The following is a 71,383-nucleotide window of genomic DNA, read 5'->3' as shown; positions in this document are numbered from 1 at the left end:
CCATGTAGTTAATTAAGCAAGGTTTTATTTTATTTGGTGCTAACAACACTGCAGTTCAGTACCTAAACTTGCAATTAATGGTGACCCTTCCATCCAGGGAGTCACTAGAGACAGCGATGAAATCTGCAAAGAAAACTAGAAGAGGCTGGGACAGAGGCACCATAAGCTTGGCTACGGTAAGATGGTGTGTGCACTCCTATATTTCAGCTAGGGCAGGCAGGCCACAATTACTGATTACTTCCCTTATGGACATGAACCAACAGTGTTTCTTCTAATCTTGTTGAAAGCTGCACTCTACTTTATCTATTTAAATGCAAACCCCCCCCCCCCCCCAAAAAATATCCAGCCCTCACCATAAAATCACATTTTCCAAATGTATACATGATATATTCAGAATCACTGATGGCTTTTTCTTCATCTTTTTTTCCTTGAACGTGTAGGTGTTTTAGTTTCTTGTGTTTCTTCTTTTATGCCAGATAAGGGCTGTTTGAAAACTATTTCATTATCTTCATTATCATTCATTTCAGCCACTTCAGATTTTCGTTTCTCCAAAAATGTTGGTGTACAAACTGGTGTGGGGTCCTGGATTCAACAAATAAAAAATTATAATACATAAATATGGGAAGATATGAGGAGCAACTTTCCCTTCTCCCCCCACAAACATCTCCCCTCTATTTTTACAAGTTGTGCTGTGTTACTAGTTGTGGCCTATTTCCTTCTTTCAGTGATGTATTTGCACATAATAAAGAGCTTAGGTACTTATCAAATGCAGTATGAAAATTCATAATTAATTGTAATATAATATGCCCCATTATATAGGGTATGCAGTAGAAAACACTGATCTTACACTTATAAAAACAGTGGCCTCCTTTCTGATGAGCCACTTTGCTTAAAAGGTAAAAACTGCAATAAACTCACAATGATAACTTCGGCTAGTAAGATCACTGTATCTGCTATAGTCACAAGATTCAATTCGAAATTTAACAAAGTGACAGTAGCAGAAATTGCTTTTCCCAAAATATTGAGGACAATTTTACCTGGCTGCTCACAGTCTTCTGAAGAGTGTTAGGTGTGGCTGAAACCTTTTTTTCCTTCTTCCTAGGTAACACCTTCAATAAATTTTAAGAAACTTCATTAATTTACATATTTACCAGTTACAGGAGTAGAATATATTTTCCCATTCATCTTTCTCTAATACCTGGTATATAATACAAAGAAAAATTTTACCTGGCTATTTGTGGATTTACAAAGATCAGTGTTTGAAGCATTGCTTTTCTCCTTTTTATGTAAAATCTTAACTAAACATACAGAAGTTATAACCTGGCAATAACACATATTTACATTTTTAACATAGCATAAGATCCTTATACATATTATCAGCAGATCCTTCCTAAGAGACAGAGCATTTCAACTTAAAGAAGCAGTATCTGCAAATATAGTGAATGATCTTAAGTAAAAGGCAAAAACTAGCAAAGGGGCCCGAAGAATGGGCAGAAGCTATAGAATTTGAAGTGGGGCTAAAGCCTAGAGCTGGCCTGTAGAATTCCGCTTCAGTGTACCACCTCCTAAATGGTCCATGAAAGTACCAGGTCCACAGACTGCGACATCATGCTTTTTAAACACATTCTGGTAAAGACTATGTTTGGGATTTAGGCAAAGACTTAACAACCTAGAATTGAGCCAAAAGAGGATAACTCAGTCTTCTAGTTAGTTACCCTAGGAATAGATGCCACCTCTTACAACAAATTAGCTGAGAAAGGGTGTATGAAAGATCTAAAGTATCCTCAAGATTTAGTCAAGACAAGAAATATGATCTTCGCCTATACTAGCCACACCCTAATGACCTGCATTTTTGTTTTCTAGTAAAAGACACACAGCTCTCTTTAGTCTCAAAGAGGGAGGACAGAATAAACAAGCAAGGATATAAAAGCTGTACAAAAATCTGTTCAAACTTATTTTCATTAAGTAGGTTTCCTATAGTTCAACTCCTCTTTAAATTCAGAGATGATACTTACTGGTAAAATCTGATATACATTTTAAGAATATTTCCAATTAAAAAAAAAACATGAAACAAAATTTTAATTAGAATGGCATAAAAAGGATGGTCAATTTATAGTCTTGGGGTTACTGATAATGTATAATACTAAACACCATTTAATTCTGGTAATGACACTTTTAATAGCAACCAATAAGCATTGTAGTTTTGGTTAGTGGTTTAATTTCAATTTAAAAATATGAAAATTTGCAAATCAGCTAATCCCTTTCTGGAATTTCCTCTTCTACACAATGTAGGTAACTGGACATGCCCTGGCATACAATGCAATGTTTTAAAAATGTAGTCAAACCTAGTATGTGGTAAACACAGGGCTAGATCCTTTATACATGAAATCATAATCATGGTGCAACTAGTGAGGTACAAAGCCCACCCCCCAGAAAAAACCACAAAATATATTTCATGAAGGAATATTTACCAATGAAGGAAAGTTATAATCAATTCCTTTCTTAGCTAATCTCTTCCTGAGTAATTTTTCTTTTTTTTTGAATCGCTCCTCCATCCGCAGCTTTTGAAGAAGTGTCCTATTCTGATTATACCTTTTCACTGCTGGATATGATGGCTTCTTAAACGGAATATGCCACTCTCTGAAAAGTTCCTCATGTACTTTCTCAGGTGGCATAAAATGACCTGTCAGTAAAAAGGAAAAGTTTTCAACCAAGTGGGGGAGGTACAGTGCAGCACTGAACCTGCACATGTAGTCCCAACACCTTTTAGTTCATCTACTCAGCCCACTTTCTTCTGGCAAGAGCCATTTTTAATGTGTGCATGAACTCATGACTTCAATAAGGCTACTGGGATTCTGTCATAGCAATAGGAACTAAGATAAAGAGATGCTACTTAGGCAGCCTCACGAGCTACTTGATCAGATGTGCGTGACTTAAGTACCTGGGATGTCACACTCCACCACAAGCTCTGAAACTTAACTTAGAAACCTAACTCTGCATCTGAAGGGCACTGGGATCCACACAGGTGTGCTCTGGAATGTAAAGTCGGCTCTACTTTCTGTGGGATGATATTCTAATCTGGTGTTGTCATTCCTTACTCCGTAAGGCTTCTCTTGCAGAAGAGCTTCAGCCAAGTCATTTAGACTGGCTCTGAAATGTAATTCCTTACCTTTAATGTAGAATCCATATGGTTTTCCACTGTCCTCAGGATATACGTGCCAAACTTGCAGATTTATAAAGACTTCAAATGACCCAAACTCCTCTTATCTATTGTTTCTTTCTCCCCGTCTTGCTATTCTCCTCACACTCCCTCATAGGCAAATACTGTTGGTCACTTCTAGTCCTGCCATTTGCTGTCCCCTTGGACAGGATCTCAATCTTTACTCTCTTCCCCCATGTATCTTCAGATTTCGATCTAAAGGATACTTCCTCAGGGAAGCCCTCCTATTAAGGTGGGTTAGTTGCTCTTCCTATAGACTCCTAAAGTTACTTGTCCTAATTCCACCTCAAGATAAAAACAGCTCTTACTCTGGAAGATTTAAAATTCTAAGCAAAATCTGTCTGAAAAAAGCACTTAATCCCAGAAATCAAGTGGGATGTCCAAGTAGCTAAGAAATTGTCCTTCACACCACAGTCACCCATCAGAAGTAGGCAACCAGGCAACCCTAAGGTAAAATAATAACACTTACACTTTAAGAGTCTTTCACCAAAAAGGTAATTATTCATTGTTTCAGCAACTATCTTGGCAACATCTTCAGATTCAAACTCCACAAAGGCATAGCCTTTACTATTTCCAGTCTGTAATAAAAAAATCCAACACAAAACTACAATTAAACTCTAATGCATCATTAAACTCCTAAATTGTGGTTAAATAATGCACTCTCTAGCCTTATTAGTGAATAACATTAGAGCACCTTTAATTCCAACTCACATCTAGAGAATATTTGAAGATGGAAAATACATGCTAGACTATTATACTGAGGTTCTGAAGAATGACCTGATTTCTAGTAGATTTATGATGAAGTATTTAAAGTATTATGACTGCTACTCTCTTCAAAAGGTTCAGCAAAACAAAAAAGTGTGTATATTTTTTATAGCTATGGAGACATGAAGCCAATATGTCAGGATGTTATAACAGGTGAACTCAGAAGAAGGTAGGGATGTTCACTGTATTATTATTATTATTCCTTCTATTTCTCTGTAGAACTGAAAAATTTTAAAAACAAAGCTGGGGGAAACAATGATTATATTACAGTATATTACAAAAAACCTTTATGAATTATCTCACAAAAGGCAGAGAAGTTTTAGAAAAAGGCAATAAAAAGGGCAAGATACTTTAGACAATTCACAAAAAAGATAATTCCAAGAGCTAATAAACACACAATGACACTCAACAAAATCAATTTAGTAGGTCAAAAAGGTATTTTTATTTATTTTTTAAATTTTATTTATTTTTAGAGAAACAGGAAGGGAAGAAGAAAGGGAGGGAGAGAAACATCAATGTGTGGTTGCCTCTCAAGCACCCCTCACTGGGGACCTGGCCTGCAACCCAGGCATGAGCCCTGACTGGGAATCGAATGGGCAACCCTTTGGTTCACAGGCCCTCGGTCAATCCACTGAGCTACACCAGCCAAGGCCAAAAAGGTATTTTTAAACAACTGAAAAGTAGTGTCTCATATGACTTTCATTTCAGTTATGTTTACATACATGTATATGCGTGCTGATTTCTGCTATAAAACTTAGTCTGAAACATACTACTTGAGAGAAAGTTGCCCATACCTGAGCAAAGAAATGTTCCCAATAGTTTCACCTGTTAGAGTGAAATATTGTACAAACCTAATGTTCAACAGGAAGGTAGATTAACTTGAGTACGATCACAGCAATGCCAATGAATGTACTGGAGTTAAAGCTTGAAACAGATTGTTGAATAACAATCTGCAGAATGTTGCAGAATGACAGAATAATACTATACAACCTATGCTGATACATGTAGTCAAGATTGTAAAAACACATACAACAATGAAAAAAACAATGAGTTCATGTACAATAATTTCCTGGGCATGGGAGGAAGAGAAGTACAGAAGACTGGGAAAGGGTACAAAAGGGACCTCAAGTATATCTAAAATCTATTCTGGAAAGAATGAAGATCTGAGGTGAGATCAAGTTCAAAACTGATAAAAGGAAATGGTGGAAACCTAAAAGTCATTAAATCATTCTCTAAGTAGACATCAGGATGTTTAAAGAAACCATTACAAATAGGTAAGTGAAAAAAAAAAGGGGAGGAATACACAGAAAATGTGTTATTTTGGTTAGGATAAGATATCAGGTTATTTTATATGTAAAATCCTCTTTAGCCCTGACCTGTGTAGCTCAGTTGGTTGGGTGTCATCCTGTAAATTAAACTGTTTGATTCCCAGTCAGGGCACATGCCTGCATGTCAGTTTTGGTCCCAGGTTGGGGCATGTACGAGAGGTGATGAATTGATGTTTCTCTCCCTCCTTTTCTCCTCCCTTCCCATCTTCTCTAAATATAAATCTTTAAAAAAATCTCTTTTAATGTTGAAATGCTTCTTTGACAAAACTTAATATCTGCAATTTTAGGACAACTGGTGGATAATGGATGTATACCTAACCCCCTCATATACCAAATCAAATGTAAAATTTAACTCTGATCTCTTGTAACTCAAATAAAAAATTGTGGAAAAATTGCATCAAGAAAAACAGAGATTCCAATAAAGAGAGGTTTCTATGATTACAACCAATAAAATTGTATGTGTATGGTAAGAAAAAAAAGTGAGCCATTTCTCTATTACTGAAACCATATAAACTTTTTGTAATTATGAGGTAGGATGACATAACAATAACACACATACACAGTGTTTACTGTATCAGGCATTGTTCTAAGAACCTTATATTTATTACCTCATTTAATCTTTGGAAAGATACTCCTAGGAAGTTGATGCTGTTTTATTCATATTTTACAAATCAGAAAACTAAAGCATGGAGGGTATACAATTTGTCTAAGGTCATATACCTAGTAATCCAAAAAGGCCAGGCCTTGAACACAGGCAGCCTGGCTCCAGTGTCCCTATCCTTAACAATTCACTATACGTACTTTTGCTATTACAGGGATGCGTACACCAAAGGCTAATCAATACAAGATGTAAGAACCTGTTCCTGAAACTTAAGTTCATATACAGCTGACTTGGTAGCCACAGGACAAATATGATTCATTTACCAAAACTGTCAATTTAATTTGAGGATCTGGAGTAACAACTTTATTTAATAACAAAATAAAATTTACACTAACACTGATTTTGTTTTTGTGGTTGTTTTCAGGTTCTAAACCTCATCCATGTCCCCTTTTTCTGGTAAGAAGTGTGATAAGCAATAACATGTGAACATGTTCTCTACACTGTGAAGGATGATGTACTTTTGAGAGATGAAACAAATAACCTACTTCAATACAAAAACCTTACTTTTTTACTTCTGGACAATCTGAATCTTGTAACAGTGCCAAACTGCGAGAAATATGCTCGGATCTGGGTTTCATAAAGTGCTGGAGGGAGGTGGCCCACATAAATTACTCCAGGAGTAAGTTTTTCTTTTTCTTGCTTCTGTTGCTGAAGACATAAAAACCAGGAAAATACTTTTTTAATTAAAAAAAAAAATCACATTGCAACAAAACCTCCAAAATCCTAGCTTAGTCCAAAACAAGAGATGACGAACCTACCCCATATTTCCATTTACCAAGGCAGTAACTAAAGGATTAGTTGTTTAATGTCTCCCACCAAGACAATGGTCAACCAGATTGTCTTCTTAGCGCCAGCACAATCTCAGTGCCCAATTACTACATGTTGACGCAATGGCTAAGGAAATAAATCTCTAACATATTATTTTAAATTATCTGGCCAGATCTCCACATAAACATACCCTTCATTTTTGCATGGAGACCGTTTATCGCACCCACCCAATCCAACAATTTCCAGACAACTGTTAACCTTTACAATGCCGACAAGCCTTTCACCATCTAAGTCATCACACGCTTGCCTTAACAAGAACTTAAGTTTTTCAAACGTGTTATTTCATGTTAAAAACCAAGGCAAATATAACTTGGATGCCAGGGGCCCTATCCAGCAAATAAACTTGACAAATAACGTCTTCTAAGAACCCCCAAATCATTAATTGGGCAAACAAACCTCCAGAATTCGGGGGCAAGGCGGAAGCTTGACATCTGCAGTCTAGGGTTAATCTGCTGTAGGAGAAAGCCATTCCGAGCATTCAGTTGTCTTTTTCTCCCCTTCCCTCATGTCCTTTAGTTCCATAGGAGGACCCTAACCCATCACAGGACCCTTAACCCGGAAAAACCCATCATTTCCCGGTTAGCTTAAACCTCCTCGTCTGGGAACCTCGGCTCCAAGTTCGTGAGGTTGCTGGCCGCCCTGGGAGACCCTGGAGGTAGCAGAGGCGTGAGGAGACCGAGGCGCGCGCGGAGAAGGAATCGCACTGGACTCGACGCGGGGCCGGAGACTCCCCAGACCCCGCCAGCCACGTCCTTCAGCAGTCTGCCCACGGACGCCGCTCACCTTAGTTGCGCGCCGGCGAACCTGAGCCACTTCCTTGTGAAACTCGGCCTCCTCCTGCGGGTTCAGGGACAGAAGCGGCTTGGCTGGGCCTGCAAAAACCGCCATGCCGAAAGCATCCAAACTGGAGTTCCACGTGGTAATACCGGAAACTACGAGCCCGTAGATCCTCTAAAGCGGAAGCGGAGGCGGCAAAGGCGCTTGGCGCAGAGGCGGGGCAAAGGGCGTGGGGGCGTGGCGGAGCCCAGGAGGGGCAGGGCGCGGCTCGGCGGGGCTCGGACGACTCCTGCGGTTGAAGGGTTTCTTGGCCTTGCTCTCCTACCTGCCATTTGTCCAAAGTGGCCTTGGTAAACTTCTTCGTGCCTACTTTGTATTCAGCCAATTTGGAGACGGGTAGGAGGGCGTTTAAAAAAAATAAACTCCAAAATAACATCTGTGATCTTGAAGTCTTGCTAACCATTCTTTAATTCTCTTTCCTTTTTTCACTCACATGTTTTGTGAGCCCTTACTGTGTGTTCTGTGCTGCTTTCCTTTAGAAAATTTCCAGACTGGGAGAAGGGCTGCATAAAAGACGTTTGAAGGTGGGATTGGTGCTATGGAGAGATGTAACAGCCCCGTGGGAAAGAGGTACACTGGGTGACTCAAGAGTGCCTCACGGAGGAAGTGCAATTTGAGCTGAAACCTGAAGGCTGGAAGGAGCAGCACATGAAGACCTGGAAGCCCACATGCTTATAGGCAGCATGTGAGGGTCTTAAGGAAGGCTGGGGATGTTTATCCCTTTAGTAAGGAATAAACTAGTAAGGGATATCCCTCTAGTAAGGGTGGAAGAGTGGATTGCGGAGGAAGCAGGGAGAGGGAGGCTACAGGAATAGTCTAAGCAGAGCTGGTCTGAGGGATAATGGCAACAAGTGTTCTGGAACAAGCGAGGGCCAAGTTTGGCTGGTGCCTAGGTGTATGAGAGGGAAGAGTGGAGATGAGTCTGTAGGGTAGAGTGGCATGGGAGAGATTGTACAGATGAGGGCCAGCTTGCTTCCTCTGGGAGGCACTTGCCTCCCATGCTTGCTTTGGTCTCCGTCTCCAGTTTCTTTCAGCTCAATTCAACACTCACTCCTCAGGGCTAGCCTTCTATGACTCTGTAGCTGGGTCAGCTCTTTTTCTTAAGTGTTTTCTTACAACTGTGTTTTCATGAAAAGGTTGAATTGTCAGGAGAGTGCAAGCAGAGAGCATTTTTTTTCTTTCTCAGGACTCCTCCTTTTTTATAGGCTCTTATTAAATGGGGTACCATACTAGTATGTGTGGGACACAGTCCAGCTGAGTGAGGAACTGTCCCACCCAAGGTGTGGGTAGTCTCCCACCTCTACATGTCAACACACAAAGAAGGAAGGGAGGGAGGGAAGCAGAGAAGGAAGGAAAGAATGAAAGAAGGAAAAAGGAGGAAAAGGGAAAATAAGGACAAACACATGTGGCACTAGCCAGTCACCTGGGTGTGAGTAAGACCCCCAGGATAAAATCTTGGGGAGAGTTGTTCAGGTGTTAGCAAATAGAAGCATTTTCCAGGTGTTTAAAATCTGATATCAAATATCTCTTCTCCCTCAGCTCAGACCTGTCTCAGGTGAGAAACTCTTAGGACATCACAGTTGACACTGTCCCTCTGTGCTCCACCTTCTCCCCTGCATTCCACTACTGTTTGGGGCCTTTGCAGGGTTAGTAACTTATAATGGCAGCCCTAGGAAACCAATATGATCTCCATGATTGGTGCAGTCTGAAATGGTTTTCTGAGGAAAACGCTGCCATGTTCCTGTCTTGACATGCTAGGTCTAGGTGCTGGAAAAGCTCCTGGATATTCACAAAGAATGCCAGGCACTCTTTCCTTGGTCCTTCACCAGACAATAGAAGGCAGCTGTTAATGGGAACAGACAGAGTCTAACCCCAGATCCTCACTGCAGTCCAGACTGAATCTGCGTGTTTTTTTTTTTTTACTCTTATAAGCTATGGTAACTCTTAGTTGACAATGACTTCCAATAACTTCCAGTGATGCATGCTCTGGCCCTGCAGGGTAATTTCTCATTCCCCTGTGCCTCTGCTGCCCTGGGCCTGAAGATATCTCTGGGAACTTGGCAGGTGGTCACAGGGGTTGATATGGTATCCTGGTCAGAGTGTCCAGAAATCTGTAAAACCCCTGCTATGTGCCTACGGGAAATCCTCCTCCTCACTGGGCCTCAGGTTTCACATCTATAAAGAAGAATTTGGGTGACGTTGTGCTCTTTAGTGGCAGCAGCAACATGACTAATATTCAGAATAACATCTGGTCTTCCTCATGCCCAGCTAGTGCCATGTGTGTTTGTCCTTACTTTCCCTTTTCTTTCTTTTTCCTTCTTTCCTTTCCTTCCTTCTCTGTTTCCTTATTTTCCTTCCTTCTTTGTGTTTTGACATGTAGAGGTGGGAGACTACTCACACCTTGGGTGTGACAGTTCTTTACTCGGCTGGACTGTCCCACGCATACTAGTTTGGTACCCTGTCCCCCAGCTCTTAACCACCAGTCATTGAAATAACCAAAATACCTCCAGGCACTTCCACACTCCCCTGAGTAGACTGTTGAGTGTGCTCACTGCATATTTTTTCCTTCCCTTTTCTCCACTGACCTCCCATGCCACACCTTTGTTGGGACAGAACAATGGCATATCGTTCCATGCTACCACCATCATCACCTATAGGCTGGTGCACCTGCTGGGAGGGCCTAACATGGTAAGGACTGGTGGCTGGGATATGAAGTAGGGTGAGCAGTAGAACTGGGTGGGCAGCAGGTGAGAGAGGGTGTGCTGAATGTTCAGGAGCTGGGCCTTAGGAGGAGAGGACTCTGTGGGGTGAACCCGAGGGCTGGCAGGAAAAAGGACATAAGGTGGGCATTGGGAGGGGCCAAGGTGCCTACTTAGCCTTGCCCACCTTTCCCTTCTTCTGTTCTCCTCCCTTCCTACCACTCTGCCTGGTTCCTGTGGAGTCATCCAAACATGCCACCCCTGATAGGGGGTCAAGCTATTAGAGTCAGCCCGTTCAGATCTGCTCGGGCACAGGGCTTCTGAGGATGGACCTGAAAGGGATAATTCCAGGGAAAGGAGGGGAAAGAAACTCATCTCTGTTAATAGCCTCAACAGTGCATCCTCAATAAGTGCCCCCTGACAATCTAAACATTGATGACTACGTGATCATTGGAAATTTTCTATCTTTGTCTTATTGAAACCCCAATAAAGTCTCTCCTTGCCTTCCTCTCACTCCTGCTTCTGCTTTCTGACCAAACCTGGTGCTTTCCCATGCAGCATGCATGGCACAGTGTGCCCCATCCTCCTGAGAAATGTAAGTAATAAACTCTTCTTTTAATGACATTGGCCTTTTCATGTTGTCACTCTATCATCTCTGTAATTAAAATCCTGCAGGTACAAATGAGATGCAGCCTGAGGCTCATTGCTTTTTCTCTTTCTTTACTCTGACTTTCTAACCCCTGTTCTCAGACTGAAAGCCACACCTCCCAACTAGTCTTTTGTTTCCACCCCTTTTTGCCCTTCAAGAAACCTTGCAGAAGTACACCATCCATTATATAACTTTCTGTGTTATTAAAAGAGGTATAATTCCATCCTTGTATAAGCCCAGAATGTCTGCAGTGCTAATATTCACATTGGGAAGAGTGCAGCCAAGCTGGTGGACAAGTGTGTGGAAATTAGTTTAATCTCTCTGGAGAGTGATTTGGCAGAATATGTCAAGGACTTTAAAAAAAGAACCTAACATTCTCTTCCTGGGTGCTGCTTAGAGAGGTGGCAACCATCTTCTACTGGGTACGGTGGCTTCCCTCAGACCCCTCATGAAACCCAAGATCATCAAAGAGAAGACTAAGAAGTTCATCTGGTACCAGTCAGACCAATATTAAGCAGAACTGGCGGAAACCCAGAGGTGTTGACAATAGGGTGTTGAAGATTCTAGGGCCAGATCTTGATGCCCAACATCGATCATGGAAGCAACAAGAAAACAAAGTTCATGTTGCCCAGTGGCTTTTAGAACTTCCATGTCTGCAACATCAAGGAGCTTGAAGTGCTGCTGATGTGTAACAAATGTCACTGTGGTGAGACTTCTCACAATATCTCCTCCTTGAAGAGCTGGAAAGCCAGTGTGAACAGTGCAGCCCAGCTGGCCCTTAGGGTCACCAATCCCAATGCCAGGATGCGAGGTGGAGAAAATGAATAGACAGCTTGTGTACAGACTGTATTTGTGTTAATAAAACCATAAAATTCTGCTAAAAAAAACCCAGAGCTCATCAAAAGAAATAATCTTAAAGCCCAATAAAGGCTTACAAAGGCTTTCATCACAATGCTATTTAAGTAGAAATAATTGAAACCAACCAAAATAGCTTATTGACAAGGGACTGACTGGATAATAAACATGGTATGTCCATTTGACAAATAAAATCACATTAACAATGTCTGTGTTTCAAATCATTTTTAAAAACTATAAAAATGAGAAAATGTTACTTTTTAATGACAAAAGTCACTAGAAATGAATAAGAGAAAGATAAAAGGTCTGACTGGTGTGGCTCAGTTGGTTTGGCATCATCCCACAAAGCAAAGGGTTTGTCAGTTCAATTCCTGGTCAGGGCACATGCCTGGGCTGCAAGTTCAGTCCCTGGTCAGAATGAGAGGAAACCAATCAATGTTTCTCTCTCATATTGATATTTCTCTCCCTCTCTTTCTCTCTTCCCCTCTCTCTACAAGTAAACAAATAAAATCTTTTTTAAAAACAGAGAAAGGTAAAATATTTAATAAGAAGATGTGCAAAAATCATAGAGAATTCCCAAAAGAAATTTCAATATACATTAAAAAAATAATTCAAACATGCATTGAAAAATTGAGGTTCCTCTGTCAGGGCACATGACTAGGTTATGGTTTTGGTCCTTGGTCGGGGTGTGTACAGGAGGCAACCAATCAATGTTCCTCTCTCACTTTGATGCTTCTCTTTATCTCTTTTTCAAATCAATTAAAACATATCCACAGGTGAGGATTTTAAAAATTATTTAAAAAGACATTTACACCTTAAAACAGTGCATAAATTGTTACAACTATACTGGAGGGCAATCTGGCAAAGTTAATTCATTCACCACATATTTGCTGAGTGTCTGCCAGGCATTGAGAAGGGTTCTCAGTGGGGTGGGGTCGGGGTGATTTAGACCCCTTAGGAGCATTTGGAAATGTTGGGGGCAGTTGGGGTTTCTACACTGACTTGGTGGTACCACCAATATTTAGTACCCACCTTTTGTAGATACTGAACATCCTGTACTGGGTGGGACAGTCCAGCATTTTCATCCAATTATTTGCCCACTGTTTATTCTTTATTTTCCTCTTTGCTGTCCTTTCCTGTAGGTTCAGGCAAGCTCCTCACCCATTGACTTTAGGCCATGTGATTTTCTTTGACCAGATGAAAGTGGGAAGATATGAGACTGTGCTATTTCTAGATGGAGGTATTAAGAAGAATCCTCTGTCCTTCTCATTCTCTTGTGTCATCCATCAGAAGTAGAATGTACTCAGGCAGCCATTGCTCCTTCTGCCTGGGTCCTTGAATGAGTACCAAATGTGAGAGAAGGGAGCAGAGCTGGGTCTGACTAAACATAGCCAACCCAGACTCATGAGTGGATATCAGTGTTTGTAGTGAGCACTGAGATTTGGAGTTTGTTTGCTAAGCATTATCATCAAGGCATAATCTGAATAATACATTGAACAAGAAAGAATTGCCCCTCCAAATACCTTAAGCATCCCCAGTCTCTCCTCCAGAAACACCAGATAAATAAAAACGAGCTGTATGATGAATGTGCACAGTCAACAAATAATCACATCAAGAACTGTACAATTGTATGTTGAAGTAAGTGCCCTTAATGGCAAGTTGAAAGGTGGGATGAGAAAGAGGAACAGGAGCAATGACTTCAAATGGGAAGTGAGTGAGAGTTTCTCCAAGGAAATAACATTTAAGGCCTGGGGTCGAGTAAGAGTGAGATGCAGAGTAGGGGGAAGTGTTTTGGGCTGAAGGACCTGTGTGGGCAGAGCAGGAAGAGCGGGTTTGGCCTGGGGCCTGGAGCACAGGGAGCATGAGGCAGAGGGGCCTGGCTCAGGCAGGACCATAGGCACCAGGGAATGGGGCTCAGATTTCAAATAAGCACAGTGAGAGCAATCTGAAGGTTTAAAGAAAAATTATTGGGTAAACATGTTAGTCCTATCACTGGAGTCAATTCAGCCACTGGTCTCTAGAAATGAACTTTGAGTTCCAAATGTAACCACTGACAAGATTACTCATGTGAAACTCCTACTGCTGTTCATGTTATGGGGACTTGGTAAATAGCAAAAATTGGAATCCAACCCTTACACTGTCTGAAAACCGAAGGAAAGGAAACAATGACTCAGGGGATACATTTCCAAATAAACTGCATTTATAAAACACAATTTAAGAATTATAATTTCACTGAGCTTCTATTTGAGCAATTACATAACCACTTAAGTATAGTAGTGATGCTGGCGATTTGGTTATGCCGAGAGAAGCCAGAAAGTGCTTCATTTAAGTGAAAAGGTAAAAGTTTTTGACTTATAAAGAAAGAAAAAAATATCATGTGCTGAGGTTGCTAAGAAAAAAAATCTGTGAAATTGTGAAGAGGGAAAAAATTTGTGTTAGTTTTGCTGTTATACCTCAAGCAGCAAAAGTTATGGCATGGTAAGTGCTTAGTTATGATGGAAAAGGTATTAAATTTGTGGATGGAAGACATGAACAGAAAACATGGTCCAACTGATGGCAACATGTTGAACCAGAAAGCATTGAACCTAAGAAAGACTTCAGCAAGGGATCCTTGAAATGAGTGACACCAAGACATTTACTGCAAGTATGGGATGGTTACACAGATTCTGGAATAGGTTTGGCATTTTATAATATCACATCATCATCATAAGAAGAAGAAGGAGGAGGAGAAAAAGAGGCGGAGGAGGAAGCAGTGGAGGAGGCGAAGGAGGAGAAGGAGGAGGAGAAGAATAAGATGAAGGGAAAGAAGAAGGAGGAGGAGAGGAAGGAAGAGAAGGAGGAAATAAGGGAAGAAGAAGAGAAGAAGAAGAACAACAACAACAACAATAACAGCAACAAGGGGAAGAGCAGGGAAAAGGAAAAGGAGAAGGAGGAGAAAAGGAAGAAGGTACAATGCAATAAGGTATTTTTAGAGAGAGAGAGACTGCATTCATATAACTTTTATTAAATTACATTATAATTGTTCTATTTTATTAGTCATTGTTGTTACTCTCTTACTGTGCATAATTTATAAATTAAACTTTATCATAGTACATATGTACAGAAAAAACCCATAATATATATAAAGTTTGGTACTATCGGCTGTTTTAGGCATCCACTGGAAATCTTGGAAGATATGTCCACCACGGACAAGGAAGGACCACTGTAATTGCTCTCTAGTGGCTTGATTATGCCTATGTAATTGCCATGAAAAGCCACTGTTGGGCTTTCCTGCTGTTCCCAGAAGGAGGAAGAGAGAGAAGGGACATAGCTGGACACCAGCTGGACCAGCCTACAGTAGCCTAACACTAGCTGATCCTGAGTCACACAAGCAAACCCTGCCAAGTACAGCAAAGTTGTCCAGTTTATTTCAGCCCATTTCAGCTAACATCAACTACAGAATTACTGATCAGCCCAGTCAAGATCACCCAAACCACCCTCTATGGAGGGAGACACTGGACTCTCACTTTCATTCAGCAATAATGAGGAGCCCCTATCTTTGGGTATCAATGGAAGCTAAGTGAATAACCAGCTCTTCTACCCCATCTAGCAGCAACAAGGCAGTATCACCCTTTCTCTGCTGGGGCAGTGTCAGAAAAGAAAGCCAGTAAAATAGAAAGTTTAAATAAAACCCAGAGTCTCATGATATAATTTAAAATGTTCAGTTTTCAATAAAATATTACTCATCATACCAAGAACTGGGAAGATGTCAACTGAGTGAAGAAGATAACCAATAGATGCCAAAAGCAAGATAACAAAGAGAATTATCTGGCAAAGATTTAAAGCAGCCATGCTAAAAATTCTTCAATAAGCAATCATGAACATAATTAAAATGAATGAAAGAAATAGACTCAGCAAAGAAATAGAAATTTTTAGCAATAAAATAAAAACATATAAAAGAAATAAAATGGAAATTTTAGAATTAAAAATACAAAATCTGAAATGAAAACTGGGGTGGTTGGGCAGACTGAAGAAGAGGTAAGAATCAGTGAACCAGAAAACAGGAAAATTACCAATTCAGAAAACAGAGAGAAATAGACTATAAAAAATTAGCAGAGCCTCATGGAGCTGTGGGATAACAAAATATCTAACATTATTGTCACTGAAGTCCCAGGAGAGAAGCAAGAAGGCAGGCCTGACTTCTGGCCAAGATGGAGGCATAGGTAAACATATTGTGCCTCCCCGCACAACAAAGATATGGACAACAATAATTTAGAAACAGAATAACAACCAGAACTGACAGAAAATTGAACTGTATGGAAGTCAGACAACCAAAGAATTAAAATAGACATGTTCATCCAGACTGGTAGGAGGGGTGGAGTTGGGAAGCCGGGCAGAGAGGGGTCAAGCGGCACAAAGAACGTTGGGACCAGGCGAGTAGACTGCATCAGGCAGACCCTGGGCACACAAGCGGTGGCTGCCAAACTCTGGCCGAGGGGTGGCAACAGGCAGACCCAGCGAGGTGGTGATAGTGAAGCAAGGCACTATGCGCAACCCAGGATCCCAGCGCTGGGAAACAGAGCCTTGGGGCACTGATTGAAAACACCTATGGGGATTGAGGCACAGGGAGAGATTCCTAGCCTCACAGGAGAGTTTGTTGGAAAGACCCACAGGGTGCACAAGCCCACCCACATGGGAATCAGCACCAGAAAGGTCTACTTTGCTTGGGGGGAGCAGCAGAGGGGACTGAAGTCCACAGAAAGTAGAGCAATTGCCATTGTTCCCTCCTGGACCCTGCTCCCACATACAGTGCCACAACCCAGCAACTGGGATGCCCTGCCCTGGTGAACACCTAAGGCTCCACCCCTCATACCTAACAGGCAAGACCAGACCAAGGGGGGTAAAAACAAACAAACAAAAAAAAGATGGCTCAAACAGAAGTGAAAGCCTCACAATCCATACTTTTAAGCGACTGAGAGATAGCCAACCTATCAGATGCACAGTTCAAAGCACTGGTGATCAGGATGCTCACAGAACTGGTTGATTTTGGTCACAAATTAGATGAAAAAATGAAGGCTACCCTAAGTGAAATGAAGAAAAATGCACACGGAACCAATAGTGATGAAAAGAAAGCTGGGTCTCACATCAATGGAGTGGACCAGAAGGAAGGAAAAAGTATACAATCAGAAAAAAATGAAGAAACAAGAATTCAAAAAAAATGAGGAGAGGCTTAGGAATCTCCAGGACATCTTTAAACATTCTAACATCCAAATTATAGGGATACCAGAAGGAGAAGAGAAAGAGCAACAAGTGGAAAAGTTATTTGAACAAATAATAAAGGAGAACTTGCCCAATCTGGCAAAGAAAACAGACTTCCAGGAAGTCCAGGAAGCTCAGAGTCCCAAAGAAGTTGGACCCAAGGAGGAACACACCAAGGCACATCAGAATTACATTACCCAAGGTAAAAATTATGGAGAGAATCCTAAAAGCAGCAAGACAAAAGGAGAGAGTTACCTACAAAGGAGTTCCCATCAGGCTGTCAGCTGATTTCTCAAAAGAGACCTTGCAGGCAAGATTAGGGGCTGGAAAGAAGTATTCCAAGTCAGGAAAGGCAAGGACCCACATCCAAGATTGCTCTATCCAGCAAAGCTTTCATTTAGAATGGAAGGGCAGATAAAGCTCTTCTCAGATAAGATCAAGTTAAAGGAGTTTATTATCACTAAGCCCTTATTATATGAAATGTTAAAGGGACTTACGTAGGAAAAAGAAGATAAAGAATATGAACAGTAAAATTACAGCAAACTCACAATTATTGACAACCACACCTAAAACAAAAACAAAAACAAACTAAGCAATCAACTAGAACAGGAACAGAACCACAGAAATGGAGATCACATGGAAGGTTAGCTATAGGGGAGTGGGAGGAGGAGAGAGGGGGAAAAGGTATGGAGAATAAGAAGCATAGACAGTAGGTAGAAAATAGACAGGGGGAGGACAAGCATAGTATGGGAAATATAGAAGCTAAAGAACTTATGACACATGGACATGAACTAAAGGGGGGAATGTGGGTGGGAGAGGGTGTGCAGGATGGAGGGGACTGAAGGGGGGGAAATGGGACAACTGTAATAGCATAATCAATAAAATATAAAAAAAGAAGGCAGGCCTAAAAGAGTACTTAAATAATGTCTAAAAACTCCTAAAATTTGGCAAGAGACATAAACTTGCAGATTTAAAAGGTGAGCAAATCCCCAAAAGAAAGTAAAAGAAATCCATAAAAAAGCACATTATAATTAAACTTATAAAAATAAAACAAAGAAAAAAATCCTTTCCCCTGAAAGCAGCCAGGGGAAAAATAATACCTTACTTATAGAGGAAAAACCATTAGAATGATAGAAGGCTTTCTAATCAGAAACCATGAAGGCAGAAGGAAGGGGCACAATACATTTCAAAGCCTGAAAAAAGAAAGAACTATAAATTCAGAATTCTATACCCAGTGAAAATATACTTCAGGGATGAAGGGAGGATCAAGATATTTTAGATTAAAGAAAACTATGAGAATTTGTTTCTATCAGACCTACTGTAAAAGAAAGGTGATAAAATTCTCTAAGCAAAAAAAAAAAGAAAGAAATAAAGAAAAACTTGGACATGTCGAAGGAAGAATATGGTAAGCAAAAATATGGTAAATTCAACAGACTTTCCTTCCACTGAATTTTCTAAATTATGTTTGATTATTGAAGCAAAATGATACTACTGACTGATGTGGTTATAATTGTTGGTAGAGGAAACACTTAACAGTTATATTATAAATGGGGTGGGGTGAATAAAGAGAGATAGGAAAGTAAGATTTCCATACCTTACTTGAATTGGTAAAATGATACCAGTAGACACAGTAGACAGTGATAAGCTGTGTGTGTATGTATGTGTATAGTGCAATACCTAGAGTAACCACTAAAAAGCTATACAAAGAGATATATTAAAAACACTACAAATAAAGTGAAATTATTTAAAATTTCACAAGAAGGAAGGAAAAAGAAAACAGAAATGAAGAGCAGAGAACAAACAGAAAGCAAAATGGAAATGGAAGACTTAAGCACTAACATATCAACAATTACATTAAGTATAAATAACCTAAACAGATGCATAAAGGACAAAGATTGGTCAATGAATTTTAAAAAAGACATGACCCAACTATATCCTCTCTGCAAGAAACTTACTTTGAATATAATTATATAGGCAGGTTGTAAGTTAAAGGATGGTAAAAGAGTAACAAGCTCTTTGCTTCTTTTATTTTGCTTTTTTCTTTGGACTAGGGAACAGTGAAGTTCTTCTGCTTTGCAATTTCTCTGGTTCTTCATAGCTTCTCAGTACCTAAAACTTATTATGCAAAGCCTCCTGTTGGTGTAGTTAACAACAATTAAGGTATTAAATCATAAAGGAATGTATGGGACTTTGCCACATCGGCCACTCAGTGAGACCAGCAATAACACAGATATGATTAGTTTGTGGATTCAACATATGGCCAACATGAAATTAGCCAACGACCAAGGGGGGACTGATGGGGATAGGAAGGAACAGATGCTTAACTGATGACCTTGGTGGATATGACACAAATCCCATTTTTCACCAAATAAGGTTGCCTGAGCTATAGACTTTCTTGTAATTTACAAAAGAAAGTAAAATCTCTAATCCTTTCAAATTTTACTATGATGCATTGCTTGGTGCATTGTCATTGAGTGCTTAAAATTTTAGGCTGCTAGACAAAGAAATAATTTGAAGTATTGGTGTAAGTGTTGGGAAAGTGGATAATCTAATGGCTGATAAAACAACATTTTGTAAGTTGTTTTTTGTATTTTGGTATCTAATTCTTTGCTCGCAGAAGCAAAAGCATTGGTGGAAAACCTATGTTAAATGCCCACTAATAATTATTAAAAACAAATTTGGATGAGAAATCACTGTAAGTTTGGACAATATCTAGCAAGGAATTTAAGATATTGAGTGAAATTCCTTTAAGAGAACTCCTTCCATTCCTTCCATTTACCTTCATGAATGTCTTAGACTGAATTCTCAAGAAGCCAAAGTCTAAAACAAAGATTAGGTGCTTACATTTTATTTGGGCAGATGGGTGAATTTGTGGTCATTGAGAGAGAATAAGGGACAAATGGAAGCCAGGCAGCAAGGGACAGAAAGCAAATACAACATTGTGCACTATTACACTGGTTACAGTCTTACAAGAAACCTGTTGGTTGCTCAGTTATGTGGGACATTTCTGCATTTCTGGAAAGACTGCATAGAACTATTTTTCTTGGAATAGTCAGGAAGAGAAAGGGCAAGGAATTTATCTGTGGGTTTGTATCCATATCCTGTCTTTCACTGTTCAAAGTTTGTCCCTGGAGTGTTAACTTTACACACTTTCAGGTTATGTACACACCACCCTGGGAAGCTGTTGGTGAATTCAGAGCCTCTATGAGCTGGATAGGGGGTTTGGGACTGGGCTGCAGCTGCTATAAGAAGGATAACTGGCCCCAACTAGTGTGGCTTAGTGGATTGAGTGCCGGCCTGCAAACCAAAGGGTCGCTGGTTTGATTCCCAGTCAGGGCACATGCCTGTGTTGTTGCCCAGGTCCCCAATAGAGGGTGCACAAGAGGCAACCACACATTGATGTTTCTCATCCTCTCTTTCTCCCTCCCTTCCTCTCTCTAAAAATAAATAAATATACTCTTAAAAAAACCCCATAACTGAAGGCAGTGCTGAAGCCTAACCCATGCCCCAGGGCAGGTCAAGGGACCAGTGGGATAATGAAGGCAGTGAGGATGTCAGGTGGAACTCTACACTGAGAGTTTGCTAGGCTTCCACATTACTTCTTGTAAAGAATTATGGGGGAAGTCTCCAGGGGATAATTATTGTGAATTTAGTTTCTTAGCAATTCTATCTATCTACCTACCTACCTATTTATAGACTATTCATTCACAACTACATGAATTGGAAAAAAATGCATAGCCTTATTTATTTCATTTAAAGATCAATTCCATTGAAAGTTTACTTTTCTTGTTTACTATTTATAAAATGCATAATACATTTATGTTGTTTTGATCAACCATGTACTACTGTTGAATGATAATCTAGAAGGAATTTTAACATCTAGTTCTTTAGGATAATAGAAAGTTTGCATTTTAATTTATATTTTTTTAGGGGATTATGGTAGATAATAAAAATATTTTAAATAATAAATATTTTTATTTTGGGTTAAAATTCTTGTGGGAGAAATTGAATAAAAATAGTTATTAAAAAATAGTTGTTAAAGCCCTGGCTATGCAGCTCAGTTGGTTGGAGCATTGTTCTATGCACCAAAAGTTTGCCCAGTTTGATTTCCAGTTAGGGCACATGCCTAGGTTGCAGGTTCAATCTCTGGTTGGGGCGTGTATAGGAGGCAACCAATTGATGTTCTTTCTTTTTTTTTCTTTCTTTCTTTTTTTTTAATATATTTTATTGATTATGCTATTACAGTTGTCCCATTTCCCCCTTCTCTCCCCTCCACCCTGTACCCCCTCTCACCCACATTTCCTCCTTTAGTTCATGTCCATGTGTCATATTTATGAGTTCTTTAGTTTCTATATTTCCCGTACTATTCTTGCCCTCCCCCTATCTATTTTCAACCTACATTCTATGCTACTTATTCTCTATACCTTTTCCCCCTCTCTCCTCCTCCCACCCCCCTGCTGCTAACCCTCCATGTGCCCTCCATTTCTGTGGTTCTGTTCCTGTTCTAATTGTTTACTTAGTTTCTTTTGGTTTTGCTTTAGGTGTGGTTGTTGATATTTGTGAGTTTGCTGTCCTTTTACTATACATGTCTTTTCTTTATCTTCTTTTCTTAGATAAGTCCCTTTAGCATTTCATAAAATAAGGGCTTGGTGATGATGAACTCCTTTAACTTGACCTTATCTGAGAAGCACTTTATCTGCCCTTCCATTCTAAATGAGAGCTTTGCTGGATAGAGCAATCTGGGATGTAGGTCCTTGTCTTTCATGACTTGGAATATTTCTTTCCAGCCCCTTCTTGCCTGTAAGGTCTCTTTGGAGAAATCAGCTGACAGTCTGATGGGAACTCCTTTGTAGGTGACTGTCCCCTTACCTCTTGCTGCTTCTAGGCTTCTCTCCTTCGTTTTTACCTTGGCTAATGTAATGATGATGTGCCTTGGTGTGTTTCTTCTTGGGTCCAACTTCTTTGGGGCTCTCTGAGCTTCTTGGATTTCTTGGAAGACTGTTCCCTTTGCCAGCTTGGGGAAGTTCTCCTTTATTATTTGTTCAAATACGTGCTCAATCTGTTGCTTTTCCCCTTCCGATTCTGGTACCCCTATAATTCGGATATTGGAACGTTTAAAGGTGTCTTGGATGCTCTTAATCTTTTCCTCAATTTTTTGAATTCTTATTGCATCATGCTTTCCTGCTTGGTTGATTCTATCTTCCTTCTGGTCCACTGTATTGTTTTGAGACTCATATTCCTTCCTTTCACTATTGGCTCTCCTCCACGTGTCTTCCTGCATCTGTTTTATGGTAATCTGCATTCTTTCATCTAAATTTCGTCCAAAATCCACCAGTTCCGTGAGCTTTCTGATCACCAGTGTTTTGAACTGTGCATCTGATAGATTGGCTAATTCTTGGTCACTCAAAAGGATGAGTCCTGGGGGACTGATCTGCTCTGTTGAAAACATGGGTTTTTTTTTTTTTTTTCCCGTCTCTCCTTTTTTTTTTTTCCCCCGTCTGGTCGCTCTTGTTATGGTGGGGGGTGGAGCCTTAGGTGTTCACCAGGGCTGGGCACCCCGGTCGCTAGATTGTGACGGTTTATGTGGGGGCGGGGCGGGAGCGGGGCGGGAGAAAACAATGGCGGTAGTTCCATTCCCCTGGACTCAGACCCTTGTCTGGGCTTCCGGGCCGCAAGTTCTGCCCTGGTCCACAATCGCTGCCCCTCTGGGTCTGCCAGCCACAGCTTGCGTACTCAGGGATCACCGCTGCCTTCTTGCGCCCCCGGATGGCTTTTGCGCCGATTTCACGCCAAACCTTCCCCCGACCTCCGCGCGCCACCGACCTGAGCCAGCCCCGCACCCGCCGGCTCGTCTTCTCCTACCAGTCCGGATGAACGCGTCTACTTCAGCTTCTTGGCTGCCCGACTTCCATTCAGATAAATCCTCTGCCGGATCTGGGTGTTATTCTGATAGTAAATTATTGTTGTAAATTATTGGTTTTCTAATCTTGGTTGTATGAGGAGGTACGGTGCGACCACCTATTCCTCTATCTTGCCGGAAGTCCCAATTGATGTTCTTTCTCACATTGATGTCTGTCTTTCATTCCTCTGAAATCAATGGAAACATGTCCTTGTGTGAGGATTTTAAAAAAGCTGTGAAAAGGGCTTATACTAAGGGCTTATGAGGAACACTATGAAGGTTACTCAAAAAATTAAATGAGTATCAGCATAGGATTCAACAATTCCACTTCAGTTTATATATCTCAAAAATTAAAATTGGGGGCTCAAGCAGATATTTGTACATCCATGTTCATAGCAGCATTAGTCACAATGGCTAAAAGGTGGAAACAACCCAAATGTCCATCAATAGGTGAATAGATAAACAAAATGTAGTATATACATAAAATGGGATATTCGGCCTTAAAATGGAATGAAATTCTGATACAAAGGATAAGATACATGAACCTTGAGGTCATTTTGCTATGTAAGTGAAGTAAGCCAGTCACAAAAAGTCAAATACATTATGAATTCCAGTTCTATGAGGCACATGAGTAGTAAAATACAGAGATAGAAAAGTCTTTTACACACATTATTGCGAATCCTCATAACTTTTAGAGATAGGTATTACTAATTCCAATGGGACAAATGAGAAGAAGACTCTCTCAAGGGATGCTTAAAAATCACTAGATTTTTCAGAAATAAAGTAATTTGGTAGACTTCTGTTTCTGCTAGAATTTAAAAGTGACAGTCTTTAAGTTGGCATGGAGAAATACATTGCAGGATTTGAAAAATTAATTTGATTTTAAATAAAGTCAGGTAGTACACAAAAAGTGGTGCCAAGAACAGTTTGGCAGGTATTAAATCAATAAAAATTAGCTCTTATTGCCATTTTCATCCTTTTTGTGTATGTTTTGAAATTCTACCTAAATTTTTGGACCACAAAAGGTCACATGATGTCAGAAGCCCATAGGCATATATATGTATATATGTATATTTTATACATAAAATATATATACCCATATATACATGTATGTACATATTTATATAAAGATATATATTTATATCTATCTATCTATCTTGTGTTTGAGCAAGTTGATAAAACTGAACTTTTCTAATATGTTACCTCATAGGGTTGTAGAAGTCAAGTTAGATAAGGTATTTAAAGCCTTTTATAAATATTGTTAAATGGTAGGTAGATGATGATAGTGTAGTTATTAAGATAAACTATTAGGTTTTCTAAATATATATTTTATTGATTGTGCTATTACAGTTATCCCATTTTCCCCCTTCACTCCCCTCCACTCTGTACACCCCCTCCCACCCACATTCCCTCACTTTAGTTCATATCCATGGGTCATACATATAAGTTCTTTGGCTTCTACATTTTCTATATTATTCTTACCCTCCCCCTTTCTATTTTCTACCTATTCTCTATGCTACTTATTCTCTGTGCCTTTCCCTCCTCTCTCCTCCTCCCACTCCCCTGTTGCTAACCCTCCATGTGATCTTCATTTCTGTGGTTCTGTTCCTGTTCTAGTTGTTTGCTTAGTTTACTTTTGTTTTTGTTTTAGGTGTGATTGTTAATGATTGTGAGTTTGCTGTAATTTTACTGTACATGTTTTTTAGCTTCTTTTTCTTAGATAATTCCCTTTAATATTTCATGTAATAAGGGCTTGGTGATGATGAACTCCTTTAACTTGACCTTATCTGAGAAGCACTTTATCTGCCCTTCCATTCTAAATGAAAGCTTTGCTGGATAGAGGGCCTACATCTTGGATGTAGGTCCTTGCCTTTCCTGACTTGGAATACTTCTTTCCAGCCCCTTCTTGCCTGCAAGGTCTCTTTTGAGAAATCAGCTGATAGCCTGATGGGAACTCCTTTGTAGGTAACTCTCTCCTTTTGTCTTGCTGCTTTTAGGATTCTCTCCATCATTTTAATCTTGGTAATGTAATTCTGGTGTGCCTTGGTGTGTTCCTCCTTGGGTCCAACTTCTTTGGGACTCTGAGCTTCCTGGACTTCCTGGAAGTCTGTTTTCTTTGCCAGATTGGGCAAGTTCTCCTTTATTATTTGTTCAAATAACTTTTCCACTTGTTGCTCTTTCTCTTCTCTTTCTGGTATCCCTATAATTCGGATGTTGGAACGTTTAAAGATGTCCTGGAGGTTCCTAAGCCTCTCCTCATTTTTTTGAATTCTTGTTTCTTCATTCTTTTCTGATTGTATACTTTTTCCTTCCTTCTGGTCCACTCCATTGATTTGAGTCCCAGTTTCCTTCCCATCACTATTGGTTCCCTGTACATTTTCCTTTATTTCACTTAGGGTAGCCTTAATTTTTTTCATCTAATTTGCTACCAAATTCAACCAATCCTGTGAACATCCTGATTACTAGTGTTTTGAAGTGTGCATCTGATAGGTTGGCCATCTCCTCATCACTTAGTTGTATTTTTTCTGGAGCTTTGATCTGTTCTTTCGTTTGGGCCATATTTTTTGTTGTTGTCTTGACTCACCAGTTTTGTAGTAAGGGGCGGAGCCTTAGGTATTCACCAGGGTGGGGTAACTCATGCCATGCGTAGTGATGCTGCATGTGGAGAGGGCGTCTGAGAGCGATTGCACTTGCTATACTCTCTGCCAGATTTCAGTCACTTCCCCTGCTTCCCACAAGCAAATTGGGCCTTTCTGGTGCTGATTCCCATGTGGGTGGGTTTGTGTACATTCTAGGACCCTGTGGGTCTCTCCAATGAACTCTCCTGTGAGGCTGTGAGTTTCTCCTGCTGCCGCCTCAACCCTCACCTCACCAGTGTTTTCAATCAGTGGTTTTAGGCTTTATTTCCCTGTGCTGGGACTCTGGGTTGTGTGGTCTGTCTCGCTCTGCAGTTTCTTCTGGTTTATCTGGGCAGGAATGTGGGGCCACCTGGTCCACCAGCTGCCTAGTGCGCTGCACCCGTTCCACAATCGGGTGCCTGGCTGGGTCCGCCAGCCGCTGCCTTGCTAGGAGTCCACTCTGCTGGGCTGCCTGTCTCCGCCCCTCCTACTGACTGGTCTGGATGAATGTCTTCTTTAACTCTTTGGTTGTCTGACTTCCATACAGTTCGATTTTCTGTCTGATCTGGTTGTTATTGTTTTTTTTTTTAATTGTTGTCCTTCTTTTGGTTGTGGGAGGAGGCACAGTGGGTCTACCTACACCTCCATCTTGGCCAGAAGTAGAAAACCATTAGGTTTTATGTTTTAATATTTACTAGCTGCCTATAACCTTTGGAAAGCCAATTAATCTGTTACCATGATCACTTCAACAACAGTATCAACTTCACAGAAGTTTTATAAGATAACATATGATCCTTCATGAAAAGTTTTAGAATAATGTCTGGCACAAAGCAAACAATAAATTATCATTCAGTTGATATGCAAGGACAAATGAAATCTTTACAGTGCTTTTGTTAAGGAAGTGGAATTGGGGGAAGATGTTAGTTGAGTATAAGAGAAATTTCCTACTCTACACTACAGACCCTAAGAAAGAAAATATCTACTAAAAAGGGCTATGGGTGGCCAACTGGTCTCAAATTAGAAAACAAATAAACAAACAAACCGGAGCCTAGCAGCCACGTTTACACAGGAACTTCTCATGCAAATTGCACTTCATGGAGAAAGGTGTGCGGAACTGCTTGCCTGCACTGTTTCTGCAATCTGAGCCAACACTTCAGTGGAATCCTGGAATCCTATTTCAACCCATAGGACTGAGTCTTTCCCCGTTCAGTTGGAGCTGTGCAACTATATTCGCTTCATCACTGCCCGGAGTGGCTCATTTGGACCAATCAGGACAGGGTCTTGTGAATTTATGAGACTGTGAAGATTTGGAGTCCTCATTTGCATGAGGACAACCCATTAAGGAACCAGGTGCTTTAGAGCCTTCTGTCTATATAAGCCAGATGCCACGCCCCGTCCCTGTCTCTGGAAGGGCATTTTCTCCAGTCTGTGTTTCCTTTTGCTGGGAACTAACCAGCTCAGAGCAGACCAGCGTAAAACAGTGTAGAAATTATCTAGTAGAGAGAAACATTGACCCAAGGCCTCCTCACAGTTGTGCTGCATCATAATTGCTACTTTCTACTGAATAAAGCTTCCTTTTTCACCACATCCCAAATTGGGGAGTCCTGTTGGCGTTGAATTGGCACCAGCGACCATTGGTTAACAAGATGTGTGAAGTTATATAATTTAAAAACAGATAATATCAATACATACAGAGAAGGCATTAAAAGCACAAGGATAAAATTTTTGCTCCCATCCCATCCCATCCCACATACTCTTATTTTCCCCTGTATTTTTGCAAATATAACGCATTGCTTCTTTCTCATTCTTGGGCTGTAATCCCCACATTTTCCAAAGTAACTGAAGCGTTCGCACCACCTCCAAGCCACACCCCCACCTCCTTCAGTCCCACCTTCCCTGAGGGCCCTCTTTCCGGGCTGTTTCCGGAGGTGCCTGGTGGAAAATCGCCCCCTCCCCCCCTTCGGGAAGCCCCGCCCACTCACCCATGCCGTTACCAGCCCTTTGAGCGCTCTCCTCAGCTGTGGAGGCCGTGGGCGGCACCCCAGGCTTCGCGGCGGACTGCCCGGTTTCCTGCGCGCGAAGGGCCTCGGAGGACCCCAGCGACGGCAGTAGCTCAGGCCCCAGCGGACGAAGTGGTAGTTGTGGCCGCTTCATTTACACCCACTGTAAACTGATTGCCTGGTGAACGCACTTAGCTGGCTCCTCTGACTACGCTCACTGATAGTTGTACAGCCGCCGCCATGTCTGTTAGCGAAATCTTCGTGGAACTACAGGGTTTTTTGGCTGCCGAGCAGGATATCCGGGAGGTGAGCCTCTTCTCTTCCCATCCCCTTTCCCTTTCCTTGCTTAGATGGGACATAGCACTGGGCCCTTCTCTGTCGCTCAGTTTCGAGCTGTGGGGATGCCGCTCTTTTGTCAGCCTAGAGCGGGTTCCTTCTCACGTTTCTGATTTCGATCTTGTCTCGGCGTCAGTTACCTCATTTCAGTGTCAGTTTTCCTCCCTTTTAGCACTTGTTTACGTCAATGGCTTGGTTAACGCCTCAGATAACGTGCGTTTTATGTGGTGTTGTTTTCAAAGCACCGTCTGGATTCTTTTAAAACTATGACTTCTCATTCTACGTAGGATAAAAAAGTCCAACACTGTGTGGCCCACAGGCATGTGGGCGTGTGTTTTCTGTCTCCAATCTTATTTTATGCTGTCTTCTGTTGTATATTATGTTCACTTTGCCTCCCTTTCATTTCTCCAGTTCTCCAAATAGTTGCCTGCCTCACAGTTTTTGCGTGTACTCTGCTGTTCCCGAAATTTGCTTCGGTCCACTCTTCCTGGTTATCTTATATTCCTCCCTTGATTTCACAGTTCAAATGACCTTTTTTGCTTGTCATGCTTTCTAGTGACTCATTAACATTTTAAGAAATTTGTGTGATTCTTATTTTTTTAAGTGTCCGTCTCCCTCAACATCCTCTAAACTGCCAGAAAGAAGGGGACTATACATGGTTCTACAGTATTTACACAATGCGTAGCAAATAAATGTACTCAGTGAATATTTGTAAAATGAATGAATGAAAAAATACCCTTCCCTTGTCTTGCATTTCATTCTTTTCTTTTCAAATTACGTTTAGATACCTTATCTCCTTCAATTTTTTTTTTTTTAGTGTTCCTGTGGCATAGTTAGGGTGGGTGGGTATTTCTTGTCCCCTGAAGGTTATATGAGAAACCTAAGGCTTTTGAATGACTCCGTGAAGGTCTCATAGAGGAAGTAAGTAGGAAAGTCAGGAGTCAGACTTGGGTGTTTTCTGTACCAGTTCAGGATTTGTAAAGATTGTAGTGTTTTGAATTGGTTTGAGGCTATGATAATAATTGTGTTTAATTTATCTGATACTTTGATTTTTATTTTTTTCTAGGAAATCCGAAAAGTAGTACAGAGTTTAGAACAAACAGCTCGGGAGATTTTAACTCTATTGCAAGGGGTCCATCAGGGTGCTGGGTTTCAAGACAGTAAGTGCTTTTTTTTGATTTTGAAGGTTTTAATCTGATTGATTAATCTCATTTAAAGAGTTACTTTCCATTCAAAAGGCATTTCCACTTTGTATCATTTTATTATGAAAAATGTCCCTCATGCTTTATGTTGAATAAATTTGGAGAAGTAGATGAGTTGATCGTTTTCACAGGTTTACAGAATGCTGTGTTTTAGCTGATTTTCCACTCGTGTTAATATGGAATGTTTTTATTGTGATAGATGGACTGATGATAATGGTGGTAGTATCATAGCTCACTTGTGTATCTAGCAATTTTTATTTGGCACTTAAAAAAAGCCCCAACCTTTCAGTCATTGCATATGGCTTAAAGATTTTGCTTATTTCTTAGAGAGAGGGGAATGGGGGGAGAAAAAGGGAGAGAAACATGGTTCAGCTGCCTCTCGCACCGTCCCAGCTGGGGACCTGGTCTGCAACCCAAGCATGTGCTCTGACTGGGAATCAAACCATTGACCCTGCAGTTTGTAGGTGCACTCAGTCCAATGAGAGACACAAGCCAGGGTTGGATGTGGTTTAATATGCATTCGTAGATATGAAATGACCAGTGTAAAGTGTTCTGAATGTGTTTACAGTTAGTCCGTTGAATGGAGATCAATTATACTAAATTAGGACATGGAATCTCCATTGTAAGATGTAGCCAGCACAATTGAAGAGTTGAAATACACTTTCAGATAGAGAATTATGTAATAATGTAATTTACAGGTGTTGGAGGCAAGTCATTTTTCTTAATGATTTGTTGGTCAGCCTACTTGAGAATAATTGATAAAACTTCTTTTTGACCAAATAATGAGAGCTAGAAGCAGTTCAACTTTAAGCCTTCTTTGAAGACTATCTAGGAAAGTATCTGGTACACATCCCTGTAAGGATGAGATTATTTATGATAGCTTACCAGTGTGTTTCCTAACATTCCCTTTCAGGAAGCTTTTATTTATTTTTCAGTATTGGTTACTCAGTAGAGAAACTAGAGGTGAAATTTTGAAAGCCAGGTTAAAAAGAAGTGATGCATACCCCATATTTAGTCATGAGCTTTTGTAAAAAAAAAGTTGATTTATTTCCAGGTAGACTGCATTGATTATTAAGGAAGAACTGTGTTTGAAATTTTCTAAGTCTTGAGTTTTTATGTCTTATCTTTTTTTTGATCAGTTCCAAAGAGGTGTTTGAAAGCTCGAGAATATTTTGGTACTGTAAAAACACATCTAATGTCTTTGAAGACCAAGTTCCCTGCTGAACAGTATTACAGGTTTGTAAAAAATAGGAGCACTATTTTATAACATTAAGTAAAAAAGAAAGGCAGAAAAATAATATGTACTGAACAATTGCCTAGAACTAGGTAAAAATCTCTCTACATAGAAGAACAACAAAAAGAAAAAGAATCAAACTGTTAATGGTGGTATTTTAAGGGAGACAAAATTAGTGATTTTTTTATTTTCAAAATTTTCTTAAAAATATAATTTTTGCAGTGAAAAAGCAGTTGAAAATTTTTATTGTATGATGTCAAAGCAGAGAATATCTTTTTAGTATATATTTAAGTTACCTGTGAAATTGGATGACCCATTATCTATGCTATTAAGCTTATGGAATTAGGTGACAGAATGTACATAGATTTGAGTTTAACCTCAAAGCTTGAATTTCACTGCCAAGTAACATATTTATCTAATATTGTATGCCATATATTGTTGAATTTACACCACCATTTATTTTAAAGTGTTCATTATTTTATGTATCTCCATGGAAGAAATATTGCCAGTCACACTTGTGAAACATGTACATTGTAAAATGAATCCTGATTTCACAGATGTTAAACAGAGAAACTGCATCTGAATATTGATGAAATATGGTAAATATAAGAACCTAAAATTTCTACTTATGTTTGTTTTCTTACTGAAAAAAGATTCCTGTAAGACACATATATGGGCAATGTATAGAATGAATAGCACAATTTTGCATAGTGGTGTTTAAAGTGGGGATAGGCAGACTACTTGTGACCTGCTGCCTCTGGAAGCTGAGAATTGCTTTTATATTTTCAATGTTGTTAAAAAAGAAAAATAGCCAAATAAGACTATGTAACATAGACTGAAAGTGACCTGCAAAGCTTAAATAGCTACTCTCTGGGCCTTCAAGGAGAAAGTTTGTCAACCCCTGCTAAGCTAGTAACTGAAGCATAGAAAAAAAACAGGACAGCAGAATTGTCATGGTCTTTAGAGATCACATACAGGCTGCCCTATGGCTGATCTTGTCCTTGGAAGATTTTGTTTGGCCCTCATTGTGTTGAAATCTTTTTCTGAATTTGTTGCTACATTTGAAAATCAGGAAGCATATCATAAATATCCAGGGGTTGTAATTTCCTATTTCTTTTTCAGGCTTCCAGCTTAGTTTAACTGTAGTATCCTGAGGTTTTAAGTCTATTTAGTGATTGCAATGATAGTTATTTCTTGTATGTATGAATCAGGATTACCTTGATATCCTACACACAAAATGTAGGAATGAGTTAGGTGTTGAAGCTGATGTACAGTTGTTTTCATCAGTCTTCAGTTGCCAATATTTATTTTTCTCAGAGTAGTATCATTGTTCTTATTCATTAAACTTGTCATCCATAGTCTTCAGTTGTAAATTTTTGCATTCATGAATTGGATCGTGCTTATATATTAAACTTTTAATAAGTAATTGTCATGAATTTGAATTTGCAGTATTTATACTGAATCCATCCAATACATTTAAATGTCATATTGCTTTTACATATTTTATATATTGAGGTTTCATGTAAAATTTTGTTTGAAAAGGGATTCCAATTCTAAAACATTTGAATTGGACTATACTAAAGATATCTTTTTTAAAGGTCCTTATTCCATCAACCTAAATGTGCTTGTATTCATGTAGATTCCATGAACACTGGAGGTTTGTGTTGCAGCGCTTGGTCTTCCTGGCAGCATTTGTTGTATACTTGGAATCGGAAACACTAGTGACTCGAGAAGCAGTTACAGAAATTCTTGGCAGTAAGTGTTTTATTAGTGTTGATCTGCAGATTTGGGCACAGTAGGCTAATTTTTGGTGGGAGGGGCTGTTGGCTTATACTTTGTATTATAACAAATGAGAACTATATGGAAAACCAGTTACTTGGAAACAAAAACTAAAAATATGTAGTGGCTTGTTCTTTGTACCTGGGTATTTTGTTTGTAAATTTTAGTTTTTAAAAACTTCAAGGCTACAGAAAAGTTAGAAGAATAGTACAGTGAACACCTGTTTATACCCCTTTAACTCACTATTTGTTAACATTTTGTCTGTTTAGTCTCCTCACTTGTGTGTCTCTATACCTATATGTGTGCATGTATGTGCTCCTGACAACCATATGAAGTCAGTTGCAGGCTTCTCCCTTCATCTTCTGAAAATAGCTGTTCTCTGACATAAATAGATACCATTCTTTGTGGTATTACTTTTTGAGAGAATAATGGGAGGGAAAATTGAATTTTGCTTAAGAGCTAGAAAAATTCTCAGCGAGGTCTAGTTGGCAGGGTTAATATTTTATGTCAACTGTAATTAAAAAGAAAAATTATTAGAAAAAAGGGTTTGTGATGCATTCCTTTTCCATTTACTTGGAGGAAATTGTGTGCGTGTGCGCGCGCGCACATTTAAAAAAATGCTAAGGCTTAATTTGTATTCACATCATGACCTTATCTTTACTTTGATATTTTTTTAGTTGAGCCAGATCGGGAGAAAGGATTTCATCTGGATGTGGAAGATTATCTCTCAGGAATTTTAATTCTTGCTAGTGAACTGGTAATATGCTTAGTAATTTTCCATTTTATTTTTTTTTGTATTTTTTTTATTGAAGTAACATTGGTTAATAACATAGAAATTTCAGGTGTACAGTGTTATATCTTGGTATCTATATACTCTATTGCATGCTTGCTTCCACCACCCTGACCACATCTCAAGTAAACACCACCAGTCTGTATCTAAGAATTTGTTTTTGTTTTGTTTTACTTACAGTTACTTGCTTTTTTAAATACCACATATAAGTGCAAACATATGGCATTTATGTTTTCCATCTTATTTCACTTGCCATAATACCCTCAAGGGACATCCATGTTGTCACAAATGACAAGATTTCATTCTTAGGGCTGAGTAGTTTTCCATTGTAAATGTACCACTTCCTTGTTCATTCATCCATTGATGGACATTTAAGTTTTTTTCATGTTTTGTCTCTTATAAATAATGCTTCAGTGAAGATAGGGTGTGTATGTCTTTTCAAAAAATGTTTTTATATTTTTTGGATAAATACCCAGAAGTAGAATAGGTAGACCATATGGTAGTTCTATTCTTAGTGTTTTGAGGAATCTCCATACTGTTTTTCATAGTGACTGCACCAGTTTACATTCCCATCAGCAGTGTGTGAGGATTCCCTTTCCTCTGCATCCTCATGAGTATTTATTGTCTGAACAACTTAAGTAATTTTAAAACTCTCCTTAAAAGGTACCCTTTTACTAGTTCATATGGCAATTATGAATCACTCTTTTCAATTACATTACAATACCTTTCAAAGGATTTTTATGAGGCCATCCTGCTCTTTTAGATGTATTCAATTTAGTCTTTATCCTTGAAATAAACACATTTGTATTTAATGGAGAATTTAAATGTTCATTTAAATTTATTTACATTGTCACCTAAACTTGTTCCTAATTAATTTTACTTAATAAGGTTTTATTATAGCTTATTTTTCTCAGTGCATCTCGCTATGTAGTTTGTTTGTTTCCATTTTGGTTTTGAAATTGTTTCTTTTATTCACAACCTCTTAAACCCAGTGAGCCCTCTTCTGTTTTTTGAAGTCCCAAAAATGCCTATAAAACTTTGTATAGTAAGCCATTACATAAAGTAAAACATTATCTTTTTGATAGTAGCCATCCTAACAGGTGTGAGGTGATAATCTCACTGTGGATTTAATTTGCATTTCTCTGCTGATTAGTGATTTGAGCATCTCTTCATGTACCTGTTTGGCCATCTGTATGTCTTTCTTAGAAAAATGACTTTTCAGATCCTCTGCCCATTTTTTTTCTTTTTAAAAATTTTTTAAAATTGATTATGCTATTATAGTTGTCCCATTTTCCCCCTTCACTCCCCTCTACCCTGCCCACCCCCTCCCACCCACATTCCCCTCCTTTATTTTATGTTCCATGTGTCATAAGTTCTTTAGCTTCTACATTTCCCATACTATTCTTGCCCTCCCCCTGTCTATTTTCTACCTACTGTCTATGCTACTTATTCTCCATACCTTCTCCCCCTCTGTCCTCCTCCCACTCCCCTGTTGCTATCCCTCCATGTGATCTCCATTTCTGTGGTTCTGTTCCTGTTCTAGTTGATTGCTTAGTTTGTTTTTGTTTTAGGTGTGGCTGTCAGTAATTGTGAGTTTGCTGTAATTTTACTGTTCATATTCTTTATCTTCTTTTTCCTACATAAGTCCCTTTAACATTTCATAAAATAAGGGCTTGGTGATGATGAACTCCTTTAACTTGGCCTTATCTGAGAAGTGCTTTATCTGCCCTGCCATTTTAAATGAAAGCTTTGCTGGATAGAACAATCTGGGATGTAGGTCCTTGCCTTTCCTGACTTGGAATACTTCTTTCCAGCCCCTAATCTTGCCTGCAAGGTCTCTTTGGAGAAATCAGCTGACAGCCTGATGGGAACTCCTTTATAGGTGACTGTTTCCTTATCTGTTGCTGCTTCTAGAATTCTCTCCACTTTAATCTTGGGTAATGTAGTTATGATGTGCCTTGGTGTGTTCCTCCTTGGGTCCAACTTCTTTGGGACTCTCTGAGCTTCCTGGACTTCCTGGAAGTCTATTTCCTTTGCCAGATTGGGCAAGTTCTCCTTTATTATTCAAATAACTTTTCCACTTGTTGCTCTTTCTCTTTTCCTTCTGGTACCCTTATAATTCGGATGTTGGAACATTTAAAGATGTCCTGGAGGTTCCTAAGCCTCTCCTCATGTTTTTGAATTCTTGTTTCTTCATTCTTTTCTGATTGTATGTTTTTTTCTGCCTTGTGGTCCACTCTGTTGATTTGAGACCCAGCTTTCTTTTCATCACTATTGGTTCCCTGTGCATTTTTCTTCATTTCACTTAGTGTGGCCTTCATTTTTTCATGTAATTTGTGACCAAAATCAATCAATTCTGTGAGCATCCTGATGGCCAGTGCTTTGAATTGTGCATCTGATAGGTTGGCTATATCTTGGTCACTTAAAAGTATTGGCTGTGGGGCTTTGGTTTGTTCTATTTGAGCCTTTTGTTGGGGGGGGGTCTTGTTGCACCTGTTACATATTGAGGGGTGGAGCCTTAGGTGTTCACCAGGGCTGGGCAACCCAGTTGCTGGATTGTGACGCTGTACGTGGGGGCGAGGTCAGAGAGGGAACAATGGCACTTGCTCCACTCTCTCTCTGCTCTCCCTCGGACTTCAGTCCCCTCTGCTGCTTTCCACAAGCAAATTGGGCCCTTCTGGTGCTGGCTTCCAGGTGGATGAGCTTGTGTATGTTCTAGGATCGTGTGGATCTCCCCAAGACTCTCCTGTGAGGTTGGGAGATTTTCCTGGCACCTCAACTCCCACAGGTGTTTTCAATCGATGCTTTTAGGCTTTATTTCCCGACGCTGGGTCCCTGGGTTGTGCGATCTGTGTCACTGCCTGTTTTATCTGCGGGCGAACGTGTGACTATAGACAGCCAACTGCTTTGTGCACCTCACTGGGTCAACTCGTTGCCTCCTGCGCCCGGGGCCTGCCACCGGTCCGTCAGCCACCTCTGCGTTCCTGGGGTCTGCCAACTGCCGCCTGTGCCCTGCACGCCCCCATCTGCTAGCCACTGCTTTTTCCTACTGGGACCCCTGGACCTCTCGACCTCTCTCGGTCGGCCTCTGACTCCGCCCCTCTTACTGGTTTGGATGAATAGTTGTCAGATTTCTGTACAGTTCATTTCTCTGTCTGTTCTGGCTATTTTTTTGTTTCTAAATTTTTTTTGTCCTTAGTTTTGGTTGTGCTAGGAGGCACAATGTGTCCACCTATGCCCCCCTGCCCATTTTTAATTAGCTTTCTTTTGTTGAGTTGTATGAGTTCTTTGTATATTTTGGATATTAATCCCATTTGCAAATATCTTTTCCCATTTAGCGGGTTGTCTTTTTTTGCTTCGTGGATGGTTTTCTATACTGTGAAAAAGCTTTTAAGTTTGATGTAGTCGCATTTGTTTTTGTTTTTTGTTTCTCTTGTCTTTGGAGATATTCACAAAAACACCACTAAGACTGTCTATGTAATTTATTGTATGAAGTCTTACATTTAACTCTTTAACCACTTTTGAGTTAATTTTTATGTATGGAATACAATAGTGGTCTAGTTTCTTTCTTTTGCATAAGGCCATCCAGTTTTCCCAACACCATTTATTGAAGAGACTTTCTGTATTGTATATTCTTGGCTCCTTTGTTGTAAACTAGTTGTTCATACATGTATGGGTTTATTTCTGGGCTCTTATTTCTGTTGTAATTGTAGGTGGGATTTAAAAAAAAAATTCTTGTTTTAATAGTTCATTGTTAATATAGAGAAATGCAACAGATTTCTGTATATTGATTATCCTGCAATTTTACTGTTTTTGTTTATTATTTCTGATAGTTCTTCCTGGTGAAGTCTTTAGGGTTTTGTATATACAAAATCATGTCATCTGCAAATAGTGACAGTTTTACTTCTTCGGTTCCAATTTAGATTCCTTTTATTTCTTTTTCTTGCCTAATTTCTCTGGCTAGGACTTCTAATACTATGTTGAATAAAAGTGGTAGGAGTTGGCATTTTTGTTTTATTCCTTATCTTAGAGGAAACGCTTTTAGTTTTTCACTGTTGGGTATGAAGTTAGCTAGCTGTGGGTTTGTCATATATGGCTGTTATTATGTTCAGGTACTTCTATACTGATTTTATTGAGACTTTTTTTTACTCATAAATGGATGTTGTATCTTGTCAAATGCTTTTTCTGCATCTATTTAGATGTTCATGTGATTTTTAGCCTTTGTTTTGTTAATATGTGCCCCATTGATTTGCAATGTTGAACCATCCTTGTGTCTCTGCAGTAAATTCCATTCGATTGTGGTGTGTGATCCTTTTAAAGTATTGTTGTATTTGATTTGCTATATATTTATCAGAGATAGTGACCTGTAACCTTTTGTTGTTGTTGTCCCTGCCTGGTTTTGGTTTCAGAGTAATGTTGGCCATGTAAAGTGAGTTAGAAAGCATTCATTCCTCCCTCTTCAATTTTTTTGAAAAGTTGGAGATGGGTAGGTATTATATTTTCTTTCTTTTTATTTTTATAGATTTTATTTATTTATTTTTAGAGAGAGGGAAAGGGGGGAAGAGGAACATCAATTGGTTGCCTCTTGTACATGCCCTGACCTGGGACTGGACCTGCAACCCAGCCATGTGTCCTGACCAGGAATCGAACTGGCAACCTTTTTCTCTGTGGGACAATGCTCAACCAACTGAGCCACACCAGTTAGGTCTTAAATTTTCTTTGAATGTTGATAGATTTAACTAGTGAAGCTATCTGGTCCTGGAGCCATTTGCTTTTTTGATCTTCCCACTTCACTGGCGTTTTTTAAAGTGGGTACAAAAATTCAGGGTGTCTATTCATTTAGAAACCATCTGTTGGTTACCAGATCGTCACTGACTGTGCACTCTATGTGTTATGTTTTGCTGGTCATCAGAGAAATGCCAATTCCAAGGATGAGGTAGTTGTGCATATTTACTAATGTGTGAATTGTAAAAGGTGATAATGCCACTTTGTTTCAAAATAGTGTCAAAACATGTTCCTGGTAATTGTTAAATCATATAATTGTTTTCAAGAACAACTTACCTGCCTAACTTTATGAGTTATTCTTGCTTTTATCCCTTAATCTTTTTCCTGAGAAATTATGTTATAGAAATAATTCTTAAGATGAAAACATGAGCTGTTATAGGGTATTTACTATGGGTTTACTAATAATAATTAAGAAAAATAAATTGTAGACCATAAAAACTCCCAACAAAAAAGGGAATGGTTTCTTAAGTTATTAAGTTAGTAATATTAAGCATTTGTCAAAAATGTAATTATCAAAGACAGAATGGAAAAGTTTTGTTGCCCGAGGGTCTTGTAATTGTGATTTGGAGGACATGTTAAGAAGGAGCCATGTTGTAATGCATCCCAGTTTCTCTTTCCTTATATAGTCAAGGCTGTCTGTCAACAGTGTGACTGCTGGAGACTACTCCCGGCCCCTTCACATCTCCACTTTCATCAATGAACTGGATTCTGGTTTCCGCCTTCTCAACCTGAAAAACGACTCCCTGAGGAAGCGCTATGATGGCTTGAAGTACGATGTGAAGAAAGTAGAGGAGGTGGTCTATGATCTCTCCATCCGGGGCTTCAATAAGGAGACAGCAGCAGCTTGTGTAGAGAAATAGGAGACTCTACCCATGCCTGACTCTGCTGATCTCAATGGTTGCCAGTGAGGGTGAGCACAGCACTGCTCACCGTAGTTACCATGCCCTGTTGCTAAGTACCACACTTCATTTTCTTGTCCAGCTGTATGGTGTGTATCAGAATTGAGACATTTCTTTGGGGGTAAAAGAATAACCTGTACAGGGACAGGTATTTTTTTGTTGTTTCAGTGAATTTGCTCTCCAGTTCAGTTCTGTCAAAAAGTGCAAATCTCAGTCTCTTGCTAAAGTTTCTTTCTTGTTTACCCTGATACCAGTTGAGAAGTTTATTTTCTTGTGAGTCTTCAGAAGCGGTCCTTGATATTTTCTATACCCAAATTAGCCATCCATACACAGGAAGAGCCTGGATATAGTATGAAAACAGATAATTAAAAAGGATGGTTGTTAAGCAAAGGAAACTCATTATGTATTTTCTTCCTGTATTTTAAGCCTGGTGAATAAATCAGATGTTGAATTTTTTTGCAAGGGAGTTATAGCTCTCTCTTACTGCCATCAAAGTATAGAATTAAACTGCAAAGTCAAGTTCAAGATATTGGGAAGTTTTTATATTAAAGGATTGAGTAACATCGTATCACTTGGCTCTATTTACTGGGAGGGAAGATGGGTAGGGCTTAACGTTTTAAACACCTTGGTTTCCTGATGTTGCCTTAACATTTTGCTCTTGCAAACATTTAAAAATCATTTTCACACACATCTTTAGCGCTTCACGTGATAAATTTCTAAGATTTGAAACCTTTTCCCTGGCAGCCAGCTAGACTGTTTGGTGTGTGAGTATAAAGCCACCCAGTCAAGTTAATTTGCCTGATTGGTGTGTTCTGCAAAAAATGCCGTGCTTTGTCCAGGAGAAAGAGAAAAACCTTGGATTAAAAAAAACAACAAACAATATAAAACAGTTGATTGGTACTGTGTTTTAGAGTAAGCAGTTTTAGGTAAAGGCTCTCCAACAGTCAGGTTTAGATTTATAGTTTTGGGCAAGTCACATAAATCTTGTTGGCACATTCCTTTCCCTCCCCATTTTTAGGTAGTGCTAAGAATATTTGCCATGTCATTTTTACTGTTGGATTGAAGTTATTAAAATGGTGACAATCCATGGTTTTTTGGAGCTCACTGAAAGGAAGGTGGTAGTATTTCTAGAATAATCTGAAGATTTAGATGTATCACCTTTTCATACCTGATTCCAGTTTGAGCTTCCTGTTTATATAGTGGGATATTTGGCATGGAAATCAAAGCTTTTTATCAGGTTGAATTAAGTACTGACCAAATTTTCCATCATGAAGAAAGAAGTAGAAATGAGGCATATATTGCTCTACATTGTTGGCTTTTGGAAAACTTCCTGACAGCTCTTTCTGCAGAAGAGTTTGTGGAGAGACAAAGTGTTAGGATCTGTGAAGCACCTATGATGGTCATCTGCATTGTGCAATAATAGCACTGTCTGGATTGAGTATAATAGATTTTCGATTACATGATCACACATAGGCAGTAAATTTGATAATAGGTTTATTTGCCTCTTATGTAAATTGATTCTGCTTGAGAATATTAAAGTTCTCAGCAGAAGCTGTGGGTTTTAGTTTCAACAAAAGCAGTTTAAGTGTAAGAGCACATTTTGGTCCTATAACTCCCTTTGAGAATTTAGAAGTCATGTTTATAATTATTCATCTGTGTTCGTTGCTGGCTTATTGTAAAGCAATAAAAACTTTTTTGTGGGGGGGAGGGTCTTTCATAATTTAGTGTGCCGCTGTGAGAACTCGTCTATGTGGAGAATAAATTCTAAAGTTAAAACAAAAGTTTTCAATTATAGTTGGGAATAAATTCTGAATGTTTGAGGCATAAAGACCATAAACTGCTGATAAGCACAAACTGCTATGTATTAGTGATAAGCACAAACTGCTATGTATTAGTGAAAATAATTAAAAGGACAGCCGGCACATTACTGTTCCATAATGTGCAGGTACCATTTGTGTGATCTACCTTGATTGAAATTATAAGCATTTCAACTGAAGTTGTTGAGAAGCATTGGCTCTGGTTTTACCGTACCAGAATTGCTTTATTCAGTTTTAGAAAATCAAGCAGGTTAGAGAAAATAGAGGTGAATTAGTGGATACTTTCTTCGTAGACTTAGAAGAAGAAAAGAACTTAAAACATCATAAGATTTTCCCTGTCTTAAACTCAAACAGTAATATGGGTAGTACTTAAGACGCTTTAATAAAGAACGAAAGCTTCTTTGCCAGTGTTCTGAGACGTATCCTTAAATGAGTAGCTAAAGAGATGATTTGAAGATGCAGGTTGTTACTGGCATAATTTCATAATTGTGCACTCAGATCCTAGCTCTTGTTTTCTTGGTCTGGACTTAACTATTTGCCTCCTCTGGTAAAGCATCGCTGTCATTGCTGACACCAAAATAAGATGTATTCTGAACCTGAAATAACTTTCTTTAGTATTCACTATAATAAGCATAAACAAAAATAAACAATCCCCCTTCCCCTCAAACTAACCAACATTTAAGGGAGGTGATGTTGATTGGACTGGTTGGTTGAATGAGGGTGGGTTGAGAGGGAGGAGTCTAGTGTAACTCTGGTTTCTTCTGATCTGGGTGACTGGATTTAGGTACTGTTATTTGAGGTAGGGGTTGTAGGAGGAAATGCATATCTGAAGGAGGGTTGGCAGATGATGCATTTGTTTTTGGATTTATGATGCTTAAGGATTGGCTAGATCCAGCAGGTCATTGGGTGTGAGGGAAACTCAGCTATCCTGGAGATAGCTTTGGATGGGTTTAGCACATATGGTAGATAAACCAAGAGAGTGGATAAGGTCTCCCTGTAGAACATGTATAATAAAAACAGCAATGAGCAGAGGACAAAACCCTGGTTAACAGTAGGATTTAGTGAGTTAGAGGAAGGAGAGCCCATGAAGAAATGGAGATCTGATTAGGTTGCCAGAACACAGGGCAAGTGTGGCTTGTCACAGAAGCCAGAGAATAAAGTCTTCAGGTTTTTTGTGGGTGGTGAGAGATTTAGGATAGTTCGCAGCCTGAGAGCCTTGTGATGTCAGGTAAGTCTAGATTATGCTGTGGAAACAACCCCCAAAACTCACAGACATAGAACAAACTATTTCTCACACTTCCTGTCCATTGCAGGTTGCTGGGGATCTGCTTCACGTTCTCATCTAGCTCACAGAACAGCCGCTGACTGGACTGTTAACAATTGCTGTGGGAGAGGGAAAGAACTATGGAGGGTCTTGCACAACTGCTGTGGTTTGAAAGTGGTATGTTACTTCCTCTCCTTGTTGATTAGAACTGGACACATGGCCCTGCTAAACACCAAGGGGCCTAGGAAGTGAGTTCTCACCTTGGAGAGAATGTAGGAGAGGCAGATACTGTATGTTGAAGTTGTGCGTGGTGTTTAGTTTCTTTTGTTAAATGATTAGTGGTATTTCTGATGATAAATAACCTTAAATGGGTTGGGAGGGAGAAAAGTTCCGGGGCCACTCTTTAAAAAAAGTTTTATAATTTTAAAAAGATTTACTTGTTAATTTCAGTTGACACAGGTGCAATGCCTGGTGGATGACAGGAAGAAGGATCAATCTGTAGTTGCCTTCTCTGTTGAAGGTAGTTTCCTGTTTGTAAAATGTTTCTCTGGTGTTTTAACACTTGTGGTAGGGTTTGTGTATGTATATTTTAAGCCAACATTCAGTGAGGTCTTCATGTTTCAAGCACTGGGCTAAACATTTTATCCAGACCTGCTCATTTCATCCTCATGGCAACTCCCTAAGGTAGTTACTACTTATTTTCCCCCATTTGAGACCTGGGGAATAGGCTTAGGCTGTAAACTTGCCCAGAGTTCATAGCTATGAAGTGGAGCAACTGTGATTCACATTTCCAAATACACACACCATTTCTTCCTTGATGCTTTTGATGGCATCATTCCATAGCCTTACAAAGCACAAATCAAATCCACAAATATTTATGAACACAGTGTATGTACAAGTTTGGATCAGGTGCTTTTCACATTAAAATTAGCATAAAAATAAGTAGGAGGCTTGGTCTGTGCCCTTAAGATGTTTAGTGTATAATTGCAGCAGAGAGGGTGGTGAGAAAAGATAAAAACAGGTAAAAGATAAAATAGCCAACTAATACGAGAGTACCTCGTAATTAGTTAAATTACTATAATTAAAAAATTTTAAGAACTTTATTAAAGTGCATTTTACATATAAAATTGACTCAACACATGTATAATTCAGTGATTTAATTTACCAAGTAGTGCAACAATCCCAATAAATCAGTTTTAGAACATCTTTATCTCCCCCAAAGATCACTGTTCCCACTCCCCAGGCTTTATTTCCATAAATAAGCCTTTTCTGGATATTTCATATAAATGGAATTGTGTAGTATATGGTCTATGTGTCTTCACATAACATAATTTAAGGTTCATACATACTATTATTTTTGATTCCTGATTAGTATTCTCTTGTGTGGATACTCCACATTTTACCCATTTACCAGCTGATGAGGATTTACTTTTCAACATTTTGGTTATTATGAGTCATGCTTCTGTGAACATTTTTACGCAAGTCCTTTTTTTAAAAAAAATTATTGTTCAATTAGAGTTGTCTGTGTTTTTCCCCCACCACTTCCCTCCACCTCAGCCAAACCCACCTCCCTCCCTTGCTTCCACCCACCCCCTTGGTTTTGTCCATGTGTCCTTTATAGTAGTTCATGTAAACCTCCCCCACATTGTCCTCTCCCCACTCCCCTCTGATTATATTGTTAGATTGTTCTTAATTTCAATGCCTCTAATTATATTTTGCTCGCTTTTTTCTTTTGTTGATTATGTTCCAGGTAGAGGTGAGATCATATGGTATTTGTCTTTCACCGCCTGGCTTATTTCACTTAGCATAATGTTCTCCAGTTCCATCCATGCTGTTGCAAAGGGTAGGAGCTCCTTCTTTCTGCTGCATAGCATTCCATTATGTAAAAGTACCATAGTTTTTTCATCCATTCATTTACTGATGGGCATCTAAGTTGCTTGCAGCACTTAGCTATTATAAATTGTGCTGCTATGAACATTGGGGTGCAAAGGTTCTTTTGGATTGGTGTTTCAGGGTTCTTAGGATATAGTCCCAGCAGTGGAATTGCTGGGTCAAAAGGCAGATCCATTTTCAGTTTTCTGAGGAAATTCCATACTGTTTTCCATAGTGGTTGTACCAGTCTGCAGTTTCACCAGCAGTGTACTAGGGTTCCCTTTTCTCCACATCGTCTCCAACACTTGTTTGTTGATTTGTTTGTGATGGCCATTCTGATGATGTTGAACATCTTTCCATATGTCTCTCGGCCCTCTGTATGTCCTCGGAGAAGTGTCTGTTGAAGTCTGTTGCCTATTTTTTAATTGGGTTATTTGTCTTCCTGGAGTAGAGTCATGTGGGTTCTTTCTGTATTTTGGAGATCAAGCCCTTGTCCCAGGTATCATTGGCAAATATATTTTCCCATACAGTTGGTTCTCTTTTCATTTTAATGCTGTTTTCTTTAGCCATGCAGACGCTTTTTAATATGATGAGGTCTCTTTTTTTTTTCTTTTCTTTATGTTTTTTGATATATGGGACATATGAGTGAAGATGTTGCTGTGTGGAATGTCTGAAATTTTCCTGCCACTGTTTTCCTCTAGGACTTTTATGGTGTCACGACTTATATTTAAGTCTTTTGTCCACCTTGAATTTATTTTTGTGTGTGGTATAAATTGTTGATCGAATTTTATTTTTTTGCCATATCTCCCAACACAACTTGTTGAAGAGGCTATTTTTACTCCCATTTTATACTTGTTCCTCCTTTGTCACATACTAATTGACAATAGAGACCTGGATTTATTTCTGTACTCTCTGTTCTGTTCCATTGGTCTGTGTGTCTGTTCTTATGCCAGTACCAGGCTGTTTTGCTTACAGTGGCCTTGTAATACAGTTTGATGTCAGGTATTGTGATCCCTCCTGCTTTGTTCTTTGTTCTCAAAATTGCTGAAGCTATTTGGTGTCGTTTATGGCTCCATATAAATTTTTGCAATGTTTGTTCTAAATCTGTGAAATACGTCATTGGTACTTTAATAGGGATTGCTTTGGGTAGTATGGACATTTTGAGTAATGATATTGCTTAGGGTAGTATGGACATTTTGATGATGTTAATTCTTCCAGTCCATGAACGTGGTACATGTTTCCATTTGTTTGTATCTTCCTTAATTTCTTTCTTCAGTGTTGTATACTTTTCTGAGTATAGGCCTTTTACCTCCTTGGTTAGGTTTATTCTTGGTACTTTTATTTTTTTTGTTGCTATATCAAATGGGAACTTTTTCCTGATTTCTGTTTCTGATTTTTCATTGTTGGTGTACAAAAATGCCTTTGATTTCTGAATATTGACTTTGTATCCTGCTGTTTTGCCAAATTCACTTATTAGGTTGGCTACTTTTTTGGTGTAGTATACAGGATATTCTATGTACACTATCATGTCATCTGCAAACAATGATAGTTTTGCTTACTCCTTTCCAATTTGGATGCCTTTTATTTCTTGTCTGATTGCTGTGGCTAGGACTTCCAATAGTATGTTGAATAGGAGTGGTGAAAGTGGACAACCTTGTCTTGTTCCTGATCTTGGTGGAAAAGCTTTTAGTTTTTGCTCATTGAGTATGATGTTGGCTGTAGGTCTCTCATATATGGCCTTTATGATGTTGAGGAATGCTCCTTCACTTCCCACTTTGCTGAGTGTTTTTATCATAAATGGGTGCTATACCTTATGAAATGCCTTTTCTGCATCTATTGATATGATCATGTGATTTTTGTCTTCGTTTTTGTTTATGTGATGTATTATATTTATTGATTTGTGAATATTATACCATCCTTGCATCCCTGAGAGGAATCTCACTTGATCATGTTGTATGATCTTTTTAATGTATTGCTGGATGCGGTTTGTCAATATTTTGTTGAGGATTTTAGTGTCTATGTTCATCAGTGATATTGGCCTGTAGTTTTCTTTCTTTGTTATGTCTTTATCTGGTTTTGGGATTAGGATGGTGCTGGTTTCATAAAAGGAGTTTGGGAGCCTTCCATCTTCTTGAATATTTTGGGATAATCTGTGAAGGATAGGGGTTACCTCTGCCTTAAATGCTTTGTAAAATTCTCCTGTGAAACCGTCTGGTCCAGGGCTTTTGTGTGTCAGAAGCTTTTTGATTTCTGCTTCAATTTCATCAGTTGTTATTGGTCTGTTCAGGCTTGCTGCTGCTTCATTCAGTTTTGGAAGACTATATTATTCTCAAAATTTGTCCATTTCACCTAGGTTTTCAAATTTCTTGGCATACAGTTCTTCACAGTCATTTCTTACAATCCTTTGTTATTCTGTGGTATCAATTGTAATTTCTCCTCTTTCATTTCTGATTGTTTTTTTGGGTCCTTGCTCTTTTTTTCTTGATGAGTCTGCTTAAAGGCTTGTTGATTTTGTTTACCTTTCTAGAGAACCAGCTTTTGGATTTGTTGATCCTTAGAATGGTGCTTTTAGTCTCTATGTCATTTAGTCTCACTCTGATCTTGGTTATTTCCTTCCTTATACTTGCTCTGGGCTATCTTTGTTGTTGTTCCTTTAGTTCTTGTAGGCGTAGTGTTAGGTTGTTTATTTGAAATATTTCTGTTTTTTTTTTAGGTAGAGCTGTATCACTATAAACTTCCCTCTCACAACTGTCTTGCTGTATCCTATAAGTTTCCGATCATTGTGAGTTCATTTTCATTTGTTTCCAGAAACTTTTTGATTTCTTCCTTGATCTCATTCTTGACCCAATCATTGTTTAATAGCATGCTCTTCAATCTCCATGAGTTTTAGTGTTTTGGGTTTTTTTTCTTTGAGATTCGTTTATAATTTCAGTCCCTTGTGATTGGAGAAAATGCTTGATACGATTTCAGTTTTCTTAAATTGGTTGAGGCTTGCTTTGTGTCCTGTCATGTGGTCTATCTTTGAAAATGTTCCATGTGCATTTGAAAAGAATGTGTATTGTTCTTCTTTGGGATGAAAGGCTCTCTATATATCAGTTAAGTCCATTTGATCTAGGGCCATTATTCAGTACCACAATATCTTTGAAGTCCTCCAAGATTTTCTTTATGTATTTGGGTGCTTCTGTGTTGGGTGCACATATATTTACAATGTTTATGTCTTCTTGATGGATTCTTTCCTTGAGTATTATGAAGTGACCTTCTGGGTCTCTTTTTATGGCTCTTCTTTTTGAAGTCTGTTTTGTCTGATATGAGTATTGCTACCTGGGCTTTTCTTTTCCTGTGCATTTGCATGGAAAATTTGTTTCCAGCTCTTCACTTTCAGTCTGTGTAGGTCTTTTGTTCTGAGGTGGGTCTCTTGTAGGTTTAAGGTTATTATTGATACATTGCCCTTTTTGTCCCTGTGTTTTCCATAAAGCAGACCTTTTAGCATCTCTTGCAGAGTGGTATGGAGGAGGTATATTCTTTTAGGCTACTTTTGTCTGGGAAGCTCCTTATTTGGCCTTCCATTTTAATTGAGAGCCTTGCTGGATAAAGTAGTCTTGGTTTCAGGCCTCTGGTTTTCATTACTTGGAATATTTCTTGCCATTCACTTCTGGCTTGGAGCGTTTCCATTGAGAAGTCAGCTGCTAGTCTTATTGGGGCTCCCTTGTATGTGACTTCCTGTGTCTCCCTTGCTACCTTTAATATTCTCTCTTTGTCTTGGAATTTTGCCATTTTAATTATGATGTGTTTTGAACTGGGCCTCTTTGGGTTCCTCTTGATTGGGACTCTGTGTTTCCTGGATTTGTGTGACTTTTTCTCTCATCAAATTAGGGAAGTTTTCCATCATTACTTTTTCAAACAAGTTTTCTATCCCTTGCTCTTCTTCTTTTCCTTCTGGTATCCCTATTATATGGATATTATTACATTTCATGTTGTCCTGCAATTTCCTTTACTCTTCTTTGTTCTTTCTGAGTCTCTTTTCCTTTTATTGCTCTTTCAGGGTGTTCTTTTTCTACCTTGTCCTCCAGCTGACTGACCTCATCCTCTGCTTCATCTAGCCTGCTTTTGATTCCTCCTACTGTGTTCCTCAGTTCAGAAATTGTATTCTTCATTTCCTCTTGGCTGTCGTTGGTCATTTCTTTCCTTTTTCATGTTCATATAGTTTGTAGTGAGTTCATTGTAGTTTCCCTGTAGTTTTGGTAATTCTCTGTGAGCTCACTGAGCTTCCTGAAAACTATTGCTTTGAACTCAATATATGATAGTTGACTTGCCTCTATTTCATTTAGCATTCTTCCCAAGGCTTCCTCCTTTTCTTTCATTGGGGATTTTTTTTTTTTATCTTCCCATTGTTTGTGAGACTCTTTTTGTTAGCCTCTGCTTCTTAAATTGACCTGTTCTGAGTCCTTGGGTTTATAGTGCGAACTATGGTAGAAGACCTGTGAGATTCAGTGGTGCAGTCTCTTTGATCTCCTGAGCTCACTGGTCTTGGGCTGTCATTATGTTGTCTCTGTTTTTCTTTGTGTTTTGATTGTTGTTGTGTCTTTCTTTGGTGGGTCCTTCCCTCCAGCTGGTTAACTGTGGGTCACTCTGTCCACCATGTCTTGTATTCTGTTGTGCAGGTGTGGACAGGTTGTGTTGAAGCTGGTTCTTTTGTCTTTATGAGGTTTTGAGGCTTCTGTCTTGCTATTTTTCAATTTTTATTCTAGGTAATTTCTCCACCATTTGATTGTATTTCCAGATTGGTCCTGGGTTGAGGTTAGTGTGGTTTCCACTCCCTCCTTCACATTCTTCCGTTATTATCTGGTGGGTTTCCTCTTCTGGCAGGTATACTGGTGTTCACAGCTCCCCCTCCTCTTTTTGTGATCCTTTGGAGGGGGAAAGTGAAATGATTTAAGACAGTGGGAATGTATTCTATAGGATTTACAGTACCAACCCGTAGAGAAGAGATAGGAGATCCTTTGGATATGTATAATGTTAACCATGATATTTCACCCAACTAGCCACTTGTTAGAAAGGGTGGAGAAAAGATAAGACTCTTTTTGAGGGGTAAGGATTGTGAGTTGGATTTAGAAAGCAGTGAGGTTGTAGGTGGTCAGATTATGAGGTAAAAGAGTAAAGGATAGAGAATAGGTGTAGTGTGCAAGAGAATAGAGTTAACCACAAAATAATAAAATTCATGAAAGAGTGAAGTGAGCTAAGATCCGGAAGGGGTGCTGTGTAGTATTTACTATTGTATGGAACAGCAGTTACTTACAATAGCAATGGAGCAACAATCATATCACAGAATCTATGTGATCAGAATAACAAGAGTAGGAAGTACGGGACCTAGAGTAGTGTGCTATTGGAACCCAAGTGAAGTGAAAGAAACAAAATTGAAAATACACTATTAGAGAACACGGGAAACCATTCAATCAATATAATTTAACAAACCAAACGAAGAAGACTAAACAGAATGAAGAGAAATAAAAAAAATACTAATAAAACATGTAAGAATAATGAAAAATAATAATAATACAAATATACAATAACTGCAAGTCTCTGGAGTAGCAAAGTGAAATTTGTCTTACTGCCTCAGTTGTTGGCATGAACCCTCTCTGGGTCTAACTCTGGTCCTTTCACAGCTCCAGGTTTTATTGTCTCACTGGTGGGAATTTAAAAAAAAATGAAGAAAGGAAGAAGGAATTAAAATAAAAGCCTCCTGCTGGTTTTAAACTGGCCAAGCCAGTTCTGTTGGTGTTCCTGGCTGCAGCAGGCTGAGTAGGGATTGGTTTAGGTTTTTTCCCTTTCTGTGGTTTGCAGGGATGTGGCCAGGTTCAGCCGCACTCTTCACTGTTGTCCAACCTCCAGCCCAGTTCCTCAGTTTGCTGCCAGGCCCCCAGTGCCCTTCTGTGCCAGGCCTACGCCTTTAGTCCTCCAATTGTGTGGTTGTTGAGGTGCACCAATTAGGGGCAACTCACAAACCACCTTCTCACTCTTTGCTGTCCTAGATGCTAGAGACTCTCAGAGTCTCTTCAGGGTACTTCAGCCCCGCTCACTGAGTCTTTTTGGGGATCGGTGACTCTCTGAGCCCCGCAGCTTTCCTCTTCAGGGACGAATCCGTCTTCCTCTTAGAGAGCCAGTTGGCCCTGCAGGGCAGTGGTGCCACAGTGGCTGCTGCCGAGGATGTGGTGGGTGCCTCCTTTGCTGCTGCCTCAGAGGTGCTGGGGTTGGGTGCGAGGTTCCTCTGGGCAATGGGTTCAGGTGTGCTCCATCACCGGGGCTGCAAGTGTGAGCGCTCAGCCTCTGCTGCTGGGGTGGGATGGGCAGCCACTGGACTATGGGGTCAGGTGTGTGCCATCCCTGGTACTTTGGGTGTGAGTGTGTGGCTTCCACTGCTGCTACTGCTGCAGCCTTGTGGTGGCAGCCACATCAGTGGGGTCAGGTACCATCTGTCCCCAGGGCTGCAGGCATGAGTGCTCAGCCTCTGCTGCTGCAGCAGGAGCACTGCTGCTGCAGGGGGTAGGGGTGCAGGAGGTGGGGTCAGCTGTTGCCAGAGTATTCCCTGAACAGCTGCTGAGTGCTTTTTTATTTTTCCTTTTTGAATAATTCCTCCTATTCAAGCCTGCTGCTCCAGTCAAGTGCCTATCCTCTCGCACAGCCCAACTCTCCAACCAGACTATGGACTATCTTGGTCAGGGCCCATCACAGCCCAGCTCTTCCCACCCAGTGTCCATAGTCCTGTGTACACTACCTGTGTGTGTTTGCCACTTTGTTCTTATACCCCTTCTGTGACTTCAAGCATCTAGGTCTCCCAAGAATTCTGCAGCAGACCCAGCAGGAGCTGGGCCTGGGCTACAGCCGTCCTGTTTCCCATGCTGGTCCCAGGGACCTTATTGTCCTGAAGCGCTCTCCTTACTGTCTGATTTTTCAATATCCTCTATAGTTTTTGGCCTACAATCTTCATACATGCTGGAATACCGTTGGCCGTTCACTCTGTTCCTCAGAAGATTGGCTAAGTGTTCCACTTGTGTGCAAGGGGAAGTGGACTCCGCTCCCACCTATCTCACCGCCATCTTCCATCATTTTGTGCAAGTCTTTGTGTGAATGGATAGTTCCATTTCTTTTGGATATATACCTAGGAGTCTGGTAACAATGGTAATTTTAAGTTTAGCTTTTTAAGGAACTGCCAGTCTGTTTTTTCAATAGCAATCCTTGAGGGTTCCCTAGTATAAGTTAAAGTTCAAGGTGCTAATAGACAAGGTGTCATAATAATAGTACTTAATTGTTAAGTAATGTGAACAGTTGCTATAGGAATTTAGGAGGTATCATTTGAACTGGTTCATGAAAGAGGTAGGATTTAGGTATGCATAGTACTAGGAGAGAGGCATGGAACTAGGTGATTTTGGATGGGCAGAAAAATTGAAACTAAAACAAATGTATCAGACGTTTAATGGGAATTAGTATTTCACCCCTTTGAATGGAGGGGACAATTATGGCAAAGTTGGGTTGTTAGATTTAGAAAAACCTGCAGTGAGAGGTTAGGGAATTTGGACTTTGGGTAGTAGGCATGGAAGGACTAGGATACTTTTGTTTTGAGAAGGAGGTGCAGGAGAATCCTGGCTGTGTTATGTTACCAAGGGGAGAGAGCAAAAGCAGGGAGATCTGTGAGGAAGCTTGTGCTGTCTTTGAGGTTATAAGGGTCAACCTGGGTAGCTGGTGATGGGCATGACAGGGTAAGGTACAGATGAAATACACTTGACAGAAAAAAACTGAGTAAATGTGCTGACTGAAATTGGGGGTACAAAAATGCTGCAGACGGAGTGTTTATGTCTCTCCCAAATTCATATATTGAAGCCTAATTCCCAATTAGATGGTATTAGGAGGTGGGGTCTGTGGCAGATGATTAGGTCATGAGGGTGGAGGCCTCATGAATGGCATCAGTGCCCTCATAAAAGGGACCCAGTGTGCTCTCGCCAACCTCCCTACCATGTGAGGACACAGCGGGAAGAGGCGTGTCTGTGAGTCAGGAAGCGGGCCCTCACCAGACACCGAATCTGCCAGTGCCTTAGGCTTTTTTGGCTCTGGGATTGTAAGAAATAAATTTCTGTTGTTTAAGTCACCCAGTCTATGGCATTTATGTTACAGTAGCCTGAACAGGCTAAGAGAAGGGAAGAAACATTAAAAGGAGTTGGACTAGAATTTAGGGCCCTAAGATGAGATGAGAAAGTCCTTAAGATAGAGTTGGAAGAATAGATATTTGAATCTCTGACTATGGAGGAGCTCTTGGAAGGTGGGAGAGATGTGGGAGAGAAGTGGACAGGTCTGTAATAGTAATCAATCTAGGGAGCCTGTAGAGGGAATTGAAGATTGAGAAGACGGGAGAGGAGCAGAGGCCTGTGCCATTCTCTAGTTCAGGAGTGTCCAACCTGTGGCCCGTGCGCTGCATGCAGCACAGGATGGATGTGAATGTGATGCAACACAAAATTGTAAATTTATTTAAAACATTATTAGATTTTTTTTTGTGTGATTACACGTCGCAATGTGTTTAACGTGTGGCCCAAGACAACTTTTCTTCTAATATGGCCCAGAGATGCCAAAAGGTCTAGTTCATCCCTGTTCATGCAGGAACTGGGACTGATAGAAATGTAATACATGTACACTGCTTCCTCCTATTGCCATAAATCCTTACCTTACTCTAAAGACCTTAGGAGTTTTGGCTAAAGGAAAATAAACCTGTGAGGGATCCAAGATGGAGGCATAGGTGGTTGCACTGTACCTCCTCGAGCAACCAAAACTAAGGACAACAAGAATTTACAGACAAAAAGCAACCAGAAAGGAGAGAAATGAACTGAAGGGAAGTCTGAATACCATACATCCAGTCTTGTAAGGAGGGGCGGAATCGGAGGCCTATGAAGAGGGGTTGAGGGGTACCGGCAGGAAAAATCGGTGGCTGGCAGACGCGCACGCACAGGGTGCAGACCGCAGACCACAGACTGCAGCTGACGGACCGGTGGCAGACCCTGGGTGCGGGAGGCATCGAGCAGACCCAGTGAAGTGCGCAAGGCAGCTGGGTCTCCGCAGCCGCACATTTGTGCTCAGAACTTAGCAAAAATGGGCAGCGTGACACAGACCACGCATCCCAGGGACCCAGTGCCAGGAAACAAAGCCTGAAGGCACCGATTGAAATCACCTGTGGAAGTTGAGGCTGGAAGAGTCTCTCAGCCTCACAGGAGGCTCCTTGGAGAAATCCACAGAGTCCGAGAGAGTGCACAGGCCCACCCGCCTGGGAGCCAGCACCAGAGGTGACCAATTTGCTTGTGGGAAGCGGCAGGGGGGACTGGAGTCCTGGTGAGAGTGGACTGGGTGCCATTGTTCCCTCTCAGACCCTGCCCCCACATACAACGTCACAACTCAGTGACTGAGGTGCCACGCCCTGGTGAACAACTAAGGCTCCGCCCCTCATATGTAACAGGTGTGACCAGACCAAAGGAAAAAAATAAAATAAAAAAGATGGCTCAAACAGAGTTAAAAGCCCAGAGCCAATATTTTTAAGTGACCAAAATAGCCAACCTATCAGATGCACAGTTCAAAGCACTGGTGATCAGGATGCTCACAGAATTGGTGGACTTTGGTCATAAATTAGATGAAAAAATGCAGATTACAATAAGTGAAATGAAGAAAAATGCACATGGAACCAATAGTGATGGAAAGAAAACTGGGTTTCAAATCAGTGGAAGGGACCAGAAGGAGGAAAGGAACAACCAAACAGAAAAGAATGAAGAAACAAGAATTCAAAAAAAAGAGGAGAGGCTTAGGGACCTCCAGGACACCTTTAAACGTTCCAATATCCAAATTATAGGGGTACCAGAAGGGGAAGAGGAAACACAACAAGTGGAAAAGTTATTTGAACAAATAATAAAGGAGAACTTCCCCAATCTGGCAAGGGAAATAGATTTCCAGGAAGTCCAGGAAGTGCAGAGAGTCCCAAAGAGGTTGGACCCAAGGAGGAACACGCCAAGGCACATCATAACTACATTACCCAAGATAAAAATGAAGGAGAGAATTTTAGAAGCAGCAAGAGATAAGGGGACAGTTACCTACAAAGGAGTTCCCATCAGACTGTCAGCTGATTTCTCCAAAGAGACCTTGCAGGCAAGAAGGGGCTGGAAAGAAGTATTCCAAGTCATGAAGAGCAAGGACCTACATCCAAGAATACTCTATCCAGCAAAACTTTCATTTAGAATGGAAGGGAAAATAAAATGCTTCTCGGATAAAGCCAAGTTAAAGGAGTTTATCATCACCAAGCCCTTATTATATGAAATGTTAAAGGGGCTTATCTAAGAAAAAGAAGATAAAAAAATATGAACAGGAAAAAAAGACATCAAACTCACAGTAACAAGCACACCTAAAACAAAAGCAAACTAAGCAAACAGAGAACAGGAGCGGAACCACAGAAATGGAGATCACATGGAGGGTTAGCAACAGGGAAGTGGGAGGAGGAGAGAGGGGGAAAAGATACAGAGAATAAGTAGCATAGACAATAGGTAGAAAATAGGGGGAGGGCAGGATGGTGTGGGAAATGTAGAAGCTTAAGAACTTATGACACGGACATAAACTAAAGGGGGGGAATGTGGGTGAGAGGGGGTGGGCAGGGGGGAGGGGAGTGAAGGGGGAGAATGGGACAACTGTAATAGCATAATCAATAAAATATATTAAAAAAATAAACCTGTGAAAGTATGTAGAATCCTCAGACAAGCAAGTTGGGCTATTAGTTACTTCCTTTTCTTTTTAGTTTATCTTGTCCCTTCTGTTAGTAACTCATGATCATCTGGTGTCATTTAATATTAACATTTACCCAAAGTTGTCTGCTGTGGCTGGAGTTCCATGTTCATCCATTTCAGCTGTCTGTTTCAGTGACAGAATCTGGCTTACGAACTGGACGTACCAGCTGGACTTTCCAGTGAGACTGTTTCCGAAGTCAGAAAAGACTCCCCTTTGGCTTCCTCTGTTATGTCCCTATTTTCAAACCTGCCAGTGATTAACTTTTTGCTCATCCTGACAATTGGGAAGCCAGAGTATTTTTTTACACTTGGGAAATACAAAGGGCTAGGTGTTTGGTTTTGCTTTCTGGAGCAAGACTGCAAGATGGTTTTAATCATTAAGGGGTTATTTTGAGTGTAGAGACAGTGAATTGAGCTCTCCTATTTTAATAGGAAACTAAGATCCAGAATTCATGTAACTGAGACAAAGACCCATAATCAGTGTCAAAAAAGATTAGAATCAATGAACTTTAGGGCTGCATTTCTTTGCACTCAGGTATGAACTTTTATTTATTTAAAGTTTTAATTGATTTCAGAGAGGTGGAGGGGGCCAGGGGTGGGGGAGAGAACATTGTTTGTTGTCTCACTTATTTATGCATTCATTGGTTGATTCTTATATGCAACCTGACCGGTGATGTAGCTTAATATAAAAAAAAAAAGACCTTGCCATTTACCTTCCCACATTGCTGGTCATGATTTCTGTTGTTGTCGGTGGCACTAGGGGAGAAGCACTAAATGCTGGGTGCTGTGCTGGGCGTTCATGCCAGTACCCTCTGAGTGAGTTAAGATCCTGCTGCAGTTGGGACCGCAGCCCTAGGGAACTGAGAGACACTGGCAGAAGCATCCACTGAGCTGTGCTGGATTCCTCACCCACAGAAACTTGGAGAGAATATGTGTTTATTGGTTAAGCCATGAAGTGTGGGGCAATGCTGTCACATGGCAAAATGTCATGGATATAGCCATGCCAGCACCAGACCTTGGCTTAACCAATCCTCCTTCCTCCTAAATCCTTCCAAGCTGTCTGCAACCACAGGGGCCCTCTTTCTGATCTCCTCTCTGTCCAAACACATTTCCCCTCAGTCTCTGCTCCATTGTGTGTGGCAGATACTGGCCAGCAGTATCCATTCCTGCTGCGGATGCTTGTTGAAACACGAGAAAAACATACACAGAGACAACCAGGTCCTGTGGGGAAATAAGGACGGAATGGCCACTCTCTCTGGTGGAGAGTACCTTGAGCCCCCACCTGAGAAGGCCTTTTATTAAGAATACAGACTCAGTTTGTGGATTCACAGTCTGGCAGAAAAGATCAAAAGGAATAGGTAACTTTCAAAGGTGCTGACAGAACTCCTGCTGGGATTCTGGGCAAAGTTTGGAGTTTTATCACTACAGGACCTAAAAGGCTAGTCTTGTTTCCTGCCTGTGCCTTCAAATTCCAGTTCAATAGCGTCCTCCAGCAAGCAGATCTTACAGGATCTTGCATATTCTATGTCCCAGGCCTGATTACCCCGGGGGTCTGCCGACTCTGGTCTGGACTGCACTGCCCCTGTTATTTCCACAGGCCCGAGTCAACAGAGGAGACAAAGGCAGCCAGGAGAATTGGAATTCTTACAACTAAGAACAAGGACTCAGGCTTTGACAAAGCCAAGGGGGCAGGGGTTGGTGTCCATCACCCCTTTATTTCCACAGCCCCGAGTCTCTTCTCTGAGGCCTCCTTGTGATCATGTCTGTCTTAGGCAATTCCCTCCGTGGGAAGTCTTAGCCGTCATTGGCTAACTGATCAAGTATAGGAGGCCAGGCACAGAACAGGCAGCGTTCATGCCAGGGAAATAAGTCTCCTTAGTGGCTCCTGGTCTGGAGGTCTCTCACTCAGCCTAAGTCATTGGGGGGGTTACAGCTTCCTGAGACCAGGCAGGGCGGACCCCAACAATTTGTCCCTTTTTGCACTAAATATCTCCAGACCTGTGCAGGCTGGCTCCTTGCCATGCTGCTGGAAATAGAGATGACACCTCAGTGTAGCCTTTTCACACTCCTCATCTGGTCAGCCCAGCACCCTTGTTGGTGCCCTGCTGTATTCTGAAGTGGCACCTGCTCCTTTGTTTCATTTGTATGTGTTTAGTGGGTTTTTCTAACTTTGCCTCCAGACTGTGAGTGCCTGGAGGGAATGGACATTGCTGATTTTTTTTCTTCATGGATCCAATTCATGTGCTCAGGGCACAAGAGCTGAAGCAAGAGATAAGAGGACCTCTCCCACTAGTGACCAGCTCAGAGATTAAGGAGGGATGCTAATAGTAGGAGGTCCACATTGGGTCAAGGCAGAAAAATGGGAAGCAAGGGGTCTGGTGACTCTCCTATTCCAGTTCCTGCAGTTGAACCTACTGGACACAGGTGCCCCTGGTGGTCAGTGCTAGCAGGGAAAGCACAGCACCTGACATACCTTTCTTTGAGAGTCTCCAAGGATGGGCTGTCCTGTCCTTCAGGGAGACAAATGAGCAAGACATGCAAAATCTGGGGGGCTTGAGGGAGGCCTCAAAAGCTTCCCTTGTGTTCCTCCTGTTTGCACTGCTATGAGGTGTCTAGTTCACTCATGAGGTCTCATATGGATTGGGACAGTGATTCAGTCCTTAATTTCAAAGGAGGTGCTAGGACTTAGGCTAAGTGGTCTTTGCCTGAGTCCAAACATAAATGGTTCAGTTTACTGCCACAGGCTGCTATATTCTCAGCCCTGGACTTCAAGGGGCTAAGCCTCTATGCTCAGAAGGCTCTCCAGAGCATGGAATTCATACATTTTACCTGAGCCCTGGGGTTCATGGACAAAGAACTGACAGTGACATTTCTGAGACTGTGAGATTTCTTAGGGTTTCCCACAGCAAGCCCTCACATTTTTAGAGGAGGAATTTGAGAACAACTCTTTTTTAATTCTCTCCATCCTGAGGAGTGGTGGTAGGGAAAGGAAAGAGGATTATCCTAGTTTTGTTACACAGAACTGCGGATTTCAGACCCCAGTTTCTCTCTTTCTCCCTGCCTGGAACACTGTCCCCACCTGGGCATTTTCCACCTTCCCATGCTGAGGTCCATGACCATGTTCTGGGGGACTGAATAGTCCTGCCTCATGGCAGAGCTGTCTCCAACTTCTTTCTTGTTTTGGCTTCACACCACCTCTGACCCTATGCTTCCCTCCACCCCTAATTCCTGGGTATTTTTAAAAAATATTTTTTTATTGTATTTTCCCATCACCATTTATTCCCCCTATATCCTCTTCCACTTCTACCCACTCCGTCCCTGCCCTCTGCACAATCAGCTACACTTGCCTGTGTCCATGAGTTCTTTCTTTTTTTTGCTCAATTTCTCTATATCCTCCATCCCCCTAGAGCTGTCAGCTTCCTCTCTGTGAGTCTGTCTCTATTTTGCTTGTTCAGTTTGTTCATTAGATTCTACATATGAGTGAAATCATACGGTAATTCACTGCCATCCTCTGACTGGCTTATTTCACTTAGCATAATGTTCTCCAGGGCCACCCATGCTGTCACAAAGGGTAAAATTTTCGTTTTTATGGCTGAATAGTATTCCATTGTGTAAATGTCCCATGGTTGTTTTATCTGCTCATCTACTGATGGACACTTGGGCTGCTTTCAGATCTTGGCAATTATAAATAATGCTGGTATGAACATAAGGGTGCTAATATTTTTTAATTAGTATTTTGGGTTTCTTTGGATAAATTTCCAGAAGTGGAATTGCTGTGGCCCCATGCTTTAATATTCCCTCCTCTGATGTGAGTGTTTATATGTGGGTGTGTGTACCAGTGTGGATCCCCAATGGAAGAGACCCCACATGGGGTAGGGTGGGCTGGAGACCTTGGGGCTCTTATTCCAAAGCCAATGCCATGGACAGAGTTCAATCCTGCCTTGGGAGACCCACTCTGCTTTCTGGGTGGCCTTGTCCCGTACTTGCATCTTTCAGGTCCTCAGTTTCCCAAATGTATAGTGGTAGGTTGGAGAAGGAGCTGCTAAACTTGCATATAGCTTGGAAGCAGTCCAGGACCCAGCTTCTTGAGATCAGTGTTGCAGGGGCGCCAGGGGCATCTTCCGGCATTTGTTCAAAGGGTGGAGGCACTATAGTGGCTCTGTGGACCCTTCTGCCCTGCAGCCAGGAAAGGGCTTTAGCCTCACTTAATCATGTGGATCAAGAGAGGAGGCATAGTTCCCCAAAGAAAAACTGAGGCTTGGCAACTACAGAAGGATGAGGTGGATGCGGAGCAGATGAAAGCTTGGGGTCTTCAGAAACCTATGGGTGCTGTCACTCCTACATCCACCACGATGGATACCAGGATTTATAGCAGGGATGGTAAGTGACTTCCAGTTTCAAAGAATGCTTCAAGGCAAAGCTAGTACTACCCTTAAGATTGGATTTCCCTACACAGAGCAGAAAATTCAGGATGGTACACAGACAAGAGGTAGATTTTTGTTGTCATGCAGGAGAACTATGGATGTGAACAGTTGCTGCTGAGTCTTGACTACTCACTCTAACGGGAGGCCATCATCTGTTTTTCTGCCCCAGCACTTACTGGTGTCCATTCCAAGGCTGCATTTAGTGCCAGATGGATGCTGAAGTGTCAGCCTGAATCATGTTCACATTTAGGTTATGCTGCATCACCATGTAACTACCATAATTTCAGCAGCACCTCATTATATATGTTTGCAAATACAAATGCTGGGTGAGTGTTGAGCTTGGAGAGGCTTCACGTGTTCACGTGGTCATTCAGGAAACTAGCGTTCTTCCACCATGTGCCTTCTTTATCCTTCGGAACTCCATGCTGTCTGCATCCATCAGCATGAGTGGGAAGACCATGGAGAAATGCACATGGATTTCACAGGCCAAGTCTGTAATGGCATGCACCAGTTTTTTCCTTTTGCATTGGCAACGAACGCCACTGTCATGTGGCCACAAGAGAGGCTGGAGAGGCTGTACAGCCATGCACATTGAGAGAAGAGCAGAGATTTTGATGACAGGCTAAAGTTCTCTGCCACAGTGAGTAATTCAGTCACATTCACAGTGTTTTTGTTGTTGTTTTATAACACAAGTAATGAGTACTTTATGCTAAGCACTGTGCTAAGGGCTGGAGTGCAGTTTGATGAACAGTTGGCTTGGTAGAAGCTCCACATTAAATTAAGACATGGTGTGGCAATCCTGTGCAGACTGTCTTCAAAGACCCTTGTGGGGACCTGCCCTTTGACCAGCCTTATGTCTGTACCTACCTACCCAGAGCTGTCTCCTGCAGAAACCAATAGGTAACTAAGAGTCATAACTGTCCTTGGACCAAAAGAATTGCCGAGCTTGGATTCACATCTGAGCTGCCAAGAGCAGCTAGTTCTCAAACTACTATACCTGGCTGCAGGTGGACAGTGGGGCTCCTCTGGACACCTACCTCTGTAGCTAAGGACCTTATAAGACACTAAGGGCTGTCCTTAACTGACAAAAGGAATTTGGACAGGAAGGACAGGGATGTGAGGGTACATCTGCTTCTCAGTGTAGAAATCTCACAGAGCACAAATTCCTGAAAAAACAAGAAATGCCCCCCACCTCAGTTCAGTCCTTCATTCAGGGCCTAATGGTGGTTTCTGCAGCACTTGATGCAGAAACCAACTGTCCCATCTGTTTGGATGATCTGAGAGACCCTGTGACCACCAAATGTGGGCATGACTTCTATCACTCCTGTATCCAGCAGTCTTGGGCTGATCTAAGGCATAGCTTCCCTTGTTCTCTGCCATCACCCATGCCAAGAGAGGCACTTGAGGAGTCACACTCAGCTGGGAAGGATGACTGACATTGCCAATTTCCTCCAGGTCACCAGGAGCAAAAAGAAGAGGCAGGAAGAGAGGCACTTATGTGAGAAGCACAACCAGGTCCTGGGACTCTTCTGTGAGAGGACCTAGAGGTGTCATGTCCCCTGTGCATTCAGTCCCCTGACCACCAGTTGAGGGCCATGCAAACGGCCACCTCTTATCACAGGCAGAGGCTGAGCAGTTACATTGAGACCTCAAGAAGCAGAAAGAAGACTTACAGAAACTAGTAACAACCCCATTTGGGGAACTGTTAGAACTGAGAGAATGTGCAAAACTGGAGATGGAAATTTTCCTGTGAATTTGAGCGTCTGACACCATCTGTAGATCATGAGCAGGAGTGCCTTCTTTCCTTCTTTCAAGACTAATTGAAGAAGGGAAGAACATGCATCAGAAACTCAATTCAAACACAACTGCGTTTTTATACCACATTTACACCCTCAAGGGTCTATTACAGGAGGTGGCAGAGAAGAGTGTGATGTCAGGGGTGAAATTGCTGACCGATATGAAGAGTGCCCTCCCCAGTTGTAAAAGCCTGAGACCCTGCAGCTGACTGTTGGCACAGTTAAAGAGAGAAGGGCATAGTTTTCAATAGCAGTATTTGGCTCCCCCAAAAGTTGTATATAAATTTAGAGGAGATACTCTGGATCCTGAGACAGCACATCCTAATCTGCTTGTATCTGAGGATAAAAAGCATGTGACCTTCATGAGGGAAAAGCAGAGACTGTTGGAATCCAAAGGGATTTATGGCCAATCTAGTTGTCCTGGGTTTCAAAGTGTTTGATTGTGGCCGACATTACTGGGAGGTTCAGGTGGATGACAAGCCTAAGTAGGCTGTGGAGGTTTGTAAAGACTGCCTTACCAGGTAGAGAAAGCAGTCCCACCAGGACAGATGTTGGACGATTCAGCTGCAGAATGGTAATTATGTGGCGCAAGGGTCTGTTCCTGTCACCCTTGTGCTGAAGGAAAAGCCTAGAGGGACTGGCATCTATCTGGACTATGAGTTGGGTCAGATTACATTTAATAGCTGGAATGACAGGTCTCACATCCATTCCTTTATGGATCAATTTTCTGAAGTACTAAAGCTGTACTTCTACATCAATGTGATCTTAAACCTCTTACAACCTGTGCTATAAGAGGTTATGAAGGATGAACTATGACTTTGCTTCATTGTCTTACTGTGATTTATGGACAGTAGATAGAATTTTGTACATCAGTGAACCTAGCACTAAAAAAAAGTACTTTTATGGCTTGAGCACGTGGAACATTTTTCTAATTTTTTACTCCATTTTGCTTCAATAGCAAGAGATATTGTGGGAACAAATGGAGGTGTGGAGAATAACTAGAAATTATTTCTGAAATTCTAGCATTAGAATGTATATATTGTAATTCACAGCTTCAATAAATTTTGTGTACATTTATATGTAAAAGACATAGTGTGATGTACCTGGCTTCCTGGGGGAAAACAACGAAGCAGAAGGGATCTAGACATTCTGTGAATAATTCTGGATTTGGAAGCTGCCTGGGGATGTCAGGAGGTGAAGTACACTTTCAGAGAAAATGGAGATATGCTGGCTGGAGGGAAATGGCAGCGGGAACGACAGAGGAGTGCCATTCATGTAAGAGATTTTAGAAGGAATACTAGGCAGCAGTGAAACATATATTTGGTAGAAATCAAAAGGGATGGGATAATTGCTTATATGAAGTGATAAACTGACCAGGCATATAGGGTGCCCTGATTAAAAAAAAAAAAACAAAAAACTCTCTATGAATTTAGATGTTATTAAATAGATATGTTGAGTTGTAATCTTCCAATTAAAAAATATTGTTTATATGATCTGGAGGATTTCATAATATGCTTTGGTTATTATACTGATATATTTTTTTAAGCAGTCAGAAGAAGCTGTGAGGAAGACAAGTTATTCACAACACTTTTCCTCACTATTTGCTGTGATGCAACCCTGGGCTTGACTCAAGTGCCTAGGATGGTACTCCCTGAGATACTACACATGGAAACTATGTTTTTCACAGTGAGAAATGCCAGAACAATGAATTACACTGGAACGTACCCCCCCCCAACCATTGAATTTTACAGGATATAATTGATTTTACAGGCAAGCTTGGAAAAATGTCTTGGTTTCATGTTGGCTTCTATTGCTGACAAAACCATGAGCCCTATAGCACTCATGCTACTTCTCATTGGGCCACCCGGGGGCAGTGCATGTCTGCTTGAAACAATGACACTGCCTCCAAGTTTCCTTTACTAACTAGCCTTCTTCAGAACATGTTTTCTGTCTTTGGAGAATTTCTTGAAGGAATATTTAATTGCTGCTCTTTGCTTATATTAGAAAACTAATGAAAATCCACTACTAGTACCAAATATTAGGTAAGCCACTGAGAATATGTCCTTGTGACCCAAAAAGGTGTGTAAAATGATATGTTCAACCCCTATGAGTGTCCACCTTCATCTTCTCTATCACTCCATTCATGTGTAAAGCCTGTGTAAAATAAAAATTTACCATCTGTATGTTGTATTATACATATCTGTCCATCACGTGGCCCATATTATATGAATCTTTGCGTAGCAAGTGGTTCTCTCATAAGACTGAAAATGTCTCTGAAACTCTGGGAGACTGGATGCATGTGCTGGGCAGGAGATCTCAGTGAACTCCATCCGAGGGGGAGAGCTCCTGTTTAGCATAGGCAAGGTGAGACTCCCACTGTCTACTGCCCTCCAACCACTGAGTCTGTTTTACCCTGGGGAACATAACTAAAGTCTTTGATATCCTAAAGGAGGATCAAAATCAGCATAGTAAAAAAAATAGTTATTGTAGAAGAGAGTTAAAATTATGATTTTAATGATCCAACCTCTTGACTACAGTAGGTCTTTACTCTGTATGGTATTGTCATTGTTGCTCAACCATCTGAGAGTAGTGAATGAAGAGTTGTCACATATTGCATAGTAAGTCAATTTGAAATGCAAGATGATAGGTTTGAGAAAATATTTGAAATCAGGAGACCACTGACTGGTTCAGATGTGAGATCATGAAGACCAGGCTGCTTTGTCCCTTGTCAGGCCCTTTGCAGTGATTGTCCTTCCCAATGCAACCCTCAGCCAGGGTGGACCTGATCCCAGGGATTTCCAAGAATCAGCATTCTGCTTTGCCTCCTCTTGCTTACTCTGTTCCCCCTTACTATAGGGAACTGATCTGCTTGGCATGGTGAATGTGGCCCAGCCCTATCAGAAAATCAACAGACTCAAATCGACACATAGGAAGACAAACCCATGAATTGGCTTTGCTGTGGGAAACCAGGCCTACATTATACCTAGGTTACTTTGAGACTTGCTTTTTCTAAAACTCCCTCACCCTGAATTGAAGCAGAAAATGTTTACTGCATATCTCTAAAGTAACTTCCTAAAATCTGTGTTAAACCTCCCAAGTACGGAGTGTAACCAGTTCAACCACTTTTCCCCTTGGTCTGCAACATCCTTCTCTTTGAAGTAATTAGCAACATTCTTTCCTTTGTTATCTGTAAAAGGTAATCACCTACAGCGAACCTGTGCACAGTAAATGAGGACCATCCTTGATGTAATGCACCCAGAAAAGCAATAAAAGCCTGCCCAGGTAGGGGTTGGGGCCCACTTAGAGTGGCCATGCCATCCCTTTTTCTCCACAGGACTTCTGTAGTCCATGTGAATTTATTGCAGCCACAACATGTGGACCCCAAGGGCCGGAGTCTGCATTACCTGACTGATACATTGGTATCCTCTCCAGGTCCTAGGATACCACTAATCCCCTTGAAAAGCCTACTGGATCACCTGCCTCTGGTCAGGCAGCCGTTAGCATGGTTTTTTTTTTTTTTTAATTTTTATTTTAATTGTTGTTCAAGTACAGTTTTCTGTCTTCTACTCCCATCTCAGCCCACCCCCCAGCCCTCCCCTGTTAGCATGTTCTTGGTCCCGGCACTGTTGTGATTGCTGAGTCACCCACAGCTCCAGGTAAAAGATTCTACTCTCTGATGGTGGAGACCTCTCTCTCCCCCGATGGTGGGCTCAGACCTCCACCAAGAAGCGAAATGATGTTGACAGCCTTAGGGCCTCAGTGGAGCATTGGCACAGATAAAGGCTCCTCACCAGTCCCCTGCCAACTCTGTCCTGGGATGTGATCCAGACAGAACCACTAGAATACATACTGCCCAAGAACCTGTTTTTGCTCAGGGCAGATCCTCTCTTCATGTCCCTCTTCACGGCCTATGAAGAGGAAGGTATGGGGACTGCCCAGAAAAGGCTCATGGGGATAAATAACTTGGCTTGGATCATCCTGACTTAGGCTGCCTCATGTTACCTTAGGGAACCTCCTGGAAGATGAGCAGACACTTTGGGGATGAGTGTCCTGCAAATATCTTCAGCATCTGGAAAGACTCATGGCAGGCTTTCCTAAAGCAAGAGCTCTGGGAATTTGAGGTAAAGCAAGACAATGCCTTTCATCTTCAAGTGTCTCTTAATCAAGCAGGTATTGGGGCTATTATTAGAATGTGGGTGCCTAGTTACAGGGTTCCAAGTTCTGTTGGGGTCAGTTATCAAGGAAGTGATTCCTGGAATCTTTCTTGAGTCATCTCTTCAAATCATACCTATCCAAATGGGTCCTCTGGGTTGCTGACTACTCAGCCCCCTTGCCTGTGCAAGAACATATCTTTACACAATGATATCCAGACACCTTTCTCCACAGCCTCCTGGGAAAGTCTGCTGCAGCCAAGGTCCCAGGTTTGAAATAGACCTGTATTCAGACTCAACTCCTCAAGTCTACTTCTGGATACTGGATAAGCCATTGTGCCCCTCAAGGCCTGTCTGTCTCCTGTGTGCTCATGGAGTTTTTTATTTTTGTTTTATTTTATTTTTTCAAATATATTTTATTCATTATGCTGTTACTGCCATCCTATTTTCCCCATTTTATTCCCCTCTGCCCTGCATACCCCCTCCCACCCACATTCCCCCACCTTTAGTTCATGTCTATGGTTCTTTGGCTTTTACATTTCATATACTGTTCTTAACCTCCCCCTGTCTATTTTCTACCTACCATCTATGCTACTTATTCTCTGTACCTTTTCTCCCTCTCTCCCCATCCCACTCCCCTGTTAATAACCCTCCATGTGATCTCCATTTCTGTGGTTCTGTTCCTGTTCTAGTTGTTTGCTTAGTTTGTTTTTGTTTTAGGTGTGGTTGTTAATAACTGTGAGTTTGTTGTCATTTACTGTTCATATTTTTTTTATCTTCTCCTTAGATAAGTGCCTTTAACATTTCATATAATAAGGGCTTGGTGATGATAAACTCCTTTAACTTGACCTTATCTGAGAAGCACTTTATCTGCCTTTCCATTCTAAATGAAAGCTTTGTTGGATAGAGTAATCTTGGATGTAGGTCCCTGGCTTTCATGACTTGGAATACTTCTTTCCAGCCCCTTCTTGCCTGTAAGACCTCTTTTGAGAAATCAGTTGACAGTCTTATGGGAACTCCTTTGTAGGTAACTATCTCCTTTCCTCTTGCTGCTTCTAGAACTCTCTCCTTCATTTTAATCTTAGGTGATGTAATTCTGATGTGCCTTGGTGTGTTCCCCCTTGGGTCCAACTTCTTTGGGACTCTCTGAGCTTCCTGGACTTCCTGGAAGTCTATTTCCTTTGCCAGATTGGGGAAGTTCTCCTTCATTGTTCAAATAAGTTTTCAGTTTCTTGCTCATCCTCTTCTCCTTCTGGTACTCCTATGATTCGGATGTTGGAACATTTAAAGATGTCTTGGAGGTTCCTAAGCCTCCTCAGTTTTTTGAATTCTTGTTTCTTCATTCTTTTCTGATTGAATGTTTCTTTCTTCCTTCTGCTCCAAATCGTTGATTTGAGTCCCAGTTTCCTTCCTGTCACTGTTGGTTCCCTGTACATTTTTCTTTATTTCACTTAGCATAGCCTTTATTTTTTCATTTAATTTGCAACCAAATTCAACCAATTCTGTGTGCATCCTGATTACCATTGTTTTGAATTGTGCATCTGATAGGTTGGCTATCTCGTCATCGCTTAGTTGTATTTTTTCTGGAGCTTTGATCTGTTTTTTCATTTGGGCCAGTTTTTTTGTTTGTTTGTTTTTGGTCTCGGTGCACCTGTTATGTATTAAGGGACAGAGCCTTAGGTGTTCACCAGGGTGGGGCAACCCACATTGCTGCATTGTGATGTTGTATGTGGGGGAGGGGTCTGAGAGGGAACAATGGCACTTGCTCCACTCTCTGCCAGTTTTCAGTCCCCCACTACCCACAATCAAATTGAGCCCTCTGGTGCTGATTCCCAGTTGGGTGGGTTTGTGTACATTTTAGGACTTTGTGGGTCTCTCCAACGAACTCTCCCGTGAGACTAGGAGTTTCTCCCGCTGCTGCCTCAACCACCACTGGTGTTTTCAGTCAAAGGTTTGAGGCTTTATTTCTCCACACTGGAGCCCTGGGTTTCCTGATCTGTCTCACTCCCCAGTTGTTCCTCCTGGTTTATCTGCCCTTGAATGTGGGACTGCCCACTCCACTAGCTGGTGCCTCTCTAGGTCCACCAGCTGCCACCTTGTCGTGCAGCTGTAGCCTTGCCTGCCCTAGTCCTCCAGCCGCCACCTTGCTGCAAGTCCTCTGCACCCTGCTGCCCATCTCCGCCCTTCCTATGAGTCTGGATGAATGTTGTTTCTTTAACTCCTCAGTTGTCAGACTTCCATACAGTTCCATTTTCTGTTAGCTCTGGTTGTTTTTTGTTTTTAAATTGTTATTGTCCTTCTTTTGGTTGTGCAAGGAGGCACAGTGTGTCTACCTATGCCTATGTCTTGGCCAGAAGTCCTTTATTTTTATTTAGCATGTACTTTCTAGGGATGTCCACAGGCAATTGTGGAATGATACCTATAAAACTGGAGGAGTGCTGTCACATGTGGGTAGTGGCTTTATAGTCTTTTTCTTGTCACTTTGTGTATATGCTTCTTTTCTGTCCCTATTCATAGTTCTTACTGCGTGTGTAAAAACACAGTAAGAACACATAGTTCTTACCTAGTGTGTGTGTGAGTGTGAATGTGTTTGTGTGTTTTTGGTGCTCAAAATCTGGATGACCAGAGGAAAAAAAACACCCTTAATGTGGGAGAAATAGGCAAACATTTCTCAAAACACTTGGATTTCTGATTTCCAACACCAAACATATGAGAAAGGACAGGGACTTGACCTGGCAGGTTGGAACCCAACTTTTCCCCAAATTCTGCTTCTCGTGTATCCTGTCTAGTCTCTGTCTGTGGGCCTCATTCTCTCAAGTATCAAATAAGGGACAAGAAGGGATGCCATGCTAGAACTGCATTAGGGCTGGCTCGGTATAAAAGTACCCTGACTCCTTCCATGCCAGGTGAGGTATGGGCAGGGTGCATGCCTATTCCATGTCTGTGCATGGTCACAGTAGCCCAAGCTCTTCCAGAGCTCCCGAAAAAGTGCTTGTGCAGGTGGGACCGCACTTTGAAGAGAAAGATTAGGGTTCATACCTAGGACTGCCTTCTTACTAGTCTGTGATTTTGGGAAAGGCATGAACCTCTTGGGGCATTCCACTTATGCCTCTAGTGGCTCCCTGTGATCCTCACATTCTGGAGGGCACTTGCTGTGTAATCTCCTCCCCTAGGGTGCAGAATGAATTCAATGACTCCAGAGAGGAAAGCAAAATGATCTAATGTTATTGCCAAGATGTAGTTATAAAAAGTCAGTGCTGAACTTCTTGGTCACTTCAAATTGTGTTCCCTCTTGGTTTCTCTTTCAGACTCATCACACTGGTGAATAAGGCTCTAGTTATGAATTGATACCTGTTGAGGCCCACGTGGCCTTGCTCTGAGGCAGACAAGCAGATTGAGAGGAAGTCAGAACTCCCATTCACATGGAATCTCACTAGTACTCCCTGAGTGAGCTGAAATCGTGCTGCAGTTGGGACCGCAGCCCCAGGGAACTGAGAGACACTGGCAGGAGCATCCATCCACTGAACCATGCTGGATTCCTCACCCACAGAAACTCTGAGAGAGTTTGTGTTTGTTGTTTAGATACTAAATGTGGGGCAATGCTGTCACATGGCAATATGTCATGAATACAGCCATGCCTGCACCAGACCCCGGCCCTGCCCTTTTCCTTCTATTTCCTTTTAAACTTCCTGCAGTCAAAATGGTCTTTTTTTCTGATCTCTTCTCTGCTCAAATACATTATTCTTCTCATTCCTGCTCAGTTGTGCTTTTTTTCCAGACTAAATATCTCTAGACTTGTGTAAGGCTGGCTTTCTCTCGTGCTGGTGAAAATAGAGATGACACATCAGTGCAATCTTTTCAGACCCTCTGACCTGGTAAAGCCTAGCACTTCTAGTGGCTCCCTGGTGTATTTTGAAGTGGCAACAGTTCTTTTATTTGTTTTTGTTTAGTGGTTTTTGTCCATCTTGCCCTCCAAACTGTGAGCACCTAGAGGGCAGGGATACTATTGATTTTTTAAATCATGGAGATTGTTAACATGTTCAGAACAGAATTGCTGATGCAAGAGATAAGAGGAGCCATCCCAACATTGACCCGCTTAGATATTAGGAGGAAGTGTTAAGAATGGGAGCACACATTTGTTTTGGGGCAGGGAAATGGACAGCAAGGGGCCCTGCAACTCTCCTCTTCAGTTGAGGCAGCTGGACTCAGGTACCCCTGGTGGTCAGCACTAGCACTGCAGCCCAAGCAGGGAAAGCACAGTGCCCAACAGCTCTCTCTTTTAAAGTTCTCCTTTAATTCCAGTTTACATTCAATAATTTATATTAGTCTCAGGTGTACAGCAAAGTGGTTAAACAATCATATCTTTTACAAAGTGGTCCCTCTGGTATTTCAAGTACTTACCTTGTACCATACATAGTTGTTACAATATTGAATATATTTCCTATCCTGTACTTTACATCCCAGTGATTGTTTTGTAGTCCTTAATCACTTCACCTTACTTAACCCAACTCCCAACCTTTTCTCTTCTGGCATCCTTCTGTCTGACCATTGTATCCATATGTTTGTTTCTATTTTTTGTTATTTTGCTCTTTAACTTCCACATATAAGTGAAATCATTATCTTTCTCTGTCTGACTTATTTCTCTAAGCATAATACCCTCTAGATTTATTCGTGGTATTACAAGTGGTGACATTTCATTCTTTTTTATGACCAAGTAGTATTCCATTGTATATGTATACCACAGCTTTTTAATCCACTTGTCTATTTATGGGCATTTGGGTTGCTTCCATATTATGGCTATTGGAAATAATGGTGCAGTGAACATAGGGGTGCATATAACCTTTGAAAAAGTGTTTTGAGGTTTTTTGGGGGGGTATATATACAAAAGAGGAATCACTGGATAATAAGATAGTTTCATTTTTAATTTTTGAGGAACCTCCATACTGTTTTCCTTAGTAGTTCCATCAATCTGCATTTCTGCCAAAGTGCATGAGGGTTCCCTTTTGTCCACATTCTTGCCAAAAGTTGTTGTTTTTTGATTTACTCATATTGATGATAGCCAATTTGACAGGTGAGATTGATGATAGCCAATTTGCATTTTTCTGATGATTAGTGACATTGGACATCTTTTCATGTGTCTATATTTTATTTATTAAAATATTTATTTATTTATTTTTGGATAGAGGGGAAGGGAGGGAGAAAGAGAGGGAGAGAAACATTAATGTGTGGTTGCCTCTCATGTGCCCTCAGTTGGGGGCCTGGCTCGCAACCCAGGCACGTGCACTGATTGGGAATTGAACTGCCGATCCCTTTGGTTTGTAGGCCGGCACTTAATCTACTGAGCCACACCAGCCAGGGCTATATTTTACTTTTTTAAATTATATTTTATTGATTATGCTATTACAATTGTCTCAAATATTTCCCCTTTCACTCCCTCCACTTAACATGCCCCACTCCCTCAGGCAATCCCCAAACCATTGTTCATGTTCATGGGTCATGCATATACATGCTTTAGCTATTCCATTTCCTATACTGTACTTTATAGCACCATGGCTATACTGTAACTACCTATTTCTACTTCTTAATCCCCTCACCTCTTTACCCATTTCCCCATACCCCACTTCCATCTGGAAGACATCAAATTGCTCTTTGTATCCATGATTCATCTCTCTTCTTTTGTTTGCTTAGTTTTTTTTTTAGATTCAGTTGTTGATAGATATGTATTTATTGCCATTTTATTGTTCATGGTTTTGATCTCCTTTTCTTGAATAAGTCCCTTTAACATTTCATATAATAATGGTTTAGTGATGATGAAGTCCTTTAGTTTTTCCTTGTCTGGGAAGCTCTTTATCTTCTCTTTGATTCTAAATGATAGCTTTGCTGGGCAGAGCAATCTTGCCTGTAGGTCCCAGCTTTTCATGACTGAATATTTCTTTCCAGTCCCTTTTAGACTGCAAAGTTTCTTTTAAGAAATCAGCTAAAACAAAAAGAGAGAGAAATCAGTTGACAGTCTTATGGAAGCTCCCATGTAGTAACTAAGTGTTATCTCTTGCTGCTTTTAAGAGTTTCTTTGACTCTAACCTTTGGCATTTTAATTATGATGTGTCTTGGAGTGGGCCTCTTTGCATCCATCTTGTTTTGGACTCTCTGTGCTTCCTGGATTTGCATGTCTATTTCCTTCACCAAATTAGAAAGTTTTCTTTCATTGCTTCTTCAAATAGATTTCCAATTTCTTGCTCTTTCTCTTCTTCTGGTACCCCTATTATGTGAATCTTGGGATGCTTGAAAATGTCCCAGGAGCTGCTTATACTATTCATCATTTTTGGCATCTTTTTTTTCTTCTTGTTCTGACTGGTTGTTTTTTGCTTACTTATGTTCCAATCATTGCTTTGATTCTCAGTTTCATCCACTCTACTGTTTTTTTCCCCCCCTGTAAATTGTTCTTTATTTCAATTAGTGTGTCCTTCATTTCTGACTGGATCTTTTTTGTACTGTTGAGATCCTCACTAAGTTCTTTGAGCATCCTTACCAATGTTTTGAACTCTGCATCTGATAGATTGCTTATCTTCATTTTGTTTAGTTCTTTTTCAGGAGTTTTGATCTGTTCTTTCATTTGGGCCATGTTCCTTTGTCTC

General features: G+C 40.8%; 2 protein-coding genes across 5 annotated transcripts; one reads left to right on the top strand and one right to left on the bottom strand.

The window, feature by feature from the left end:
* Positions 1–196: 196 nt before the first annotated feature.
* Positions 197–7,764, bottom strand: NIFK (nucleolar protein interacting with the FHA domain of MKI67). Of its 3 annotated transcripts, XM_036023551.1 has the most exons (7): positions 7,586–7,763; positions 6,479–6,622; positions 3,690–3,798; positions 2,472–2,683; positions 1,228–1,293; positions 1,038–1,109; positions 197–582 (listed from the first exon to the last, which is right to left on the bottom strand). In XM_036023551.1, the coding sequence occupies exons 1-7, from the start codon at positions 7,688–7,690 to the stop codon at positions 415–417; spliced, it is 876 nt and encodes a 291-aa protein (XP_035879444.1). In that variant the 5' UTR covers positions 7,691–7,763; the 3' UTR covers positions 197–414. The 3 variants fall into 3 exon arrangements, with proteins under 3 accessions (XP_035879444.1, XP_035879446.1, XP_035879445.1); XM_036023553.1 differs by lacking the exon at positions 1,038–1,109 and having other exon boundaries at positions 7,586–7,764; XM_036023552.1 differs by lacking the exon at positions 1,228–1,293.
* A 19,835-nt stretch (positions 7,765–27,599) lies between these two features.
* Positions 27,600–40,004, top strand: TSN (translin). 2 transcript variants are annotated; one of them, XM_028533514.2, is made up of 6 exons: positions 27,600–27,903; positions 29,000–29,093; positions 30,275–30,371; positions 32,009–32,124; positions 32,826–32,905; positions 38,350–40,004. In XM_028533514.2, the coding sequence occupies exons 1-6, from the start codon at positions 27,838–27,840 to the stop codon at positions 38,581–38,583; spliced, it is 687 nt and encodes a 228-aa protein (XP_028389315.1). In that variant the 5' UTR covers positions 27,600–27,837; the 3' UTR covers positions 38,584–40,004. The 2 variants fall into 2 exon arrangements, with proteins under 2 accessions (XP_028389315.1, XP_028389316.1); XM_028533515.2 differs by lacking the exon at positions 32,826–32,905 and having other exon boundaries at positions 27,605–27,903; positions 38,350–38,423.
* Positions 40,005–71,383: the final 31,379 nt, after the last annotated feature.

The sequence above is a fragment of the Phyllostomus discolor genome, chromosome 4, assembly GCF_004126475.2.
Source record: "Phyllostomus discolor isolate MPI-MPIP mPhyDis1 chromosome 4, mPhyDis1.pri.v3, whole genome shotgun sequence".
In the NCBI taxonomy this organism is placed as follows: Eukaryota; Metazoa; Chordata; class Mammalia; order Chiroptera; family Phyllostomidae; genus Phyllostomus; species Phyllostomus discolor.
The sequence above is the reverse complement of the archived record's forward strand: the minus strand, read 5'-3'. Positions and strand labels throughout refer to the sequence as shown.

What these genes read in the sequence shown, in the direction of transcription:
- TSN (XM_028533514.2), top strand. Translation starts at nt 27,838, where the DNA reads ATGTCTGTTAGCGAAATCTTCGTGGAACTACAGGGTTTTTTGGCTGCC. An exon ending in CCGAGCAGGATATCCGGGAG is followed by an intron (nt 27,904 to 28,999) that starts GTGAGCCTCTTC and finishes ATTTTTTTCTAG; the next exon opens with GAAATCCGAAAAGTAGTACA. An exon ending in GGGTGCTGGGTTTCAAGACA is followed by an intron (nt 29,094 to 30,274) that starts GTAAGTGCTTTT and finishes TTTTTTGATCAG; the next exon opens with TTCCAAAGAGGTGTTTGAAA.
- NIFK (XM_036023551.1), bottom strand. Translation starts at nt 7,690, where the DNA reads ATGGCGGTTTTTGCAGGCCCAGCCAAGCCGCTTCTGTCCCTGAACCCG. An exon ending in TGGTGAAAGACTCTTAAAGT is followed by an intron (nt 2,684 to 3,689) that starts GTAAGTGTTATT and finishes TTTTACTGACAG; the next exon opens with GTCATTTTATGCCACCTGAG. An exon ending in AGAAGACTGTGAGCAGCCAG is followed by an intron (nt 583 to 1,037) that starts GTAAAATTGTCC and finishes TGTTGAATCCAG; the next exon opens with GACCCCACACCAGTTTGTAC.